This window comes from Pongo abelii, chromosome 15 (assembly GCF_028885655.2).
Source record: "Pongo abelii isolate AG06213 chromosome 15, NHGRI_mPonAbe1-v2.0_pri, whole genome shotgun sequence".
NCBI classification, from domain to species: Eukaryota; Metazoa; Chordata; class Mammalia; order Primates; family Hominidae; genus Pongo; species Pongo abelii.
In genome coordinates this window covers 95,817,507-95,889,595 of record NC_072000.2, presented here as the reverse complement: position 1 = coordinate 95,889,595, position 72,089 = coordinate 95,817,507, and the positions used below count along the sequence as shown (strand labels likewise).

The window sequence follows — 72,089 nt, the reverse complement described above, 5'->3', positions numbered from 1 at the left end:
CAACAGAGCGAGACCACATGTCTACATTTAAAAAAAAAAAACTTAATAAAGAATTGAGATGAACTGATTCTTTTAATCTACACCCTATCTCAACCTCTCTGAAATTTATTTTGTATTATTGACTGTAAATGCAATCTCTTTCCTTATGACTCTATGGGTTAACATCATCTAAGGTGATTTTTAAATTTGTTATCAAGTTCTTTCACATTTCTCCCATCAAAAGTGGAGTCTCTATTCCCTCCTGTTAAATCTGGGCTGGCTTTGGTGACTTGTTTGTACCCATAAAATAAAGCACAAATGATGCTGTGTGACATTGGAGACTAAGTCAGAAAAGACCATGCAACTTCTGCCTGGTTCTCTTGGAATGCTTTCTGTAGGGAAAGCAGCCACCATGTAAGAAGTCTAACTCCCCTCTCAAAAAGGCCGTGCATAGCCGTTCTGGCAGACAGGCCTGGCTGAGCTCCCAGCCAACAGCCAGTATCCCCTGCAAGCCATGTGAGTGCTTCATCTTAGACATTCACAGCCCAGTTGAGCCTTCGGATGACAGCAGCACAGCTGACAACTGACTGCAACTACATGAGAGGCCTCAAATGAGAAATGCCCAGCAAAACCCTTCCCCAATACCTGACTCACAAAATTGGGAGCAAAATAAAATGCCTACTTTAAACCACTAAGTTTAGAGAGAATTTGTTACAGAGTAATAGTAACTAGAATGTATCTTTGCTTGGGTAATTGATTCCAATCTCAAAGTAATGGCAGTAGTGGCACATTTTCCATGGATGGAATGGGTGAGATAGAAATGCTATGTGTTTTTTTAAAAACTTCTGCTGATATGCTCCTTACATATTATAAAACTCTTTTCTTAACAGCTACAATGACTATATGAAATGTATTTATTTTTTATTTTTTGAGACATGGTCTTGCTCTGTCACCCAGGCCAGAGTGCACTGACATGATCATAGCTCACTGCAGCCTCAAACTCCTGGACTCAAGCAATCCATCTAACTCAGTCTCCTGAGTAGCTGGGACTACAGGCTTGTGCTATTATGCTCAACTAATTTTTTATTTTTAGTTTTAGTTTTTGTAGAGACGGGGTCTTCTTCTGTTGTCCAGGCTTATCTCAAACTCATGACCTCAAGTGATTCTCCCACCTCACCCTCACAAAGTGCTGGGATTAGAGGAATGAGCCACCACACCTGGTCTGAAATGGATTTTTGAGCACAGTCTAGATCTTAAATGTCTGACTCTGGTTCCAAGATTTGATTTGTCAAGTATAGATCAGATCTTATTACACAGTCTTACAGGGACTGCACATGTATTTTGTTGTACGAAAAATCAGTGGTATCATTTTTTTTTTCCTAACATGGGTGGCCTTGAAATTTTTGTTTAGTTTAGTTTAACTCGTGCTTATGATATTATTTCTTTTTTTTTCCAATCAACTTTCTCAGGTTGAAAATTTCTATTTGAAGTTGGATCAAAGAAAAATATGAAGGGAGAGATGATGATAAAGAATGAAAACAGGACCCTCCTTCAACCACTGAAATGGGAACACTGTGCTTTCTCTGAGCAGCAGTTAAAGGTCAGCATTATTTTCCCAGGCCCTATGCTACGACTGACCGATTAAAGCTGAGAGCAGAGGCTTACACGGTTAGCATGGGAAAGGAGAGAATTCAAGGTCCAAGAAGCAGATTCTCAGCCAAGACTGATCCTGGGAGGCCATGAAGAAACACCAGAGCTGAGCAAGAGAGTGCAAAAAGTCATAGTGAAGAGCAGAAGCCGAGGAGAGGAGGCCCAGGGAAGGAGCCCAGGCAACCCAGAGAAAGGAAAACTAAATAGGCTTTCGGCATGATCATTTCTCACCTAGAGCCCACTGCAACATATTAAGTGTCCCAGCTCTTACTCCAACATGTCTTAAAGAAGGTAGCCCCTTAGGTTGGTGCAGTGTGGGAAGTTAAAAAATCATGATGAGAGCTAATCATCTAATCATGATGAGATGATCCCAGGTGTGATATAGGATCCCAGATCCATGTTGTAAACCCTCTTGTTCCCAATCTATCAGTTTTATAGTCTCTCCTGGTATTGATGGGAATTTGGTACAGACTAAATGGCATTTTAGTTTTCCCAGCTATTAGTACACATAGGACAACATGGCTAAAAAAAGAAAAAAAGCATAGGCTTCTTTTTGGCCCCCAGAAATCCAAGCAGACATGGGAGAGCTATGCAATATAGTTTGGATGTTCCATCCAAATCTCTTGTTGAAATATAATCCCCAGTGTTAGAGATGGCGTCTGGTGGGAGGTGTTTGGATCATGGGGATGAATCCCTCATGAATGGCTCAGCACCATTCCCTTGGTGATGAGTGAGTGCTCACTCAGTTCACATGAGATCTGATTGTTTAAAACTGTGTGGCAGCCAGGCGCGGTGGCTCACACCTGTAATCTCAGCACTTTGGGAGGCCAAGGCAGGCAGATCGCTTTGAGCTCAGGAGTTCGAGACCAACCTGGGCAACATGGTGAAACCCCATCTCTACAAAAAATACAAAAATTAGCTGGGCATGGTAGTGCACACCTATAATCCCAGCTACTCAGGAGGCGGAGGCTGGAGGATTGCTTGAGCCCAGGAGGTGGAGGTTGCAGTGAGCTGAGATTTCACCACTGCACTCCAGCCTGGAAGACAGAGTGAGAACCTGCCTGGAAAAAAAAAAAAAAAAAAGTGTGTGGCACCTCCCCCACCCTCTCTCTTGCTCTGGTTCTTGCCATGTGATGTGTCTTTTCCCACTTCACCTTTTGCCACGAGTAAAATCTACCATGAGTAAAAGCTCCCTGAGGCCTCCCCAGAAGTCAAGCAGAAACGCCAGCACCGTGCTTGTGCAGCCTGCAGAGCTGTGAGCCAATTAAACCTCTTTTCTTTATAAATTACCCATTCTCAGGTATTCCTTTACAGCAATGCAAGAACGGCCTAACACAGTAGCCCTTTTTGGTCTACCATGAGGAAAATAATGGCACAAGTAGAGTATTGACCTGGGCAGAAATATTCAGACTCTCAAGATAAACTAGGGGAGGAACAATGACTAATGCGTTTGGTCATTATTAGCATTTGGTCATTTCTAGCATTTTTCCTAGCAAGTGGATTCACTCATTCATTCAGCTGATATCTGAATGAATCAGGAGGCATTATGCATCCAACAGTGAACAAGAGACAGTCCGTGTCTTCCAGAACCTCTATTGAGCATTAAGATTTGAGTGAGGTTCTGGCAGACAGGCCTGTTCCTAGTGTAAGGCTCAGCCTCAGATGTGATCCTGAAGGCCTCTTTCACCTGGATGCAGTCCATTTGGATGAGTTTGCTTGAGAAGCACACACATGGAAGCCATAGGCTGGAGGACATCAAGTATGGCTGATGTTAGGGTGTCTTACCTGAGGGATCCCAGAAAGCAGAGGCTGAGACAAAGTCTTGAGAATGAGTTTTCTGTTGGGGAGTGTGATCCTATGGAGAAAAGCAAGGAAGAGCTGGGTGCCGTGGCTCACGCCTGTAATCCCAACACTTTGGGAGGCTGAGGTGGGGGGATCACCTGAGGTCAGAAGTTCGAGATTAGCCTGGCCAACATGGTGAAACCCCATCTCCACTAAAAATACAAAAATTACCCGGGTGTGGTGGTGCATGCCTGTAATCCCAGCTACTCGGGAGGCTGAGACACGAGAATTGCTTGAACCCAAGAGATGGAGGTTGCAGTCAACTAAGATCACACCATTGCACTCCAACCCTGGGTGACAGAGTGAGGCTCCGTCCCCAAAAAAAAAAAAAAAAGACGAATACAATGCAGACCAGGAGGAGGAGCCAGTTGAGGGAGGTGTTAGCAAAGACGGTCACTGCCACGGGTAGATGATTGCTTGAGCCCTCAGAAGCACTGGTCTGGTGGAGAGAAAGGGATAGCATCTGTCCATTAGTTCAAGTGTTCCTAAATCCAAAGTTGACCTGATGGAGTGTTAATTCTCCTGCACTTATGGGTTATGCTTTCATGGACAAAGAGCAGGTTCTCACAGCATCGCCCCCTACAGCATTAGAGGAGCCCTGGGGAGGGAAGTGAGAAGCATGCGACACAGGACTGTGATGAGGCTGTCAAGGTGCATCTGTGTGAATCTGAAGAGTGCCCATACAGCACTGGTCACCGCAGTGGTGCCTAGAATAAGAGTAAGGTGAGCCTGAGAGTATGAAGAAGGACTAATTTTTTAAAAGGTAATTAAGTGAAAGTTTTCCCATTAAATCTTGGGGCTGATGAGAAGCCTTTTGCCTCTCCTATGCAAGCAGTTGGCATACTCTTCTCTGCAGAATTTGATCATAGAGGAAAATGTTTTAAAGATGTTAAATCATTGTGTTTCTCAGCAAAATGGTCCAGCCAGATCAATGCGTCCACAGTTGATAAATCTAACTTATTCATGTAGCTTCCAAATAGCTTCTAAGTGCCCTGTTCTTAAACATGAGTAGGCAGCCAAGGATCATCAGATATTTGAGAAAAGTCCATAACATGAAAGACAGATACCAAACAACAAAAAAGTAGAAAAGTAACTTGGAGGAAACAGAGACTATTCTTAGGAAAAATTTCTGGCTGAGTGTAGTGGCTCCCACCTGTAATCCCAGCACTTTTGGAGGCCAAGATGGGAGAAGCGCTGGAGACCAGGAGTTCAAGACCAGCCTGGACAACAAAGCAAGACCCTGTCTCTATAAAAAAAAAATTTTATAATTGGCTGGGTGCGGTGGCTCATGCCTGTAATCCCAGCATTTTGGGAGGCCGAGGCAGGCGGATCACCTGAGGTCAGGAGTTCGAGACCAGCCTGACCAACACGGAGAAACCCCGTCTCTACTAAAAATACAAAATTAGCCAAGCGTGGTGGCAGGTGCCTGTAATCCCAGCTACCTGGGAGGCTGAGGCAGGAGAATCACTTGAACCCCAGAGGCAGAGGTTGCAGCGACCCAAGATCACACCATTGCACTCCAGACTAGACAACAAGAGTGAGACTCTGTCTCAAAAAAAAAAAAAAAATTAAAAATGAGCAGGGTGTGGTGGTACACACCTGTAGTCCTAGCTACTCAGAAGGCTGAGGTGAGAGGATCACTTGAGCCCATAGGTCAAGGCTGCAGTGAGCTATGATTGTGCCACTACACTCCAGCCTGGGCAACAGAGCAGGACCCTGTCTCAAAAAAAAAAAAAAAAAAGAAAAAAGAAAATTTCTAAACAAAAAATCAGTATCCTCAGGGACAGACGATGTGGTACTCATAAAACAAAAATGGAATGCTTTAAGAAAGAAATGTTCACAGAACAGAAGAGAGATCTTAGAAATTAAAAGGCATAATTTAAAAAACGAAAAACTTGGTTGGGTATAGTGGCTCACACCTGCAATTCAAGCACTTTGGGAGGACAAGGCAGGAGAATTGCTTGAGACCAGGAGTTTGAGACCATCCTAGGCAAAAAGTGAGACCCTGTCTCTACAAAAAAATAAAATAAAAATTAGCAAGGTGTGGTGGTGCATGCCTGTAGTCCTAGCTACTCAGAAGGTTGACGTAGGAGGATCACTTAAGCCCAGGAGTTTGAGACTGCAGTGAACTATGATCAAACCACTACATTCCAGCCTGGGCAACAGAGCAAGATCCTGTCTCAAAAAAAAAAAAAAGAAAATTTATAAAAACCTGCCAGTATCCTCAGAGACAGAAGATGTGGTATCCATAAAACAAAAATGAAATACTTTAAGAAAGAAACAGGCTGGACGCGGTGGCTTATGCCTGTAATCCCAGCACTTTGGGAGCCTGAGGCAGGTGGACCACAGGTCAGGAGTTCAAAACCAGCCTTGCCAAGATGGGGAAACCCTGTCTTTACTAAAAATACAAAAATTAGTCGGATGCAATGGCAGGCACCTGTAATCCCAGCTACTCAGGAGGCTGAGGCAGGAGAAGTGCTTGAACTCGGGTGGCAGAGGTTGCAGTGAGCCAAGATTGTGCCACTGCACTCCAGCCTGGCCAACAGAGTGAGACTCTGTCTCAAAAAAAAGAAAGAGAAAGAAAGACAGAAAGACAAGAAAGACAGAAGGAAGGAAGGAAGGAAGGAAAAAGGGAAAGAAAGAAAGAAAGAAACGAAAGAAAGAGAAAGAAAGAAAGATTGATTCAGAGAACAAAAGAGGGATCTTGGAAAATAAAAGTACAATTTAAAAAATGAAAAATTCAGTTTGGTGTAGTGGTTCAATACAAGGTGGGAGGCCAAGGTGGGAGGATCACTTGAGACCAGGTGTTTGAGTCCAGCCTGGGCAACATAGCAAGACCTCATTTCTACAAAAATTTAAAATAAAATAAAATTAGCCAGGTGTGGTGGTACAGGCCTGTGATCCTAGCTACTCTGGAGGCTGAGGCAGGAGGATCACTGGAGCCCAGGAGTTCAAGGTTACAGTGAGTTATGATCATGCTACTGAACCCTAGCCTAGGCAACAGAGTGAGACTCTTTCTAAAAAAAAGAAAAAGACATTAATAGTTGAGTCGGAAAGAAGAGTTGAGAACATCTCCTGAAAGTAGAAAATAGGAAGTGGTCACTCCCCTGACCTCTCCCCTCCCCATGCTCAGCCCTGCAGATGGTCCAGAAGGGGAACCTGCAGATGGTCCAGAAGGGGAACCTGCAGATGGTCCAGAAGGGGAACCTGCAGATGGTCCAGGAGGGGAACCTGCAGATGCTCCAGGAGGGGAACCTGCAGATGCTCCAGGAGGGGAACCTGCAGATGCTCCAGGAGGGGAACCTGCAGATGCTCCAGGAGGGGAACCTGCAGATGCTCCAGGAGGGGAACCTGCAGATGCTCCAGGAGGGGAACCTGCAGATGCTCCAGGAGGGGAACCTGCAGATGCTCCAGGAGGGGAACCTGCAGATGCTCCAGGAGGGGAACCTGCAGATGCTCCAGGAGGGGAACCTGCAGATGCTCCAGGAGGGGAACCTGCAGATGCTCCAGGAGGGGAACCTGCAGATGCTCCAGGAGGGGAACCTGCAGATGCTCCAGGAGGGGAACCTGCAGATGCTCCAGGAGGGGAACCTGCAGATGCTCCAGGAGGGGAACCTGCAGATGCTCCAGGAGGGGAACCTGCAGATGCTCCAGGAGGGGAACCTGCAGATGCTCCAGGAGGGGAACCTGCAGATGCTCCAGGAGGGGAACCTGCAGATGCTCCAGGAGGGGAACCTGCAGATGCTCCAGGAGGGGAACCTGCAGATGCTCCAGGAGGGGAACCTGCAGATGCTCCAGGAGGGGAACCTGCAGATGCTCCAGGAGGGGAACCTGCAGATGCTCCAGGAGGGGAACCTGCAGATGCTCCAGGAGGGGAACCTGCAGATGCTCCAGGAGGGGAACCTGCAGATGCTTCACGAGGGGAACCTACACATGTTCCAGAAGGGGAACCTACACATGTTCCAGAAGGGGAAGTCTTTGTTTCCCAGGACTCACAGCTTTGCCCACTGAATTCTCCAGAAGAGGCATTTATGAACTCTGAGGAAAGCTGAATCCAGGCAGTTACCCAGACTATGACTGTCTTAGTGTGCTCAAGCTGCTGTCACAAAACTCCATATACTGAGTGGCTCACAGTTCTGGAGGCTGGAAAGTCCAAGATCAAGCAGCAGATCTGGTGTCTGGTGAGGGCTTCTTCCTGGTTTGTGCATGGTCTTCTCATTGTATCCTCAAATGATGGAGAATAGAGAGAGGAAAACCCCTCGCATTTCTTATAAGGTCACTCATCCCATCACAAGGGCCCCACCCTTATGACCTAATGATCTCCCAAGGCCCCATCTCCAAATACCAGCAGCTTTGGAGTCAGGGTTGCAACATATGAAATTTGGGGGACAAAAACATTCAGTCTATAGCAAGGACTGAGTCTTTTTCTAACAGTGGCAGTAGTCTTTTTTTTTTACACAGCTAATTTTGTGCTTGTTTTTCAGTTCTTTACACGTTAATAGCATATCGTTTAGAAATTCATATATATATTTAAATACCTTGATATGCCACCCTTTGAGTTACAACTGGGACAGTTGGGAGAGGGGTAAGTGTTCAAGTGGGATGAAGAGCTAGGAGAGGCTCCACGGCTAGAGGCCTGGTCCACTTCATTTTTGTACTGGAAGGGTTCATCGCCAGTTTAATTGAGAAGATATGTGCAGATGAGGACTTCTGTCACCAGAAATTAGTATGTTGGAGTTAACACTAAAAAGAAAAACAAAGGAACAAGTGATTCTCCTGGTGGAGGATGGAAAGGAGGGGTGTCACGGGGTACTTCTAAGATACTGGTAAAGATCTATCTGAGGCTGGGCATGGGGTTTCACACCTGTAATCTTGGCACTTGGGAAGCCAAGGGGGGCAGGCCAGGAGTTTAAGACCAGACTGGCCAATATGGTAAAGCCCCCTCTCTACAAAAAATAAAAAATTAGCCTGGCACAGTGGTGCACACCTGTAATCCCAGCTACTCAGAAGGCTGAGGCATGAGAATTGCTTGAACCCGGGAGGCAGAGGTTGCAGTGAGCCAAGATTGCACCACTGTACTCCAGCCTGGGCAACAGAATGAGACTCTGTCTCAAGCAAACAAAAAACAAAACAAGAAAGATGTACTTTAGATGGCAATTCACAGTTCATCTTATTCAATAAATTGTACAATATGTTTATATATTTTTGTGTGTGTATAATACATTTCATAACTTAAAACAGACTTTAAACTCATCTGATAGGCTTATCTCTTATACCTTGATGTCAAGAAAATTTAGGGATAGAAAGACTATGGCCAGGCATGGTGGCTCAGGCCTATACTCCCAGCAGTTTGGGAGGCCGAGGCGGGTGGATCACCTGAGGTCAGGAGTTCGAGGCCAGCCTGGGCAACATGGTGAAACCCCGTCTCTACTCAAAATGCAAAAATTAGACAGGCACGGTGGCAGGTACCTATAATCCCAGCTACTCGGGAGGCTGAGGCACAAGAATTGCTTGAACCAGGGAGGCGGAGGTTGCAATGAGCTGAGATTGCACCACTGCACTCCAGCCTGGGAGAAAGAGCGAGACCCTGTCTCCAAAAAAAAAGAATAAAGCATGGCAAAGTACAATCTGAATCTGGAACTTTGCTCTTAGCCCCACTAATGAACTTCGGTCCTGCAAATAATACAGAACAGAGTTGACTACACTGCACCTAGATAAAGAGGCAATGATTGCTTCACAATCCTTTAATTAAAACCGCTTTTGTATTTTTCATTTTGTAAATTATACTTATTTCCATCAAATTTTCTTTTGTGTTCCCTTTCCCATTTTCTTTCTGTCATGTTACTTGGAAATATTAGAAATCCATGACTCCTTCCCACCTCAATGGTCAGTGAGTGTCTTATTCTTCTTGACTGTATATCTAAAATAGCTCTGTCATCATCCTTCTGTTTCCAAAACTCTGCCCTGGTGCTGGGGCAGGCCCTCCTGAGAATCTCTTGCTGGCTAGGACATCATGTCCAAGCAGGCCTCCCGGACTCCGGTCTTAACCTTCTTCAATCTGTCTTCAATATCACCACCAGAATTCAGCTTCTAAAGTGTAGACTTCTTTTATCATGGTAAAATATACTTATCATAAAATTTGCCATTTTAGGCTAGGCACAGTGGTTCATGCCTGTAATCCTAACACTTTGGGAAGATAAGTCAAGAGGATTGCTTAAGTCCAGGAGTTCAAGACCAGCCTGGGCGACAAAGTGAGACCCCCATCTCTTAAAAAAAAAAAAATTGGTTTTTGAGATGGAGTCTTGCTCTGTCACCCAGGCTGGAGCGTGGGAGTACAATGGCGCGATCCCAGCTCACTGCAACCTCTGCCTCCTGGGTTCAAGCGATTCTCCTGCCTCAGTTTCCCAAGTAGCTGGGGTTACAGGCACATGCCACCATGCCCAGCTAATTTTTGTATTTTTACTAGAGATGGGGTTTCACTGTGTTGGCTAGGCTGGTCTCAAACTCCTAACCTCAAGCGATCCACCCACCTTGGCCTCCCAAAGTGCTGGGATTATAGGCGTGAGCCACCACGCCCAGCCCCCCAGGAGCATTTTATATATTTATTATTATTATTACTTTAATAGAGACAGAGTCTTACTTCGTTGCCCAGACTGCTCTCAAACTCCTGGGCTAAAGCAGTGATCCTCCTGCCTTGGCCTCCCAAAGTGCTGGGATTATAGGCATGAACCATTGTACCAAGCCTAACAGTATTTTGAATAATTCCCAAGCATGCTAGCTGAATGACAGATTTAAGGAATTTCTTTGATTCGCTTTGTTCTTTACAAATATATTTCCCATTTGTTTTGATTATTGTTAACTAGGAAGACTTGCTTGTCAGCACGTTGTGAGGTTGTTTTTACATATAAAGGAATGAATTGTGAATGGTAGTGAGTTCTAAGCTGTTAGTTTGTGGCTGCTCCAGCTTTTATCTAAAATTATGTTTCTTTTCTGATTTGTTCCCAATGTCATTATGTTAAGGGTAGGATAAGGGAAACTTCAACATTTGACAAAGACTCTCCTTTGACCAAAACCTCAGTCAGGCTCCTCTGAGTCCTCCCTGCACTAGGCTCGACCTTGGGCTTCTCTCTCTGTCCTTATTAAATCCAGTTTGAGCAAGAATCCTGACAAATTGGTTTAGTGAAAAGTCTTCCACGCTTATATCTGTCCAGCCTCCACATCTTATCACGCTGATCTGCCTTTAGCAATAATCCTAACAAGTTGGTTTAGCCAGAAACCTCTTATCCTTCATGTTTCTTCTTAGCAATTTTCCACCCACTCCCAGCTTGCTCCTTGGTGATAAATCCTCACTCATCCTTGTTGGAGACGGAGTTGAGTCCAATCTCTCTCCCCGACTGTGAGACCCCATTGCAATGGTCCCTATGCCTGTCACCGTGGCTCCCTTTGAATAAAGTCTGCCTTATCATCTTCAACAGCATCATGAATAATTTTTCTTTAATAATTTTATCACAAATATTACATTGCAAATTAAGTATGTACATAACTTATGAAAACAGGACAAAAGGCCGGGCACAGTGGCTCACGCCTGTAATCCCAGCACTTTGGGAGGCTGAGGCGGGTGGATTACCTGAGGTCAGGAATTCGAGACCAGCCTGGCCAACATGGTGAAATCCCATCTCTACTAAAAATACAAAAAATTAGCTGGACGTGGTGGCGGGCACCTGTAATCCCAGCAACTTGGGAGGCTGAGGCAGGAGAATCGCTTGTACCCAGGAGGCAGAGGTTGCAGTGAGCCAAGATCAGGCCACTGCACTCCAGCCTGGGCAACAAGAGTAAAACTCCATCTCAAAGAAAAAAAAGAAAATAGGATAAAAATGGATGAGATGACTGTTGGAATACCTATTTTGTTGAGTATTTTCTCTGGTGATTATTTTCATATATATATATATATACTATATAAAACATGGTGCTTTGTAGTAAGATTCTAATGAATGTCATAAAAATGCTCATGTGTGGTCATATCGACATCCACCTTTATGGGGAGAATTTAGTGATTTTTATTGTTCTTACAACCATCATTGCACACTTAACAGAATCTGAAAGCTAGAAGTTTCCTTAAAAATCATCATCGTTTCAGAAAAATAACAGATGCTGGTAAGGATTCAGAGAAAAGGGAACTCTCATACACTGCGGTTGGAATGTAAATTAGTACAGACACTATGGAGAACAGTATGGAGATTTCTCAAAAAACTAAAAATAGAACTACCAAACGATACAGCAATCCCACTACTGGGCATATAACCAAAGGAAAGGAGATCACAACTTCAAAGGGATACATGCATCCCCCTGTTTATTGCAGCATTATTCACAACAGTGTCCATCATCAGAAGAATGGATAAAGAAAATGTGGCATATTTACACAATGGAATATTTTTCAGCCATAAAAAAGAATGAAATCATGTCATTTGCAGCCTCATGGACCGAACTGGAGGTCATTATATTAAGTGAAATAAGCCAGACACAAAAAGACAAGTATCACATGCACTCACTGGTGTGGAAGCTAAAAAAGCTGATCTCATAGAGGTACAGAGTAGAATGATAGTTACCAGAGTCTGGGAAGGATGTTGAGGGTTAGGACAAACAGTAGCTAATTAATGGGTACAAACAGCCAGGCACAGTGACTCACGCCTGTAATCCCAGCATTTTGGGAGGCCAGGGTGGGCAGATCGCTTGAGTTCAAGAGTTTGAGATCAGTCTGGGCAACATGGTGAAACCCTGTGTCTAAAAAAAATTACAAGTATTAGCTGGGCATGGTGGTGAGCACCTGTGCTCCCAGCTACTCAGGAGGTTGAGGCAGTGATTGAAATCGCACCACTGCACTCCATCCTGGGTGACAGAGTGAGACTCTGCCTAAAAAAAAGGGGGGGGTACAAACATGCAAACATGCAGTTATAATAAATAGAAATGTAATTGCCCAAGGGATTCTTCCTGCCTGCTGCACAGACAAAATCAATCCACTGAGACCACGGCACTGCAGTAAGAAAGAGTGTAACTGACTAGAGGCCATCCACTTGTGAGAACTGGAGTTATCACGCAAATCAGTTTCCCTGAAGGCTCAGAAGCTAGGGTTTTTATGGACAATTTGGTGGGCAGGAGACTAGGGAATGGGTACTGCTGACTGCTTGAAGATTAAATCATAAAGGTGTGTGCTGAGTCCACCTCTGGGTGGGGTCACAGGACCAGTTGAGTCATGAGTCTGGGTGGGGTCAGTCTGAAAAACATCTCAGAAAAAACAATCTTAGGTTCAACAATATTGTTGTTATCTATAGGAGCAATTGGGAAGGTCACAAGTCTTGTGACCTCCGGCCACAGGACTCCTGCGCAGTAATGGGTGATAGAAATTATGCCTATATTTTAGCAGAGTTCATGCTCCTCCCATAATGCTATTCTTGTGGCCTTTCATTAGTCTTAAAAATGCAGTTTTCTGTCCCTGAGCAAGGAAGGGGTTAGTTTTAGGGAGGAATTGTTATTATCCTTGTTTTCAAGTTAAACTATAAACTGAATTCCTCCCAAAGCTAGCTTGGCCTATGCCCAGGAATGACAAAGGACAGCTTGGGGGTCAGACACAAGATGGAGTCAACTATGTCAGATTTCTTTTACTCTCATAATTTTGCAAAGGTCGTTTCAGAAGGAATAAGTTACAATGTTCTGTAGCACAGTAGGGTGACTATAGCTAACAACAATGTATTGTACATTTCAAAATAGCTACAAGTGAGGACTTGAAATGTTCTCCACACACAGAATTGATAAATGCTCATGGTGATAGATATTCTAAATACTCTGACTTGCTCATTACACATTCTATGCATGTAACAAAATATCATCTGTACCTCATATTTACAAATATTATGTGTCAATAAAAAATATATTTATAAAATAAAAATAAATTTTAAAAAATTTTAAGTCATCTTATCAGGATTAGAAAACTAAGGCCAAAAAAGGCTAAGGTCTTATCCTAGACCACCGACTTAGTTGCTGAACGAAAATGAGGACTCAACTCCTCTAACTTCTGTGGTATGCCCTTTTCACCATACAGGTAACATTATCTTCACTGGCAAACACAGAGGTCATCTACGTTGGTGGCACCTTCTGGATATGGGCAGCGTACAAGCCAGCAGCCTTGTCCCTGTCCTTTCCAGGATTTTAAACCTAAGGCAGGCAATATTATAAAATGATGAATGCAACATGGATCAAGGTAAGTAACATAAACAGGTACAGATACTACGTAATGAACAGGCTCCTTCCAGTACATACTTTACAAATCTACATTATGCATGCAGGTGAAGGTACAAAGGTTCGGTGAGAAAGCTTTATGTTTAGAGCACAGGAAGAATGAAGAATCAGTTTCTTATTTCTTACAACCCTAGAAGTTAACATTATTCCTATCTTACAAATGAGGAAACTGAGGTACAGAGAGCTGAAGAAGCTTGGAAATGTCACACAACTGCTAAGAGGCAGGACCTGGACTGGTGATCCATCCTCCACATGCTTGACCACTAAGACAACGTATCTCAGCCTTTTGTGATTTGCAACCTCCCTTTTTGAATTCCATTAGGAATTTTCTTAACCATATCACCATTTGTGCATGGAATATGATTAAGTTATTATAAGTTAGTTTTGTGGCCATTTTTTTTTTGCATGTGTTTGTTTTTCTTACTGACAGGGTTTAACTGTTGTCAAAGCTGGAGTGCAGTGGTGTGATCTTGGCTCACTGCAGCCTCTACCCCCTGGACTCAAGGGATCCTCCTGCCTCAGCCTCCTGACTAGCTGGAACTACAGGCACACACCACCATACCTAGCTAATTTTTGTATTTTCTGTAGAAAGAGGGTTTCCCAGGCTGGTCTCGAACTCCTGGCCTCAAGCAATCCTCCCACTTAGCCTCCCAAAATGCAAGGATTATGGGTATGAACAACCACACCCAGCTCTTCTGGCAATTTGGCTAGGCTATACTACCCAGTTATTCAAACAAACACTAATCTAAGCATTGCTGTGGGAGTACTTGTAGATGTGATTAAACATCCACAACCGGTTGACTTTAAAGGAAAATTATCCCAAGTTATCTGGATGGGTCTCATCCAATCAGCTAAAGGTCTTAAAAGCAAATCAGGACTGGGTGTGGTTGCTCAAGCCTGTAATCCCAGCACTTTGGGAATCTGAGGCAGGCAGATCACTTGAGGTCATGAGTTCGAGACCAGCTTGGCCAACTTGGTGAAACCCCATCTCTACTAAAAATACAAAAATTAGCGGGGCATGGTGGCACAGACCTATAGTTCCAGCTGCTTGGGAGGCTGAGGCACGAGAATTGCTTGAACCTGGGGGAGGCGGAGGCTGCAGTGAGCTGCAATTGTGCTACTGCACTTCAGCCTAGACGACAGAGTGAGACTCTGTCTCAAAAAAAAAAAAAAAAAAAAAAGGAGCAAATATGTTTTTCTCCGATGAAGAATTTGTTGAGTGCAGTGTCAGCTCCTGCCTCAGAGTTTCCCCTCTGCTGCTGACCTGTCCTACATATTTTAGACTTGCCTAGCCGGACTGCACTATCATGTAAACAAATTTCTTGAGATAACTCTCTCCATCTTTGTGTATATGTATTCTACTGGTTGTTTCTCTGGTAGAATCTAGACGGATAGAACTGTTAAGATTGTATTGTATTAAATTTCATTTAAATCTAATATTTTATGGTATGTTCCATAAACTATAATTTTTAACCTTATTCCATATACTAAATAATTTCTTTTTAATTTACTTTATTATTTTCTACAAAGTATTTCATGTTTGGTTTGGGGATCAAATAAGTATTAGCATATGAATAAATTTACTGATGTCTTCATTGCATCAAAAATTGACAAAATTGCTCTCCTGCCCTAATACTTGAAATTGTTGGCCAGGCGTGGTGGCTTACACCTGTAATCCCAGCACTTTGGGAGGCTGAGGCAGATGGATCACTGGAGGTCAGGAGTTCGAGACCAGCCTGGCCAACATGTCTCCACTAAAAATACCAAAAATTAGCTGGACATGGTGGCAGGCGCCTGTAATCCCAGCTACTTGGGAGGCTGAGGCAGGAGAATCACTTGAACCCAGGAGGCAGAGGTTGCAGTGAGCCGAGATCACGCCACTGCACTCCAGCCTGGGTGACAGAGGGAGACTCCACCTCAAAATACATAAATAAATTGCCTTTTTTTTTTTTTTAAGAAAAAGCGATTGCTTTGTTTTCATAATTTTCGTTTTGTTTGTGAATAATGAGTTTCTGACTGGTCTTTGCAAGCACTCGTTTCTATCGTTTTTTTGTTTGTTTGTTTTTTTAAGACACAGTTTCACTCTTGTTGCCCAGGCTGGAGTGCAATGGTGCAATTTCGGCTCACTGCAACCTCTGCCTCCCGGGTTCAAGCAATTCTCCTGCCTCAGCGTCCCGAGTAGCTGACATTACAGCCACGGGCCACCGCGCCCTGCTAATTTTTGTATTTTTAGTACAGACGGGGGTTTCACCATGTTGGCCAGGCTGGTCTCGAACTCCTGACCTCGTGATCCCCCAGCCTCGGCTTCCCAAAGTGCTGGGATTACAGCCGTGAGCCACTGCGCCCTGTTTATATCTTTATATTTTAAATTGTTGGGGAGGAAGGTCCCGTCTAAAGGATTTTAAAACTGAAAGTCCTGTATCCCAGAAACCCCTCAGCCCTGTTGATGCTATTAGCTTCCTTCCTAATAGATGGGTATAACATCAGTTACTTTACAGGTTTCTTCTCTTTTCTTTATTTTTAAGACAGAGTCTTGCTGTGACACCCAGGTTGGAGTGCAGTGGTACAATCTCGGCTCACTGCACTCTCCGCCTCCACAGGTTCAAGCGGATTCTCGTGCCTCAGACAGTCAAGTAGCTGGGACTACAAGCGCACACTACCATACCTGGCTAATTTCTGTATTTTTAGTAGAGTTAGGGTTTTGCCATGTTGGCCAGGCTGGTCTCCAACTCCTGGCCTCAAGCAATCCGCCTGCCTCAGCCTCCCAAGGTGCTGGGATCACAGGTGTGAGCCACTGCGCCCAGCCACATTGCAGGTTTAAAAGATTCCTGGCAATGTCAAGCACTCGAATCTTCCAAAACTAGCCACTAGACACGTGGCTACCAGGCCTTCAAATTTTGGCTAGTGCAACTCACAAGCTGAATTTTTTATTTTACTTAATTTTTAAATTTAAATTATTATTTTATTTTATATTTTGAGACAAGAGTCTCGCTTTGTTGCCCAGGCTGGAGGGCAGTGGCACAATCTCAGCTTACTGCAACCTCCGCCCCCCGGGTTCAAGGATTCTCCTGCCTCAGCTTCCCGAGTAGCTGGGACTACAGGCGCGCACCACCATGACCGGCTAATTTTTTTGTATTTTTGGTGAAGACAGGGTTTCACTATGTTGGCCAGGCTGGTCTTGAACTCCTTGACCACGTGAGTCACTGCGCCCAGCTAAATTTAAAAATTGATACTTGATTCAGCTTTTGGAAAACTTTTAAGTATGACTGGAATAACAGAATATGTGACTCTACATTTTCAACTGTAAATTTAATAAACTCTACCAGCCCGGGCAACAGTGAAACCCGTCTCTACCAAGAAAATAATAATAATAAATTTAATTAACTGGCAGTGGTGCTACGCACCTGTGGTCCCAGCTACTTGGGAGGCTGAGATGGGAGAATCGCTTCAGCCCAGGAGGTTGAAGCTGCAGTGAGCCGAGACTGAGCCACTGCAATTCAGGATGGGTGAGAGAGAGAGACCCTGTCTCCAAAAAATTTTTTTTTCAATAAAATCTAAACATAGATATTTCTGATGAAAATTTAGTATCCCAACAGAGACTTGCTGGAAGGACAAAATATATCACATTTTTAAGACATTGTACGGTAAATAAGGAACGTATATCTCAGTAATTTGATTATTGAAACAACATTTTGAAAATACCGCACTAAAACGTTGAAACTAATTTCACCAGTTTCTTCGTACTTTTTGTGGCTACTGCAAAATTTAAAGTTATGTGTGTGGCTGCATTATATTCCGAGCGGACAAGCCCGACCTGGCAAGGCCTGGCAAATGGTAAAAGCCACCAAAATGGTGGCATATGAGCTGCATGACAGGAACGAGAATGATCTTCCTTTGTGAAGATTAGCAATACTTGACATCAAGTAGGTCTTCAAAACACAGGACTACCTAAAGCTGAGAATTACTCCTCCCGATTACACAGTGTCGCATTTGTTTTTGTGAGCGCCTTAAGTTCCTTTTCCGACAAGAAAGGCTGGCAGACAATTCTGATAGGGATGAAGGAATGGAGCATTGGGGCTTGCCTAGGCTGTAAGGTGAAGTTTTAGAATTGTCACTTGGGACTCGGTCCCACGCCCAGAAAACGCAAACAGTCCGAAGTTTCCACACTGGCCACGCCAGTCCGCGACCCATGGCGGCTCCCAAGGCTGAGCCGACCTAGCCGCCCACACCCGCGACCTTCCCCGGAAGCGTTTCCATTTCATTCCCTCAAGTCCGCAAGGCGCCGGGTGGGTCCCGAGCGCCCAACTCAGCCATAAAGGCGGCCCCGGGAAAACGCTCTCGGAAGCGGGTAGGGGCCCAGGCCCACGCTGCCCGACGTCCGCAGGCCAGGGGCAGGGGCAGAGGCAGGGACGGAGCAGGAACAAGCGAAGGTGGCGGCGGCGGGCGGACGCGAGGCCGAGGCGCCAGGGCCCGCGCGCAGAGGCCGCAGACGGATCCACGCCCCTCGTGCATCCTGGAGTGGGGCTGATGACGAACACAGGGCGCGACGGACGCACACACCGCCCCACGCTCGCACGACGGTGCGTGCGAGGAGGCGGGAGGGAGCCTCGGGCTGTCACCGGCGCAATCAGCGTCCCGCCTCCTCCGCTCCCTGCGCTCCCGCCACCTCGGCAACTCCGCGCCCGCCTCCCGCCTCCGTCGGAAGCCTCCGCCGCAGTAAGGCTCCCGGTCTCGCTGCTGTCTCTTTAAATGGTGGGGCTACGAGCCGCCCCTGCAGCAGCTCCCTGGGTGGCCCCGCGCGCCGCTTTTGAGGGGCGAACCAAGATGGCGGCGGTTTTGGCTGTGTGAGGAAGACGGAAGAGACGGCGGCAGAGGGAAACCGATTTCCACTAGTCCGGGTCGCTTGGGCGGCCGGGTGCCCTCAGAGTCTCCCGGGCAGTGGTAGCAGTTGCAGCAGGATCAGGCGCCTGTCGGCTTCTGACGTTTAAAGCAGGGGGAGCGGAAGGGAGCCACTGGCCGCGGTGGCAGGGCCAGGTATAAGGAAGGAAAATATGGCGGCGGCGGCGGCGGCGGCCTGAGGAGGCGGCGGCGGCGCGGGAAGCTGCTTCGCGGAGATCATGGCGGAGGCGGGAGCAGGGCAGTGACGGGAGCCCCGAGTTCCTAGCGCTGCGGGGCGGGAGGCTACGAAGCGCTGTGCGGCCCCCTCGGGGCTACCGGGCGCCGGGCTCGCCAGGCCTGGACAATAGCGCCGGGGAGCCGGAGGCGAGGAAAGGCGGCGGCCCAGAGCTCGGTCCCTGGAGCGGGCCATGCAGGTGGCGGCGCGGCCCCGCGGCGCCCAGCGGCGGCAGTGAGGCCGGGGAGCCCTCCGCTCGCGGGCGCCCTCACGCCTCGCCCCTCGCCTCTCCAGGGCCCCTTTCCTGGGCGTCTACTGGTGGGGCCCCCGCCCCGGTTCCCGGGCGGCACGATGACCGACACCCGGCGGCGGGTGAAGGTGTACACGCTCAACGAGGACCGGCAGTGGGACGACCGGGGCACCGGGCATGTGTCGTCTGGCTACGTGGAGCGGCTGAAGGGCATGTCTCTGCTTGTCAGGGCTGAGAGCGACGGTAAGTGAAGCCCCTCGCGGCGTGACCCTCGCAGCCCCCACGGCCCTGGGCCGCCTCCCGGGTTCTTGCGGGGCATGGCGCTCGCTCCACGAGAACGGAGGGACGGCTGGGGAGGGCGGCCACCTCGGGGGAGGGCGGGCCCCAGGTACCCCAGTCACCCCAGTCCTGCGGGAGCTCCCCGAAGAGCGCTTGAAATGTTTCCTTTCTCTGAGTGCCTGGTGGCATTTTGGGTACGAGGAGAGCTAAGCGTGTTTGCGCTGTGCCGCCCTGGAGTGTGGAGAGGTCGAGGACCTGAGATAGGGAGTCCGGAGTGTGCTGTTCTTTTGCACTAGAGTGACCTTGAGAAAGACACTGATTGATCCGATCTTTTGCCTTAGTTCACCCATCTGTAAAGCAGGCATGAAACTTTGCTTGGAGCTAAGAAAGTTCTTGGACTTTTCACACTTTGAAGAACATTTTGCTGTGTTTGTTTTTCTTTTTAAACATCTTTTTGCTACATGTTTCTGATCGTGTTGAAGGTTGGCAACACTGTATCTGGCAACTCTACACTAAGAGAAAACGCTTTCCCTTGCGAAGATTTTTGTTCACCAGTGTTGGTTGTCTTTTTTATAGTAATGCAGAATTTTGTGTGTAGCTCACTATATAAACATCTTGCAAATTTGGAATCATTTATATGAGATTTTTTTTTGATTGCTTAAATGGGTGTTCATAATTTGGTTAACAGGTGCAGAGAAGTTGGCAGATAATTTTTAAAACCTTTCGGATCTTCCTTAGTGTTTATGCTTCACAAATTTTGAAACAGCCCTCAAGGTTCAAAGACTAAGTTATTTGAAAATAAGTGTTTCGCGTTTTTTCTTTTTTCCACATGTGCTGAGTGTTTCATATTTTAAAAGACTTGTTCTCTGTAGGGATTGCCACTGTTTTTGGCGATATACAGTGAATTTCACTTAAAATACTCAAGTGGGGTAAAACTGTTCTCAAATTGTTACTTCCAAATGTGAAAGTAAGTTATCTTCCAGTTCTCTTGGTACATTAGTTTATATTTTACATTTACTAACGATGCCAGTTTATTATGATTGTAGTGATTCTGTATCTGAATTATTGCGAACTAATTTCAAGGAATTTTCTTCAATTGGACTCTACCCAGAACTCCAATTCCATGAAAAACCAACAAGACTAGGCCTTCTGTAATTGAAGACTCTGGGAACATTGATGTTCTATTTAAATTGAAAGTGGTAATTTGGAGTATATTGCCCACAGGTTATAAGGTTACCCAAAGTAACTTAAATCTGGAGAGAAATTATTTTCTTTTGGTGGCATTTAAAATTTTTTGAATGTTGGGTATATTTTTCTGGGCCTGAGTTATTGGCTTCTTAAAATACAATTTGAATGTCAAGTGTTAGTGTAATTTTGTATGTGACTCACATAATAACCTACTCTAGATCTTTCACACATTTGGAAAACTTTACATAGTATGTTGGAAGGTATGGGCTTTTAGTATCAGCTTCTTATGAGATGAAAGTATCTGTAGATTTCTTTTTAATTTTTTACTTTCAAAAAAATAAAAACAGGATTTTGCCCTGTTGCCAAGGCTGGTCTCGAACTCCTGACCTCACGCAGTCCACCGGCCTCGGCCTCCTGGAGTATTAGGATTACAGGCATGACCCCCATCCTAGCTGAAAGCATATGTAGATTTGAGATCAATTTATTGATATCCATATTAAAAATAATATAACCTTCACATTATGTGTTTAATTTGATTCATTATACAAAAAATCCTTTAAGATATTTTTAAGTATAAAAGCTTAATGTGCTATCAGAAGTATGCTTTTCTACATAATTAATATAAGAAATTTTTTTCCATGTATATATTATTATAGTATATATAATATATAGTATATATAATATGTATAGATTTTTTTTTTTTTTTTTTTTGAGATTGGGTTTTGCTCTTGTCTCCCGGGCTGGAGTGCAATGGCACAATCGTGGCTCACTGCAACCTCCATCTCCTGAGTTCAAGCAATTCTCCTACCTTAGCCTCGTTAGTAGCTGGGACTATAGGCATGTGCCACTATGCCTGGCTAATTTTTTGTATTTTTAGTAGAGACGGGGTTTCAACATTTTGGCCAGTCCGGTCTCGAACTCTGTACCTCAGGTGATCCACTCGCCTCGGCCTCCCAAAGTGCTAGGATTACAGGCGTGAGCCACTGCGCCCAACCTCCATTTATATTTTTACCATTTTGGAAATAGCTACAAATCTCTCTTCCTCCATTTTGCAGGTTGGAGGTTAAATGACTAAAACAAAATGACTTTAATTTTTATCTAGCAGGGAGAGCTTAACTGAATTACTGATGTGCCCTTGTAAATTTAGGCTGTAAGGAAAACTGAATGCAAAGAATGGACTTAGGCTGGGTGTGGTGGCTCACGCCTATAATCCCAGCACTTTGGGAGGCCCAGGCCGAAGGATTGCGTGGGCTCGGGAGTTCGAGACCAGCCTGGGCAACATGGCAAAACCCCATCTCTACAAAACATGCAAACATTAGCTGGTGCGGTGGCACGGGCCTGTAGTCCTATCTGCTCTGGAGACTGAGGTGGGAGGATCACTTGAGCCTAGGAGGTGGAGGCTGCAGTGAGCTGTGATCATGCCACTGCACTGGGTGACAGAGGGAGACCCTGTCACACACAAACACACATACACACACACCATGGACTTAGAAAAAATTCCAGGATACTTGTGAAATACTGTCAGTGATCTTTAGTCGATGATTAACATTTCTTCTAACATCTAAATAGGGATAATAAGTCAAAATTTACTGAGTACCTACTATGTGCCAAACTCTTTAAGCAATTTACTTATATTGACTTACATAATTCTCACAACAGTGCTCTGATTTAGTGCTATTAGCCATATTAAACTCCCATGTTACTGTCTACTTGCATTTGCTGCTTTATTAGCCTGAAGGTTTATTTCAAAGAAAATGAAAATTACTTTTAGCCTAAAGATATTTGCGGCCGGGCACGGTGGCTCACGCCTGTAATCCCAACATTTAGGGAGGCCGAGGCGGGCAGATCACAGGGTCAGGAGATCCGAGACCATCCTGGCTAATATGGTGAAACCCCGTCTCTACTAAAAACATACAAAAAAGTAGCCAGGTGTGGTGGCGGGCGCCTGTAGTCCCAGCTGCTCAGGAGGCTGAGGCAGGAGAATGGTGTGAACACAGGAGGCGGAGCTTGCAGTGAGCGGAGATCAGCGCCACTGCACTCCAGCTTGGGCGACAAAGCGAGACTCCGTCTCAAAAAAAATAATAATAATAATTTCAATTGTAGTTTATCTACAAGCTTTACCTGAATGTTTTTGTGTTGACTGCTAGTTGGGGTCAGCCATTATTGTGTGCTTGCTCCATTCTCCATCATAGGATAATTGATATTTTCTTTTTGTTGTCATGAGCAAAATGGAAAGTATTTCTGATTTTCCATAAACTGAGTCATTTGTCCAATAGAAACTTAAAATTATTGCACTTTTCCATACTTGAGCTAGACCTAGTCATTATTGTGTTGAAGTTTTTCTTTTCTAAATTACTTGTAGCTTTTCCCCAAAAAAATCTTTTGATTTTCAGATTATTTCTTTAAAACAAAATAAATATTTGATAACACTTTTGAAGTATTTTATTGTCTATAAAATTAAGTTTTTGTGATGTGTTAATCATCCACCTTAGAAATAGGCTATCAGCTAATTTGGTGAGAAACCGGTCAGTGCTAGAGATAGTGTGATAGGGGCTTTTGCATACCTGTGAAATAAATGGTGTGTGTGGTTTTTTTTTTTAGACAGAATCTGTGTTATCCTGGCTGGAGTGCAGTAGCATGATCTCGGCTCACTGCAACCTCCACCTTCCAGGTTCAAGGGATTCTCCTGCTTCAAGCCTCAAGCCTGGGATTACAGGTGTCCGCCATCATGCATGGCTAATTTTTGTGTTTTTAGTAGGGACAGGGTTTCACCATGTTGGCCAGGCTGGTCTTGAACTGCTGACCTCAGGTGATCTGCCCTCCTCAGCCTCCCAAAGTGCTGGGATTACAGGCGTGAGCCACCACACCCGGCCGCATTTCTTTTTTTTTAATAAGTTCTCTCAGAAAGGATGACAACATGTCCAAAATCATTCATCTATTAAGATGGTATGAGTTGGGATTCAAATTCAGGCAATTCATTTTAAACTGTACACACTACTTAGTACAGTCTAATGACAGTCATTAGACAAAGCGTTTGGGAATTTTATAATATATAGTTTTAGCATAGGTATAGAAAGGCCTGGGTAGTTTTAAAATTTTCTCATTATTGGGTCTATATTTGTGGAAGGGGAAGCTATAATAATGCTATCTCAACTGTAGGCTCAGTTCTTGTTAGGGGAGCTTATATGCTCGTCTAAGAATCACAGAAGGGAATTTCTAAATGGAAGTACTTGTGGCCTTCATGTTACAGAGCAGATCAGTCTTGGTAAGTACTGTATGCCTTCCCTTCCAAAACTGAGTAACTTGGCACTCAACCTACCTTACTTTAGAGGAAAAGGGATGTCCCACTAAGCTTCTGGGCCCATTTCTTGGATTGCATCTTTATCCAGTAGGTTTCTGCTGGCAAAATAGGTTGTAAGAACACGTCCCTTTTGTTTTTTTTCTTTTCTTTTTTTTTTTTTGAGTCAGTGTTTCGCTCTTGTCACTCAGGCCGGAGTACAATGGCACAATCTCGGCTCACTGCAACCTCTGCTTCCCGGGTTCAAGCAATTCTCCTGCCTCAGCCTTACGAGTAGCTGGGATTACAGGTGCCTGCCACCACACCTGGTGAATTTCTGTGTTTTTAGTAGAGACAGGGTTTCACCATGTTGGCCAGGCTGATCTTGAACTCTTGACCTCAGGTGAGCCACCGTGCCCTGCTCTTTTTCTTTTCTTTTTTTTTTTTTTTTTTTTTTAATTTTTAAGAGCTCTGTTGCCCATGCTGTAGTGCAGTGGCAGGATCATAGCTCATTGTAACCTCAAACTCCTGGGCTCAGTTGATCTTCCTGCCTAGCTGGGATTATAGGTGCACACCACTGCGCCTGGGTAATTTAAAAAAAAATTTTTTTTTTTTTTTTAAGAGATGGAAAGGGGTGGGTCTTACTTTGTCTCCCAGGCTGGTCTAGAACTCCTGGGCTCAGGCATGAGCCACCATGCCTGGCCCAATTTTTGAATTTTTTGAAAGGTTCTCACTGTGTTGCCCAGAATGGTCTCAATCTCCAGATCTGAAGTGATCTTTCCCACTTGGCCGCCTAAAGTGCTGGGATTACACCGCACCTGGCCCATGCTTTTCTTTAATGAAGATAGATTACCTTATTTCTCTCAGTTTTTATGATAGCCATATACCTGCAAAGTTCAATCTTCCATTTAAGATTATTTTGTTTTTATTTTTAATTATTTCAGTGTATGCTGTGTCTGTTAACTTGAAGTAAGGATAATAATTTCGTACCTTACTTGTGCTCTCCCTTTGTGGTCAAATCATTATACTACTTTTCTTTCTTTTGTTTTTTCTTCAACTTTTATTTTAAATTCCCGGGTACACTTGCAGGTTTGTTACATAGGTAAATGTGTGCCATGGTGGTTTGCTGCACAGATCAACCCATCACCTAGGTATTAAGCCCAGCATTCATTAGCTATTCTTCCTGATACTCTCTCTCCCTCTGCCCCTTTGTACTACTTTTCACCATTATGATTTTTACCCATCCACCTGCCAGTTTTACAGTTGATAAATGTAAGGCTGGGGAACAAAGTGAGACCCCCATCTCTACAAAATAAAAATTTCTGAATTAGCCATGTGTGGTGTTAAACACCTTGTAGTCCCGGCTGCTTGGGGCTGAGGCAGGAGGATTGCTTGAGCCCAGAGGTCGAGGCTACAGGGAGCTGTGACTGAACCACTACTCCAGCCTGGCTGATGAAGCAAGACCCTGTCTCAGAAAAAAAAAATGTAGCTCGGGCACAGTGGCCCACATCTGTAATCCCAGCACTTTGGGAAGCCAAGGTGGGGGAGGATTGCTCAAGGCCAGAAGTTCGATACCTGCCTGGGCAACATAGCAAGACCCTATCTCCATAAAAAGTTAGAAAATTAGCTGGGCATGTGGCACATACTTGTAGTCTTAGCTACTCAGGAGGCTGAAGTCAGAGAATTGCTTGAGCCCAGGAGTTTGAGGCTGCCATGAACTTTGTGGCTGCCATGAACTATGGTCATGCTACTGCACTCCAGCCTGGGTGACAAAGTGAGACCCTATTTCTAAAAACAAAAAATTTAAAAAAAGAAATGTAAGGGAGTTGGAATTCCTCCACACACTGAAGAGTATCTTTGGCCATAATCATATTTGTGCTCCTTATTATAAAGTACTTGCCACGGCATCCAGAATAGTGTGCTTACATTGAGTTTTTACCTTGAATTTTATAAAGTATTTTTTACATTTCAAAATAGTTTTATCTGTTCTGTGACTCATATCTTACAGAGTTAAACAGGTTAAATTCTCACTGTTACTTGAGGCATGAAGAAAATGATACATGGAGAAATGTTTTTGTTCAAGGCAGCACTGCTAGCGAATGGTAAAACTGGGATTCTGTGCTGTTTCTGCCTCTTGATAGAACTCCATGTTCGTTGTAGGTGGGTCTGCCTCTACCCCTACTATAATTAGAAAAGGAGGTCAGAACACTTAGGGTGGAAAAGCTTTTGGGGGTAAGGGCTGTGAGAGAAATGAACAGATCAGTCAGTAGTATAGAATCTTGTATATGCCAAGCATTCTGTATATTTACCAAGAAGAGCTCAGTGTTGGAACAAGGGGAAGTATTTCACTTTGAAAAGTTTGTTTGTTTATTTAGAGACAAGGTCTTGCTGTCACCCAGGCTGGAGTGCAGTGCCACGATCATCGCTCACTGCAGCCTCAAACTCTTAGGCTCAAGTGATCTTCCTACCTTAGCCTCCCAGGTAGCTGGGACTATAGGCACATGCCACCATGTGCAGCTGATTTATTTTTAAATTTTTTTAGGGGACGTGGGATCTTACTGTGTTGCCCAGACTAGTCTTGAATTTCCGGCCTCAAGCAATGCTCCTACCTCGCCCTCCTGAGTAGCCAGGATTATAGCTGTGAGCTACCACACCTGGCCCATTTTAGTTTTTAAATGCCACTATGTAATGAGGCATTTACATTTTTTTCCAAAAAATCAGGAAAGAAGGACTTGGAGCACATACCTGTTATGGGTTTAAAGCATACTTTAGTCTCGGCCGGACGCGTGGCTCACGCCTGTAGTCCCAGCACTTTGGGAGGCCGAGACGGGCAGATCACGAGGTCAGGAGATGGAGACCATCCTTGCTAACACGGTGAAACCCCATCTCTACTAAAAATACAAAAAAAATTAGCCGGGCGTGGTGGCGGGAGCCTGTAGTCCCAGCTACTCAGGAGGCTGAGGCAGGAGAATGGCGTGAACCTGGGAGGCAGAGCTTGTAGTGAGCTGAGATCGCGCCACCACTGCACTCCAGCCTGGGCGATAGAGTGAGATTCCGTCTCAAAAAAGAAAAAAAAAGCACACTTCAGTCTCCCACCTATATAAGATTTTGGGCCCCATTGACTTTTCTTTTTTTGAGGCGGGATCTCACCCTGTTGCCCGGGCTGGAGTGCAGTGATCAGGGCTTACTGCAGCCTTGACCACCAGACTCAGGTAATCCTCTCACCTCAGTGTCCCAAGTAGCTGGGACCACAGGTGTACACCACCATACCTGGCTAATTTTTTCTATTATTTTTGTAGAGATGGGGTCACCTTATGTTCCCCAGGCTGGCATTAACTCATTTTTGATGGTGCGTTCTCTCTACTAATGAAGCATAGTACATAAGTCCCAGCCTTAAGCCTTGAAGATTGATAAGGACAATATACTGTAGAAGCTGATGGGTTGAGCTGCTTGCTTAGGAGTGACAAGGGTATAGCTGTTCAGTCTGAAATCCTTCAGTATTCCAAATCAGGGCTGTGGTGAAGACCAAAGTTACTTAAACCCAAACCCAACCACTCCCATATTACTTCCCTGCTACCTGAGTCTGATTGGTTGATAGTGAAGATAAAACCATAAAAATTACAGGAATTCTCTATACTATCTCGTTTCTTCAGTGAGAGGAAGTTAAATCTTCTAAACAAGTGAATTTTCCAGATGAATAAAAGCTGTGTACCAGAAGGTGTTTTTTGGGGTTTTTTGCTTTTAAATTTTAGAGACAGGGTCTTGGTCTTTCACCCAGGCTGGAGCGCAGTGGCGTGATCATAGCTCATTGCAGCATCAACATTCTGGGTTCAAGCAGTCGTCCAGCCTCAGCTTCCCAAGTAGTTGGTACTACAGGCACATACTACCATGTCCAGCTAATTTTTGCATTTTTTGTAGAGACAGGGTTTGCCATGTTGCCCAGGCTGGTCTTGAGCTGGTCTCCAATTCTTGGCCTCCAGTGATCCACCCGCCTCAGCTTTCCAAAGTGCTGGGATTACAGTAATGAGCCACCATGCCTGGCCTACCATAAGTTTTAAAAGTCAGTAATTTTTTTATGGAATGTTGACTAAATGTGTACTGGAATGTTTTTCCTAAACAGTAAATGAATATATTGGTTAACCTCTTATTTGTAATGTGTTTATGGGTCATTATTAATGCTTGGTGTTTATGGGTCATTATTAGTACTCGTTTTCCTGCTATACAACAGTACAGTGTTACCAGTGAAATGATTGTATGATGATGCCTTAAAAAAACAAGTATTGAGGCCGGGCACGGTGGCTCAGCCTGTAATCCCAAGCACTTTGGGAAGCCAAGGCGGGCAGATCATAAGGTCAGGAGATCTAGAACATCTTGTCCAATATGGTGAAACCCCGTCTCTATTAAAAATACAAAAATCAGCCGGGTGTGGTGGTGCACACCTGTAGTCCCAGCTACTTCTGGAGGCTGAGTCAGGAGAATCGCTTGAACCCGGGAGGCGGAGGTTGCAGTGAGCCGAGGTCGTGCCACCACACTCCAGCCTGACAAGAGCGAAACTCTCAAAAAAAAATTATTGAGTGCTGGTTATGTACTACATATTGGGACAGGCACTTGAATAAAAAATTTCAGTTAATGCTTATGGCAACCCTGTGAGGTAGGTATTAGTTTTTTCTTAACTATAAATCTTGTTGTATTAACTTGCACTCAGCAAGAAATCTATAATTTTTATGCAAAACCATTCCTTTTAAAAATATTTGCTGAGTTCTCTGTAATGTAGACTTTGTTAGAAGGATACCTCACTCTGTACTACCAGCCTTCTTTATCTCCAATCCCCCCAAAGGTGTAGTGTTGTGTTTTGGTGGGGGTTGGCAGCACCCTACAAGAAAGGGCCTCACATTTCATTTTATAGGAAGAACCAAGATACGAAGCAGGGAGGGAACTTGTTTTTTTTTTTTTTTTGAGACGGAGTCTCGTTCTGTCACCCAGGTTGGAGTGCAGTGGTACGATCTCGGTTCACTACAACCTCTGCCTCCCAGGTTCAAGCGATTCTCTTGCCTCAGCTTCCCGAGTAGCTGGGTTTACAGGCATGCGCTACCATGCCTAGCTAATTTTTGTATTTTTAGTAGAGATGAGGTTTCACCATGTTGGCCAGGCTGGTCTTGAACTCCTGACCTTGTGATCCGCCTGCCTCGGCCTTTGTTATATTTTTTCTTGCTATTGGAATGTGACAGTTTCTACCTGCAGTTGTCTTGGTGATGTTCTGAGCCGCATTTCTCCTTTTGACATTGTTTTCCCATTTCCTAATTGTAAACACCTCTTTTATCAGTATATTTGGGACATCAATTAATGTCAGGATACACAGATCTCATTTAAAAGTAGTGTAGTATTCCACAGTACTTATTCACACAGTAGCTTGTTGGTGGCACAGTGTGGCATTCCTCAAACTTTTTTTCTCAGCATACCTTTAGACTCTTTTTTTTGTTTCTTTTGTTTTCATTTTTATATTTTATTTTGTTTTTTTCAGACAGGGTCTTGCTCTGTTGCCCAGGCTGGAGTGCAGTGGTGTGATCAGAGCTCACTGCAGCCTCAACCTCCTGGCCTCAAGCAATCCTCCTACCCCAGCCTCCCAAGCAGCTGGAACTATGGGCCTGTACCACCATGCCTGGCAAATTTTTATTTTTATTTTGTAGAGATAGAGGTCTCAGCTGGGCGTGGTGGCTCACACCTGTAATCCCAGCACTTTGGGAGGCCAAGGCGGGCAGATCATGAGGTCAAGAGATCAAGACCATCCTGGCCAACATGGTGAAACCCCGTCTCTACTAAAAAAAAATACAAAAATTAGCCAGGCTTCTTTTTTTTTTTTTTGAGTCGGAGTATCACTCTGTCGCCCAGGCTGGATGGAGTGCAGTGGCGCAATCTCGGCTCACTGCAAGCTCTGCCTCCCAGGTTCATGCAATTCTCCTGCCTCAGCCTCCCGAGTGGCTGGGACTACAGGCGCCCACCACCACGCCCGGCTAATTTTTTGTTTTTTCAGTAGAGACGGGGTTTCACCATGTTAGCCAGGATGGTCTCCATCTCCTGACCTCGTGATCCACCCGCCTCAGCCTCCCAAAGTGCTGGGAGTACAGGCGTGAGCCACCACACCCGGCCAAAAAAATTAGCCAGGCTTAAGTGACCCTCCCATAGCAGACTCCCAAGTACCTGGGGACATTGGCGCGTGCCACCATGCCCAGCTGGATACCTTTATACTCTTAAATTGAGGATTCCCCAGAAGTTCATTTGGATTGTATTTATCAGTATTTACCATAATAGAAATTAAAACAGACTTTAGGAAAAAAATCACTTAAAAATAATGTTTTAACATAGCATGTTAACAAAATATCATTAAGAAAAAATAACTTTTCTAAAATAAGAGTTTAATGAGAAGAGTGTCTTTTTTTTTTTTTTTTTGAGACAGAGTCTCACTGTCGCTTAGGCTGGAGTGCGGTGGCACAATCTCGGCTTACTGCAACCTCTGCCTCCCAGGTTCAAGCAATTCTCCTGCTTCAGCCTCCCTAGTAGCTGGAATTACAGGCATGCACCACCACACCCAGCTAATTTTTATATTTTTAGTAGAGACGGGGTTTCACCATGTTGGCCAGGCTAGTCTCGAATTCCTGATGTCAAGTGATTTGCCTGCCTCGGCCTCCTGAAGTGCTGTGATTACAGGTGTGAGCCACCATGCCTGGCCTATTTTTACAAATTGCAGCATCTGGCCTAATTTTTAAAAAACCAGAAAGATTCTCATCTGCTTCTGCATTCAGTCTTTGGCAGTATCAGTGTAGACTGAGAGAATTAATGGTGGAAAAGGCATGTAACCTTGTAGTATCATTTTGAAAATAATTTTGACTTTGCAGGCCCCATGGTGTCCCCAGATCACATTTTGAGAACGGCTGGTATAGATTGTTTTTAGTTTGTTGCCATTACAGACTCAGCTGATGAAATCTTTATCCATATACCTTGGCACTTATCTGAGGGTATAGGGTAATTTCCTAGAAGAATGGTTGGCCCAAAGAATAGTATGTGTTTAAAAGTTGGGTAGGTGAAGATGATTCAATTTTCAGTCTTGGTACTGGTAAATGAGTATTAAGGACGCCTTATGTTTTTGAGAAAGTCCAAGTGCACATATCAATTAGTAGACATTAGAACTTGTTAGGAATGATAGATTCCACAGTGGCAGATCTAATTAGAAGTACTGATGGATTCCGCTTAGCTTTAGCACTCTCTTGATTTTCATTTTTCTCTGTGTTTCCTTTCTCATTCTTTCTCAAGTCTCAATATTGGAGTTTTCTTGAATTTTGGAGTGTAGGATTTCCTATCCCTGGTCTTTGTGACAATGTCTTTCTCAGATGTGTGGGAGAAGGTATCTCGTGTGTGTGTGTGTGTGTGTGTGTGTGTGTGTGTAAATGATTCCTCTTGGGAGATGAGGGCATCTGTTTCATTGGAGAGGATAGATGTGTTTCTCAGATGAGTTGGGGTGAATGGGGTCTGTCTTGAGTGTGTGCTTCAGTTATTGAGTTCCACTAGACATAACTGTTTTCAGAAACATGTTTTGCTCTTAGTTAGAACCTTCTCTGCCTCCCTCTTAATGTTGCTGAGGTCTCCTGCTAAGGATCATCATTTCTCGCCTGTCATCTCTGCTACCATGTTATTTAATAAATACCTCTCCTAAAGTTGAGCTCTATATCCCCATCCATACCCATACCTTAGTAGGATAGAATTACTGTGCCTAATACTGTAGCTGTAGCAACAAAATACAAACTTGTTGGGGCGAAGGATTGTGTTAATTGATACTAACACTGAACTGGATCTTTTATAGTTGATTGGTTTAGTGTTTATAACTTGGCTCAATAAAACCTATTAGGTGATGGAGGGAAACCTAATAGACTAGGAATAAACCTAGTATTGTGTCTTTTATTTATTGTCTTACTGAGCCCTCAAGTTGAAAGACTTTGAACTTTCTAGCCTCTACAGCCTACTTATCTCTTTGGGAATATGGTATTGGGGATCAGAGCTGGACTTCCTAGACCAAAACTGTGTGATATGGCTGAAAAGAGAGTTTCAGGGGATACTTCCCTCTAATATCCTGAATGGTCCAGAAAAACATTTCCCAATACTAGAAGCTTCTAGTATGTCCTGTTTTAGCCAGAACTTTGGAAGGGAGTACGTCAAACCTTTCCCCCCCCTTTCTAATTATCCTGATCCTGTAAACACTACTAAGAGAGTTTTGAAGAAAATGTAAAAGAGACTGGTACTTGAGAAATAATTGCTATTAGGGATTAGGTGGCTGACAATGTCATACCACTGCACTGCCGTGTTTTTTGTTTTAGTGACTGTAAAAATCAGGCATGTGTTTCTTGAAAGCACAACTTGAATAACAACCTCAATCCCCTGTGCTATGTGTTTCTGACTTCTTAAACTTAAACTTTTGAATTGCAGTATAATACATCAAAAAGGTACACAAATCATAAGTATTCAATTTGATGAATTTTCAAAAAATAACGAGCACACCCTTGAAAAAACATCATAACCACTACTCTGGAAGCCTACTTCATGTTCCTCCCCAGTCACTATCCTACCCAGAGAAAACTGCTAGCCTAATGATAGGTTAATTTTGCCACTTTGTGAGCTTTGTGTAAATGGAATTGTATGGTTTATACCTTTGTCTCAGCTGTCTTTTGTTCAGGTTTGTAAAATATCTGTTGTGTTTACTCTTTGATTCATATATTAACATTGTTCGTGGTATCCATTGTATGAATATTTATACTTTAGAGTTTACCTTTTTGTGTGTGTTTGTTTTGTTTTGTTTTTTTGAGACTGGGTTTTGCTCTGTTGCCTAGGCTGGAGTGCAGTGGCATGGTCTTGGCTCACTACAACCTGCATTTCCAAGGCTTAGGCAATCCTCCCACCTCTGCCTCCTGAGCAGCTGGGATTACAGGCGCGCGCTGCCACACTTGGCTAATTTTTTCAATTTTTTTGTAGAGACAAGGTCTCACTATATTGCCCAGGCTGCACTTCACCTGTTTTTTGTTGTTTTTTTTTTAAACAGTATTTACATACTATATAATTCACCAATTCAAAATGTACAATTCATTGTTTTTTAGTATAATCACAGGTTTGCAACCATCACCACAATCTAATTTTAGAACATTTTGTCTCCTCTGAAAAAAATCATGTGCCCGTTAGCAATCACTACCCACTTTCACTTCCTCCCAGCCCTAAACAAGCACTAATCTGTTTGCTGTCTCTAAATTTACCTGTCTGGACTGGGAACGGTGGCTCACACCTGTAATCCCAGCACTTTGGAAGGCCGAGTCAGGCATATCACTTGAGGTCAGGAGTTTGAGACCAGCCTGGTCAACATGGTAAAACCCAGTCTCTACTAAAAATACAAAAATTAGTTGGGCATGGTGGTACATGCCTGTAGTCCCAGCTACTCAGGTGGCTGAGGCAGGAGAATTGTTTGAACCCAGGAGGCAGAGGCTGCGGTGAGCTCAGATCACGCCACTGCACTCCAGCCTGGGCAACAGAGAGACTGTCTTAAAAAAAAAAAAAAAACATATACACACACACACACACACACACACATATAACTTTATCTATCTGGACGTGTGGTATTTTGTGATGGGCTTCTTTAATTTCATATGTTTTCAAGGTTTATACGTATTGTAATGTGTTAGGTTTTCATTACTCTGTGTAGCTGAGTATATGCCACATTGAATTTATCTGTTCATTTTTTGCTGTTGTAAATAACCTTGCTGTGAATATAAATGTACAAGTTTTTGTCTGGGCATGTATTCATTTCTCTTGGATATATACCGAGAAGGGAAATTGCAAGGTAACTGCTTAGGTTTTTGAAGAACTGCGAAACTTTTCCAAAATTGATGCCTCGTTTTATATTCCCAGAAGCAATGTATGAAGCTTCCCGTTTCTCTACAGCCTTGTCACCACTTGTTATTGTCTTGTCTTTGATTGTAGACATTCTAGTGGGTACTAAATGGTATCTCGTTTGTGGTTTTGGTTTTTGTTTTCATTTGAGACAGAGTCTCTGTCGTCCAGGCTGGAGTGCAGTGGTGCAATCCTGGCTCACTGCAACCTCCACATCCCAGGTTAAAGTGATTCTCCTGCCTCAGCCTCCTGAGTAGCTGGGTTTAAAGACATGCACAACCATGCCCAGTTAATTTTTTGTGTGTCTTTTATAGAGATGGGGTTTCACCATTTTGGCCAGGCTGGTCTCGAACTCCTGACCTCAAGTGATCCACCTGCCTCAGCCTCCCAAAGTGCTGGTATTATAGGCATGAGCCACCGTGCCTGGCCTTTATTTGTGGGTTTGATTTGCATTTCCCTAATGACTAATGCTGAGCATCTTTTCATATGCTTACTAGTTTTTTGTATATCCTTTTTGGATAAATTTCTATTCAAATTCATTGCCCACATTTTAATATTGAGTTGTAAGAATCCTTTATATATTCCGGATACAAGTCCTTTACCAGATATATGCTTTCCAAATCTTTTCTCTCATTCTGTGGGCTTTCTTTTTACTTGATGGTATTGTTTGCAGCACAAACAAGTTTTTAATTGTGATGCCCAATTTTTTCTTTTATATAGGTTGTACTTTTGTGCGTTTCCTAGTTGGGTCCTATGCCATTAGAGATCTTGCATCTTCTGAAATATAATTTGATAAAGTAATCCAATTCTTTCACTCTATTTTACTTTTGTAATTTTCTGGAGATAGATTGTGTCTGAGAATATGAGTTGTATTTCAAAGTAGGTTTTTGTGTGTCTTTAGTAGAGACGGAGTTTCACCATGTTGGCCAGGCTGGTCTTGAACCTCTGACCTCAAGTGACCCACCTGCCTGCTGAGGCGGGCAGATTATCTGAGGTTGGGAATTCAAGACGAGCCTGACCAACATAGAGAAACCCTGTCTCTACTAAAAATACAAAATTAGCCAGGCATGGTGGCACATGCCCAGCTACTCAGGAGGCTGAGGCAGGACAGTCACTTGAACCCAGGAGGTGGAGGTTGTGGTGAGCCAGGATCGCACGATTGCATTCCAGCCTGGGCAACAAGAGCGAAACTCCGTCTCAAAAAAAAAAAAAAAAGTAATATTGATCCATAATGTACTTTATATACTTTATTATTTCTGTGGAGAATAATAGAATGCAATTTTTATTCTGGTAATTAAAATAATGAAAGACTACAAAGATAGTTGGAGATTTTTATACTTTTTTTTAAATTTTATATTACAAATATATAGTATGGGGTCTCACCATCCTATATATGAGAGCAGGCTAGCCTCAAGCAATCCTCCCATCTCGGCCTCCCAAAGTGCTGGGATTACAGGCATGAGCCACTGCACCTTCCTTTGTTTTTTGAGACAGGATCTCTTATCACCCAGTCTAGAACCCAGTCTAGAGTGTAGTGGCACAGTCATGGCTCACTGTAGTCTTGAGATCCTGGGCTCAGGAGATCCTCCTGCTTGTCTCTTGAGTGGCTAGAATTATAGGCATGCCCTACCTCATCCAGCTTATTTATTTATTTATTTATTTATTTATTTATTTATTTATTTACTTTTTGAGGCAGAGTCTCTGTTGACGAGGCTGGATTGCAGTGATGCGATCTCAGCTCACTGCAACCATGCCCGGCTAATTTTTGTATTTTTAGTACAGATGGGGTTTAATCATGTTGGCCAGGCTGGTCTCAAACTCCTGACCTCAAGCGATCTGCCCACCTCAACCTTCCAAAATGCTGGGATTACAGGCGTGAGTCACCACGCCCAGCCTACTTTTTCTTATTTTTATTTTATTTTATTGTTATTTTATTTTTGCAGAGGCAAGGTCCTACTTTATTGGCAAAATCGTTCTCAAACTCCTGGCCTCAGGTGATCCTCCCACCTCAGCTTCCCAAAGTGCTGGGTTATAGGTGTGAGCCACCACACCTGGCCACCTGCTGCTTTTTCATGTTGTGAATTTATCACTAGCACAGCTCTTAATAACCAAAATAAAATCCTGAAAATTGAGCATAAAGAGAATTGAAGGGGCACTGGAAAATGTGTTTTGATTAATCTGGCAAAAGTTGGATAAAGAGGAAGAAGACTAAAACAGCATTTTCTCCAAAATGTGAGAATGCTTATCTGAGCCTCCTAAGCCAAAACCAGTTTTTGTAAAGAAAAAAAGCCCAAAGACATGGGGTTTGTGGGGAATACAGGTAGAAAAAAATAATATGGTGAATGTTTAGTTACCTTAAGTACTCAAAGGATAAGAAAGAGATTTTGGATTAATTAGGTCACCTGTACTAGACATAGTTGGGAGGGTTGGTGTGAAGTGGAAAGCTGTTCATGTGCATAAGACATACACAAATTGAGTTCTCAGAACTTGGTTAATTTACTGCGTTCGGTATTACTTGGTACTGTTCTGAGCACACAGTAGTGAATGGTCATTAAATCATTAATATTGGACAGCATTCATAAAACAAATGAATTTTGATATAAAAGCAAACTAAATTTGGAAATGTTAAGAGCACTCTTAGCCATCTAACCACTATTTGGAATGGGTAAAGCAATTGTTAAGTGTAATAGAAGAAATGAAAGCTCCGTATGAGAGACAGTTGCAGAGAAAACTGCTTTTTCTCAAATATTTTGGGCCAGAGTTTGTCTTCAGGTAGTACTTGCAGGTATAAACTAGAACCGGTTGATAAGAGGAGAGGGGTATGGGAAGTCATACAATATATAAGAGATTTTAACCCAGATCATCTGACTTCACATTGTGTTGTTTAATTACCTTCTGCTGTCCATAAATTAGTAGATTTTCTATTGTTATCCAGTCCTTACTCGTCAGATTATCATGTCTTTCCTGTTAAAAGTAAGCACGTATATAAAACATTTATTGGCTGGGTGCAGTGGCTTGTGCCTGTAGTCCCAGCACTTTGGGAGGCCAAGACGGGTAGATTGTTTGAGCCCAGAGACCAGCCTGGGCAATAAAGGGAGACCCCCTCTGTACAAAAAATAAAAAAATTCACCAAGCATGGTAGCTGGCACCTATCCCAACTACCCAGAAGGTGGAGGTTGCAGTGAGCTGAGATCGCACAACTGCAACAGAGCAGAGACTCTGTCTCAGAAAAACATTTCTTGGGTTACAAGTTACTGTAATTAAACTTACATTGTTTTAAAAATAATTTTTCTAGGCCAGGCACGGTGGCTCACGCCTGTAATCCCAGCACTTTGGGAGGCCGAGGCTGGTGGATCACGAGGTCAAGAGATTGAGACCATCCTGGCCAACATGGTGAAACGCCATCTCTACTAAAAATACAAAATTAGCTGGGCGTGGTGGCGCATGTCTGTAGTCCCAGCTTCTCAGGAGGCTGAGGCAGGAGAATCGCTTGAACTCGGGAGGCGGAGGTTGCAGTGAGCCGAGATCGCGCCACTGCACTCCAGCCTGGCGACAGAGTGAGACTCTGTCCCAAATAATAATAATTTTTCTATAACTGAAGTTGAGTTTGCATCAGATGTTCAGAAAAGGAAATATGGCCGGGCACAGTGGCTTGCACCTGCAATCCCAGCACTTTGGGAGGAGGGGGCAGTGGGAGGATCACTTGAGCCCAGGAGTTGCAGACCAGCCTGGGCAACATAGCGAGACTCTATCTCTACAAAAAGTGAAAAAATATTTAAAAATATTTTTTGAGGCCAGGCACAGTGGCTCACGGGTGTAATGCCAGCACCTTGGGAGGCTGAGGCTGGTGGATCACCTGAGGTCAGGAGTTTGAGACCAGCCTGACCAACATGGTGAAACCCCGTCTCTACTAAAAATACAAAACATTAGCCTGTTGTGGTGGCGCACACCTGTAATCCCAGCTGCTCAGGAGGCTGAGGCAGGAGAATCTCTTGAGCCTGGGAGGCGGAGGTTGCAGTGAGCTGAGGATCGCACCACTGCACTCCAGTCTGGGCGACAGAGAGAGGCCCTGTCTCATAAAAAAAAAATTTTTTTTAAGGAAATATGTATGTACGTAAGGGAATATAATTTTGCTGTTTTACAGTAACATAATGGAATGTCTTTTTCTGTTTCCTAGGTTCTCTACTTTTAGAGTCCAAAATAAATCCTAACACCGCATACCAGAAACAACAGGTAAAATTTTGAAGATGTGTTTTATCATGCGTATTTTCCTTTTGAATAAATGAAAGTTTATTATCTGATTGCTTATAGTGAAAAATTTAGAACAGATTACAACAGTTTGCCAGTGAAATTCTAAAATAGGATTTCTGCCAATTCCTATAGTGTTTAACACAATAATTTTAAATTTAAAAAGCTTGCCAGAAGTTAAAATGGAGTTTGTGTTCCACCTATTATAGCAACTGAGCCTTAAAATTTCCTTGTTTTTACCTAAAAAAAAAGGTGACCATTGATGTGATAAGCTGCTACTAACACAGTTAAATGGTGAAAATTCCTGTTGTGGATGATAGTGCAGAAGGAACATTAATATCTCCCTCTACAGCAGTACTGTGTAGATAGGAATCTGTCATATGAATCCGATTTCTTTTACAGATTCCTGAATAGGGTCTTATTATGATACTACAGTTTTGAAGATAACTGTACTTCACAGTACAGTGTACTCAAAATACACTTTCTTAAACCTTTCTAATATGCAAAGAAATATCAGAAAGTAAATCTTTCACTTAGTATCAGCTAGTGCTGTTATTAAATGGTATTCATTCAGTACACACGCACGTGTGCTTCACGTACACCCACACAGACACACAAGATGAGTGCTCTATATAGCCAGTGAAGTCAAGATCAGTTCCCTCATTGCCCGGAAGATGCAGATACAAAATAGTTAATTGAGAAGAAAGAAGATTACCAGCTTGTTCATAAAGTTCTTTGCTTCATCATTGATCTTTAAAATACTAGAAGGAAGTTAGTATTGTTTTTATTTTTCCCATTAGGTGATGCGTAAAGGTCGTGACTTGTTTGACCACACAAATAGTGGTTAGGAATGCTGGTGTCAACTCCTAAATATATTTAGTCGTGATTTATTTATCCACCAAACATTCATACAGTATATTTTCTTGATAGTTTGATAGTCTGATATAATACTGTATTGCATTTAATGTTCTTAAGAAAACTTAAGTTTAATGGAAAAATCTAGAGCCTGGAGTATTTGGCTTTGGTCTTCCATACTTAAATACATTAAATTCATGTTTTGAAGTTGTATTCAGCTGAAGAGTAAAAGCACATCTTAAGAAAAAGGAAAGATGGAAACTGTTTTGAGAATGAATGAACAGATTCATGTGTCTCAGTCTATAGGTTTTTGGGTGATAAGCAAGATAATTTGGAGAAAAGTTGCTGTAATATTTGGAATCTTCAAGGAACACAGAAGAGCAGTTTCTAAAATTTTATAAACTTGCTAGATTTGTCAAATGGGTAATTAAGAGCATATGTCTGGCTATACCCTGACTTAAGCATCAGCCTCCAAGTGATTCTGAATATACATTATAGCAGAATGTGTTATTGGCTTTACACTTATCCTAGTAGCCTTTATTGGGCTGATAATCGTATTTATCAGAATTTTAGGAGCCATCTAATTTGGGCAGGTTGTTCCCTTCACTCCCAAGATGATTGTTATTTTTTCCCAACTTTGTTTTCATCACTAAGAAGTAGTACCAGCCAGGCGCGGTGGCTCACGCCTGTAATCCCAGCACTTTGGGAGGCCGAGGCGGGCAGATCATGAGGTCAGGAGATCGAGACCATCCTAACACGGTGAAACCCCGTCTCTACTAAATATACAAAAAATAAGCTGGGCATGGTGGCAGGCACCTGTAGTCCCAGCTATTCAGGAGGTTGAGGCAGGAGAATGGCGTGAACCTGGGAGGTGGAGCTTGCGGTGAGCCGAGATTGCGCCACTGCACTCCAGCCTGGGCGACAGAGCGAGACTCCATCTCAAAAAAAAAAAAAAAAAAAAAGTGGTATCTGTATTATGACTAGTTTTCATAACAGTATATATCTTTCCCATCCTAATGATGGGGAAACTGAGGCTCAGAGAGGTTACCTCACTTCCTAAGCATTACCTGCCACATAGATGGTGGTATTAGAATTTATACTGTGGCCTCTTTACCTCCTAAATTTCTTAGTATTTTCATTCCATGCTATCTTGAGGGAAAATAACGTAACTTTAATTTTGTCTTACCTGGAGCCTTATAATAAGTGCTCAGTATTTACTGAGCGGATAACCTTGTAAAGTATTTAGGCTGCCAGAATTATAGATTAACTGCAAATTCTTCTACCATTTGTTCTGTTCTGGTGAATTATAAAGGTAAACTAAAAATGAAACCTTACTAATTTTTGGCATGTTGATCTTAGAATGTTAATAGTTTTGAGCTTGAACTGCTACGCAGTCTGGATCAGATTGCCTGCCTGGTGTCTGTGATATCTGGAAGTCCTTTAACATAGTATAAAAAGTGGAGTTTGAGGTGTTTTCCAAAATTCTGAATAAAAATTATAGACTTAGTAATACTGCACAACCAAATCAGATTCTCATTTATTTACTTCTGGCTGGCAGCACTTTAGTCCAGTGAGACTACTGGTCTCATGATTGACAGTTATATAAATGACTGAACAGAGTTAATATGCAGTTTGGCAGATAAATTTTTCATTTTTACTTTTTTAGAGATGGGGTCTTGATATGTTGCTCAGGCTGGAGTACAGTGGCTGTTATTCACAGGTGTGATCATAGTGCACTGCAGCTTCCAACTCCTGGCCTCAAGCAGTCCTCCCTCCTCAGCCCCCTAACTAGCTGGGACTATAGGGATACACCATTGTGCCTTGCTTAGACACATTTTTAAACATGGAATCCATTTGTGTTAGATTAAGAAGGTTCTTGGCTGGGAGTGGTGGCTCACGCCTGTAATTCTAGCACTTTTAGAGCCCAGGAGTTTGAGACCAGCCTGGGCAACGTGGCATAACTCCGCCTCTACAAAAAATACAAACATTGGGCATGGTGGCACATGCCTGTAGTTCCAGCTACTTGGGAGGCTGAGGTGGAAGGACCACCTGAGCCCAGGAAAGTAGAGGCTGCAGTGAGCCATGATGGCACCACTACACCGCAGCCTGAGTGATAGAGACACTATCTCAAAAAACAAACAAACAAAAAAAACAGAAGTGTCCTTGCTAGTGAGAAAGATCAGAAACTGCTGCAATAGAATCATAGGTCCTTAAAGGTACCTTAAGCTAGTCATCTTTCCTTCTCAATACAGGAACCATTATCATCCTGATGGATACCCAGTCGTCGGCCTTTGCATAGCTGTTTTTGGTTACTTACTAGTCAGATTGAATTATTTTTTTCTTTATACCGTACTCAAATCCATCTAACTTTACTCTTCTAAATTCTTTTTGTACCAGCTTGAAAAAACACCGAGTGACATAGCCCTTCAGATTTTGAAGTTAGCCATTAAATGTAACCCTCCTTTGTACCATTCAGTATTTCTTGTATGAGATGATTTGTAGGTTGCTCTCAATGAGAGGGTCCTTTTTTGAAATGGTTGATTGCTATCAAACAGTATGTATATTTATTTATTGCCAGTAAGATTTGAAAGGATTTTTTTTTTTTTTTTTTTTTTTTTTTTGAGACAGACTCTCACTCTGTCACCCAGGCTGGAGTGCAGTGGCACGATCTCGGCTCACTGCAACCTCTGCCTCCTGGGTTCAAGTGACTCCCACGTCAGCCTCCCGTGTAGCTGGGATTGCAGGCATCCGCCATCATGCCTGGCTAAAAGTTTTTTGTATTTTTAGTAGAGACGGGGCTTTACCATGTTGGCCAGGCTGGTCTTGAACTCCTGACCTCAGGTGATCCGCCTGCCTTGGCCTCCCAAAGTGCTGTGATTAGAGGCGTGAGCCACCGCACCCTGCCAAAAGGATATATTAGGCCTTATAAATATTTTGACTCTATTTTTTTTTTTTTTTTTGGAGACAGAGTTTTGTTTCTGTTGCCCAGGCTGGAGTGCAGTGGCACAGTCTCAGCTCACTGCAACCTCCGCCTCCTGGGTTCAAGCAATTCTCCTGCCTCAGTCTCCCGAGTGGCTGGGATTACAGGCACATGCCCGGCTAATTTTTGTATTTTTAGTAGAGATGGGGTTTCACCGTGTTAGCCAGGCTGGCCTCAAACTTCTGACCTCCACCCACCTCAGCCTCCCAAAGTACTGGGATTACAGGCATGAGCCACCACACCCAGCCAAATATTTTTATTATACCATGCATATTGTAGAATATATGCTCTTGGTACTATGAGGAATATAAAATGGTCTCAGTATTGTATGTGCAGTGTCTTGCTGAGATTACATCTTAATAAAAACTGTTGAACTGTTCATTAAATGTTCATTAAAGTTCTGTCTAGATGGCCAGGCACTGTGGCTCATACTTGTAATCCCAGTGCTTTGGGAGGCCAAGGCGGGAGGGCCCGAGGCCAGGAGTTCAAGACCAGCCTAGGCAACATGACAAGACCCCCATCTCTACAAAAAATAAAGCTAAGAAGTTCTGAATAGGAATGAAAGGGTGGTAGGTGCTAGGAGTTTGCTGCTTCTTGAACCATAGCACTTTGCTAAGTTTTTTAAAAAAAAAACAACAACAAACCTATGTATAGGTAAATGCTCACGTACTACAAATTTAGCCAATGATTTCAAGGGCTTCATGGACCTCAGAAGCCCCTGGTGAAAAATACCTGCTGACAATAGAGGGAAGAGAGAAGGAGTTTTATTAACCCTATCGTCCTAACATGCCCTAGCTATTTTATGCTTAGATTTCCTCTTTGGACATTTTAATGACAGCATAAAATGTAAGTCAGTTTTTTCGGATAGCATTGGTATAATTGGTATAATGTTTTGTTTTTATCTTTTGCAATGCATGAAAAGAATATATTTCATATATTGGTTTAAGTTGTCCTTAAGGAAACATTATTTTTATTTTATAGATTGGGGAAAGTGAAGTGTAAAAAGTCATTGTTTTGAAAAAGAAAGACATTGATAATTGCCAGTATTAGTGTTGCAAAAAGTAAAAATGAGCACAGTTTTATTTCCTTTTGTTTGTTCATTTTTGTTTGTGATAGTGTATGTTAATCACTCAGACTCCTTTTATGTCTCCAAAGGACACTCTGATTGTGTGGTCTGAAGCAGAAAATTATGACTTGGCCCTTAGCTTTCAAGAAAAAGCTGGATGTGATGAAATTTGGGAGAAAATATGTCAGGTAATTTTTTAAATAAAAAAATCAACATGCTTTCTTTAAGTGTTTAGTTTTTTGCCATGCTTTCAACTAATGCCCAAGAGTTTAAATAAATTTCAAATTGATCTTTTAAATTCACTGCTGTCTTTGAACTTGATTTAAAGGAAGGTATAATTTATTGACACTAAACTCCCTAGCTCATGCCTTTGTGTTTTATATCCACCTGCCTTTTGAAACTTTCTCCTTTCGTGTTCACTAGCATCTCAAATTTAGTACTCCAAAACCAAACATAATCTTCTCACATACATCTGTCCCATCTCCTTCTAAGTGCCATCCAGTTGCTGAAATCAGAAACTTGTGGATCATGTTTATCCTTCCATCATTGCTTTTATCCATTCAGTCCCTCGATAATAAATCTAGATCCATTGGCTTATCTTCATTTTTACTTTTGTATTTTTCCAAGCCACCATCATTTCTTGCCTGGTTTATTGGTTTTGTCTTGACTGATCTTCCTAAATCAACATTTTAGCTAGAGTGATTAGGTGATCTTTTTAAAAATGCAAGTCTGATTACATCACTCTTTGTTCATAACTTCTTGTGGCTCTTGAAAGAAAACCCACCCGTGTACTTGTCGTGAGCAGTATGGCTGTTGACTGACTATTCAGCCTTATGGTGCCTCTAGGCTCGAATGTTCTTAATTTATTCTGGACTTTCCCTAGTGACATAATCACAATCTTTTGTGAATTTGCATTTGTATGTGCTCTAGTAGCTAATGCTGTTGGCTCTTGTTATACACTTCTTAGGCCATTTCTTTCTAGAGAAGGTTTTTCCATCTCCATGTTTACTTTATCTAGAGAATAATCTTCACCAGATTCCTTAATTCCTTTGAATGTGGCCCTCAAACCAGCAGCACAAGCATGACCTGGGAACTGATAGAAATGCAAATTCTGAGACTAGCACCCCTCCCACCGACCCCGGACCTACTGGATCAAAAACTACAAGTAGGGTCCAATAATTGTTTTTTAAAATCCTTTCTTAGGAATTCTGTTTTCACAAGCCCTATAGGCCAGACTTTTCTCTGTAAAAAACAAGATGGTAAATATTTAAGGCTTTGCAGGCCATGTAGTCTCTGTCACAGCTAGGTCAACTCTGCTATTCTGTTCGGAAGTAGTCATAGACAGCACATAAATGAATGGAGGGGCTGTCTTCTAGTAAAACTTTTATTTACAAAAACAGGTGGCAGACCAAATCTGGCTGCAGTTTGTCGCTGCCTGCTTTTGGTGATTCTGATGCACCCTAAAGTTTGACAGCCATAGCATTTATAGAAGATATAGTGTCCTTAGCACCGTTTTTCCTTAACTTAATGGAATTTATTTGAAGTATATATTCTACTTAGCTGTGCTTTTCATAAATTAACCTGTCTGTTAAGCTGTCCCTTTCCTTCTCTGAAACATGAAAGGACTAACATTTATATCTGAATACCATCCATCTTTTTAGTTTTTCTTTGCTTTCTGTCCAACAATTATATTTATAGCATATTTCTCTAGATTTTGTCTTGTAGAGTTATCCCAAAGAGAGAGAGGTGACATCAATGAGTTCAGGCTATGTTAATACCATCTGTTATTCAGACAAATCTTGTTCTCCTCTCTTTCATCTTTCTGAATCAAACAGTTCCACTCTGGATACAGTCTTCCTTTATGCCACTGTGTAACTCAAACCTGAACTCACTCTGTCATTGTCATGCCTGGCTCTCCTTTAATATTGTCGGATCTTTACCTTTGTTTGGTCTTTAATGTCATAAAGTTTTCCATCATCTTAATAATTTTATCACTAGCTGCTTTAATATTCTTTTCTAATATTCCCTTTCAACTTTCACATAGTTTATGTTCAAGGTGTCATTTCTCAGTCACTCTTTTTATGGGTTCTGTCTGAACTTCTCAATCATTTTCTAGATCCAAGAAAGTCGTTACATTTTGCTCTCTGAGATATTAAATGTTTTTCTGTTTCTTGAACCATGTTCACCAATTTGCTCAACTCAAAAAGATGGCATTCTTAATATAATAAGGGCACTCCTCTCTTTTCATTTGGTTTGCTAATCAAAATATAACATTTTTCTGTGGGTAAAGTCATAGTTTGGGTGTTAGGAACTTAAAACTATAATGAGAGCTTACATAATTAACAAATTCAGAGCCAGTGTGAGACCATGCAGGTACAAGCCATGAATGTGACTTGCCTCCTTTCAGTGCTGCTGTCCACTTGGTTGAGGTCAAGACCATATCACCTTGCAACACTTTTCAAGAAGAGTATTCCAGGTCATCATCTTTTCTAGTATCTATCAGTGCATCTGTTCATTACGCTAAGCAATTTAAGCTTCTTGGCTTTTTCATATAAGGTCTAATTTTTTTCATCCCTTTACCATTCTACTTGGCCTTCTACTTGCTTTAGTGGTCACTGTCCCAAATTCTAGGGCCAAGATAACAAAATTTGTTTCATTTCAAAGTTTATCATTGACCTTTTGTTACCAAAAAAAATGCCTTACTTTAAAATGTAGTCAATGTAAGTTACCTTTTTATAATGAGAGCCCCTCCAGTGGCATAAAATTGGGTTTTATGACAGATTTTCAGGCTCCTAGAGGGATCATGAAGGCTACAGGTTAGGGTGTGTAGAAAGGAAAATATTTTCGTGGTTGGTTACTTAACCTTCAGCAGACCTTTTCTGGGGATAACTCTACTACATACAGGTTGTATTTACTTTATATGTGGCTTCATTTTTATGTAGGTACACTTGTATTCTGCCTAGTGTTTTTTAAATCCTGTTTTTGGGCTGTCAGTTATAGCAAATCAGTGACTCACTTTGGTCCAAAGCCAGTTTGTTCACGCTCTTTGGTCCTTGGTTTCTACAATCAATTGATGTTAAATATTTTCCTTTTTGCTTATAATTATATATATTTTCTGTGATCATAACATTATGATATTTGGTGTTTATTTGATCTTCACCTCAGAGTTAAATATTGAAGAGTTTGGTGGTGGCAGCTATCCTTTAGCACAGTCTTAGGACTGTTTCTGAGACTTGCCTTGGTCTGCTGGAAAAGAGGGCCAGGGATATGAGATGTTAGTGGCTGTTTTAGCATCAGGCTTCTATGTTGTGGGTCTGCAGAGGGCTGTTTCATAACAGTCTCACTTAGTTTAGCCTGTCCTAGAAAGTTGTTCTTGCCAGCAGACCTCATACTTTATAGGGAAGCTCATTCTGTTTTTGAACTTTGACTAACTTCCTTAAAATTGAAAGTATACGTTATTTGGAGAAATGTAATGTAGAAAAGTAGGCAGTTTTGTCTTGAAAATTATCATATAGGTTTCTTACAACATTTCTAGTATGCATCTTAGAGTAGCATTTAGGTTTGCTGGTCAGCTGTTATATATTTTGTCAGCAATTAAATTTTTTTTCATAGGTTCAAGGAAAGGACCCTTCCGTGGACATCACTCAGGACCTTGTGGATGAATCTGAAGAGGAGCGTTTTGATGATATGTCATCACCAGGCTTAGAATTGCCATCTTGTGAATTAAGTCGCCTTGAAGAAGTTGCAGAACTTGTGGCATCATCTTTACCTTCACCTCTTCGTCGTGAAAAACTTGCACTGGCACTAGAAAATGAGGGTTATATTAAAAAGCTCCTGGAGCTTTTTCATGTGTGTGAAGATTTGGAAAATATTGAAGGACTGCACCACTTGTATGAAATTATCAAAGGCATCTTTCTCTTGAACCGAACTGCTCTTTTTGAAGTTATGTTCTCTGAAGAATGTATAATGGACGTCATTGGATGTTTAGAATATGATCCTGCTTTATCACAACCACGAAAACACAGGGAATTTCTAACAAAAACAGCCAAGTTTAAAGAAGTGATTCCCATATCAGATCCTGAGCTGAAACAAAAAATTCATCAGACATACAGAGTTCAGTATATACAAGATATGGTTCTACCAACTCCTTCGGTCTTTGAAGAAAACATGTTATCAACACTTCACTCTTTTATCTTTTTCAATAAGGTAGAGATTGTTGGCATGTTGCAGGTGAGTTAGATCATTCCTTTTTTCATACTTCAAGAGATGCAGCAAAAACAATTTGCTCCTTTTAAATACGTACATTGAGTTTTAATTTTGTTAATGTATAAAGTTAAGTATTGTGAGATATTTTAAGAGATTATAATATACAATCATAATACGAGACCAGAAAGTTACTCTATCTGGGGTAGGAGACGTAAGTGTGACAAATGTAGTTTGAAGAAATGGTATGAGGGGATGATTTTTTGGATACAGGGTCTTACTCTGTCACCCAGGCTTTTGGGCAATAATGCAGTCTCAGCAACTGCAACCTCCACCTCCGCTTCCCTGGCTGAAACAATCCTCCCACCTCAGCCTCCTGAGTAGCTGGGACCACAGGTGTGTACCACCCCCCCCCCCCCCAGGCAATTTTTGTATTTTTTGTAGAGATGGAGTTTGTCGTACTGCCCAGGCTGGCCTCAAACTTCTGAGCTCAAGCAATCTGCCTGCCCTGGCCTCCCAAAATGCTGGGATTACATACAGGTGTAAGCCACTGGGCCCAGCCTGATTTTTTTTTTAAGTTGGGGTCTTGCTCTGTTGCCCAGGCTGGAGTGCAGTGGCACAGGCATAGCTTATTGCAACCTTGAACTCCTGGGCTTGAGCCATCCTCCCACCTCAGCCTTCCAATTAGCTAAGACTACAGATGCATGCCACCATATGCACCTTTTAAAAATTTTTTTGTAAAGAATGGATCTCACTTTGTTGCCCAGGCTGGTCTCAAACCCCTGGCTTCAAGCAATTCTCCCACCTTAGCCTCGCAAAGTTTTGGGATTACAGTTGTGAGCCACCATACTTAACTGTAGGAGGATAATATTAATGAAATGGTTGAATGCTGAACATTGGGGTTATTACTGTATGAATTATGCATAGAAAAGAACAGATTGGAAGAGGAAAGAGTGAAGCACAAAGCCAAGAGAAATGTCACTAAATACAGAATATAAATTCTAATGAGAATTGTGGGCCAGGCGCTGTGGCCTGTCTCTACCTAAAAAAATAAAATTTAAAACGAATTTGTAAAATTCCCAGATAATGATACAGTAAAAGTCCAGTTTCAGGGTCTAGGGAATGTAGCAGAGGAGGCAAATTATAACTGCATGTATCCCTACCAAAAGCCACGTTTTGCTAAGGGGTGTGCCTGTGGATGAGTTAAACCCATGTGAATTTGAGTTTCAGCTCCGTCTGTCACTTAATAACTCTCAGTAGCTATGTGAGTTGGGCAGCCTTAACTTCTTAAAGCTTCAGTTTCCCCATCTGAAGGATGGTGACATTAATGCCTACCCTGTAAAGTTGTCTGAAAATTAACCGAGGTCAGGCATGTAAAGAATGTTTAATATGATGTAATATTCATGGGAATTTTTTAAGTATCTACTGATAATTGCTTATTAAAATGTAGATTTTTTTTCTTATAGTATGCCCAATCTCTCTGATCTGGTGTTTTAGGGTGTTTGCGTCACAATCCCCTAGGGTGTAGTATCATGAATTCTGCACAAAACAGAGTCAAAGTCTCTGAGAGCTAGACAATAATTTGCGTTTGTAACACCCTCAAAGTTAGAAAAGCTCTTACTGTGTCATCCCAGTGTGTGAATTGGTCTATTCTAACTGAAATAGAAGTTTACATAGGCTGGGCCTAGTGGCTTATACCTGTAATCCCACCACTTTGGGAAGCCAAGGCAGGAGGATTGATTGAACCCAGAAGTTGAAGACTAGCCTGGGGCTGGATGCGGTAGCTCACGCCTTAATCCCAGCACTTTGGGAGGCCAAGGTGGGTGGATCACCTGAGGTCAAGAATTCAAGACCAGCCTGGCCAACATAGCAAAACCCCATCTCTACTAAAAATACAACAATTAGCTAGACGTGATGGTGGGCACCTGTAATCCCAGACTCGGGAGGCTGAGGCAGGAGAATCATTTGAATCTGGGAGGCGGAGGTTGCAGTGAGCTGAGATCGTGCCATTGCACTCTAGCCTGGGCAACAGGAGTGAAATTCCATCTCAAAAAAGATTTTTTTTTTTTTTTTTTAATTAGCCAGATATGGTGATGCATACCTATAATTCCAGCCATGTGGGAGGCTGAGTTGGGAGAATCGCTTGAGCCCAGGAGTTCGAGTCTGCAGTGAGCAATGATCATGCCACCGCACTCAAGCCTGGGCAACAGAGTGAGACCCTATCTCAACAACAAAAAAAAAAGTTTGTGTAGTACAAAGAAAGAATTGTTACTTGCACCCGTACACACACACACACACGTTGTTTTTTATTCTTTGATGCCTATGATATTGTAAGAATAATAGATCTTTGGAAGACTGAGGTGGGTGGATCACTTGAGGTTGGGAGTTCAAGACCAGCCTCGTCTCGAGGCAAAACCTCGTCTCTACTAAAAATACAAAAATTAGCCAGGCGTGGTGGCAGACACCTTTAATCCCAGCTGCTCAGGAGAATGAGGCAGGAGAATCGCTTGAATCCAGGATGCAGAGGCACATGCCTGTAATCCCAGTTACTCCAGAGGCTGAGACAGGAGAATCATTTGCACCTGGGAGGCAGAGTTTGCATTGAGCCAAGGTCGCACCACTGCAGATAAGTGTAATATGACTTGGAAGATCTTTTAAGACTACCTCAGATGTATAAGTAAAATTTATTTGAAACCTGAATTTGTTAAGTATAGAAAGGAAGACAATAAATGTAGTAAGAGCTGCTTGGTAGCACACATTACACATAAAGCAGTATGTTTAATCATGTCTGTTACTGTTTAGAAAATTTTGTATTTCTAAAGTATTAGCCAGTGATAGGCAAAAAAGGAAAAGTATGAACTAAAATACTGAGTTCTCCTGATCCTTTTCTTTAGCTCCGTATGGTTCTGTTTTTGTTATGTGGGGATTTGTCAGTTCTGTGTTTTCTTGGTCTTCATACCTGTAAAATGCCAGTTTTATTCATTAAGTATGAATAATTTCAAGTTGTTAAATCTTTGCTTCCCTGCAATATGCTGTGTAAAATACTGGCTGCCAATACGTCTGTTTCTCTTAATGCTGGACACTTCAAAGTGCTGCTGTGAAGGCTGTAGCATTTTACAAATGTTTTGGCAAGAAATGATTGAGGTACAGTTTAATGCAGGTTCCTGCCCACTTTGTATAGCCCCATGCACACAAAATAAATATCACACCCTCTTAACATTGACTGCTTCCTTTGTAGTACCATAAACATTCTTATTTTCTCTATTTCTGTACCCCAACTGCAGCAGTTCAGAGAATGTCTTTTTTAACCATTTGGTACCCATTTGGTAGAATATAGTGTTTTGGGGATGTGTCTTGAAATTGGATGCCATTTGGGTAACAAATATGGTCAAGATCATATTAATGAGGTATAACCTATTTGTTCATTTTAGAAAAAGTAAAGGTGGGAATAACCAAACTAACTTAGTGCCACAGAAGATTTTTCTGGAGCACTCACAACAGTGAATGTGGAGCTAGTAATCTAGTTGGGAGCTTGTATACACATCCATGTGTATATGTATTTAGAGTGAAGCATGTCTAGGGCTGGAGTGGTATTGAATCTACTTCCACTAGCTGAGGTAGTATGTAATTAAAATCTTGGTCGAGCATGGTGGTTCATGTCTGTAATCCCAGCACTTCAGGAGGCCCAGGCCAGTGGATTGCTTGAGGCCAGGAGTTCAAGACCAGACTGGCCAACATGACAAAACCCCATCTCTGCTACAAATACAAAAATTAGCTGGGCGTAGTGGTGTGTGCCTGTAGTCCCAGCTGCTAAGGAGACTGAGACAGGAGAATTGCTTAAACCTGGGAGGCAGAGGTTGCAGTGAGCCGAGATGGCACCACTGTGCTCTACCTGGGTGACGGAGCAAGACTCTGTCTCAAAAAGCAAAACAAAACAAAAGCCAAGATCTTGATGAAAAAATAGCGATGAGAAACATTGACCGGGCAATCATGAAGCCTCTGCCACCTTAATTGGGCTTGGGTAAATTTTAAAATCCAAGTCTGAATTATAAAATGAGGAAGTAAAACAAAAAGTTCTAAATTTTGCTTTTTAAATAATTGAGTCATTCTCTGTATCTTTAAAACACTAAAGTAGCTTTGTCTTCATTTTCATTCTCATTTGAGAGGTTGTAGAACCTACCTTTTAAAAGTTAAGGTTATAAAACCTATGGAAGTGAGGGGTCAGCAAGTGTTGATCCTGCTATTTTTGTAAGTAATATTTTATTGAAATACAGCCATATCCATTCATTTCCAGTTGTCTGTGACTACTTTCATACTACTGGAGCAGGGTTGAGTACTCGTAGTAGAGATCACATGGGCTGCAAAGCTCAAAATATTTACTACCTGGCCTTTATTATATAGGCTTAGAAAATAGAGCCTTGACAAAATTTTATACTTTAATAGTGTGGTTTGTCCTTCTGTTAAAAAAAAAAAAAAAAGACAGCATTGCCAATACCACCTTTCCTTTTTTTAGTTATTGCTGTTTATATTAAAGCATCCTGAAATTATATTTTAGGACAATCTTAGCATTAACATAATTGCATTTGTCCTTTGTTTCACAGGAAGATGAAAAATTTCTGACAGATTTGTTTGCACAACTAACAGATGAAGCAACAGATGAGGAAAAAAGACAGGAATTGGTAAGAAATTAGATACTATGAAAAGCATAAAAATAAAACAACTGGCCGGGCTTGGTGGCTCATGCCTGTAATCCCAGCACTTTGGGAAGCTGAGGTGGGTGGATCACAAGGTCAGGAGTTTGAGACCAGCCTGGCGAGCGTGGTGAAACCCCGTCTCTACTAAAAAGTACAAAAATTAGCCAAGCATGGTGGCGGGCACCTGTAATCCTAGCTACTCAGAAGGCTGAGGCAGGAGAATCGCTTGAACTCGGGAGGTGGAGGTTGCAGTGAGCCAAGATCGTGCCATTGCACTCCAGCGTCGGTGACAAGAGCAAGATTCCGTCTCAATAAATAAATAAATAAGTAAAACTTTTTATATCGCTTATCCTTTTTTCTAATTTCAGGTTAACTTTTTAAAAGAATTTTGTGCGTTTTCCCAAACGCTACAGCCTCAAAACAGAGATGCTTTTTTCAAGACTTTGTCAAACATGGGCATATTACCAGCTTTAGAAGTCATCCTTGTAAGTTTTGTGTCTCCTCATTTTTAATTACCATTTTTAATGCCAAAATTAATATTTTTAATGCTACATGCTAATATTCTATTATAGCCAATATTTAATATTAGCTGTGTAGTTCATTAAGTTAAAGAAGCTGTAAAATTCCAATACTAGACAGTTTTCACACAGTAGTGAAAGAATGCAGTTAAAGGAATTTTCTATAATTTAATGATAATTTGTCAGCTTTGCAGCTTATTAGCTGAAATGTTAAAATAGGCAAACAAATAAATGATTTAGAAAGTATAATTTTATCCATACAATAAGAGTTTTATATGCAGAAGAATTTCTTTGACCTTTCTTTTACATTGCAGTTTTTTCATGTTTTGTTAGGTTTGGATATTTACGTAGCTATAGGTTCCATATTTTTATAAGTACAAGAAAATAAATGTTTTGTGTCTGCAGGGCATGGATGACACACAGGTGCAAAGTGCTGCCACTGATATATTCTCATACTTGGTTGAATATAATCCGTCCATGGTGCGAGAGTTTGTCATGCAGGAGGCACAGCAGAATGATGATGTAAGTAAGAAGTTAACAGAGCAAAAAATAACCAGCAAGGTAAATATTATTTGTACTAATAGTAAGTATTTATACGTAGGAAGCTATAACTGTGTTTATTATTCACTTTTAAGATTTAATTGTTGCTGTTTGGGAAAAGTGTAGCCAAAATATCAGATGGCTTATTGTTCCCCTAAATTGGTTCCTGTCTCAGTTTATCACTTTGTCCTACAGCAATTATTTATGTTCATTTAAATTGCCTTTTAAAATGTTCATGTCAGGTTTTTTTGTTTGTTTTTGTTTTGTTTTGTTTTTAATTCTGAAGTCAACTTGCTATGTTGTCTTTTTTAAATCATTTAGTCAATCAATTCTTGTATCTGGGGAATTATGAGTAAGTTACCTAGGAAAACATTGACTTTAGGGTAGATTCTCAAAATCGTCAAGAATGAAGAAATGCAGCACAGTCCCTTAAAATATGAAGGGTGCTGTTTCTTTACTGCCTAGCCATAGAGAACAAGCTGTTATGTTGTTCACAAACACTCACACGTTAGCATCTGAGATATACCAGATTTTAAAGCAATAGAGAATATATCCTGGCAATGTGAAGGGTGCGCCTGGATCACATAGTGCATGACATGTGAGAGCACTAAATATGTGTGCTCTCCTTTATTTTAAAATAATCGAACCAATGATTCTGATTTTTTCCTTCTTCCCCTATAACAATTTGGAAGCAACTTTTTACGTAAGAATGAGTAAGAAAGACCTGCTCTCAGGTCCTTCTTAAGGGAGGAGGGGAATAAAGATCCCCTAAGGAAAAAAAAAATCTGTTTAGAATTCCAGCCTGTGGTATTTTTACGAAATAAGAAAATAGACTGTCTTACTTTTTGAAAAGATCCTATTTAATGTATTGTGATGTCAAAAGGAAATGGAATGCCATGTAACTGCTATGTTGAAGTTTTTATTTTTAAGGTATAGTGCAGGATAGGTGCAAAAAAGCACCAGTTTGAACTGTTGTGTCATGTTTTTCTTTCATAAAATATTAACATCAGCCTCAGCAACATAGCAAGACCCTCCTTTAGTACAAAAATAATTTTTAAAACTTAGGTATGGTGGCATGCACCTATAGTCCCAGATACTCAGGAGGATGAGAAGGAAGGGTCTCTTAAGACCAGGAGTTGACTCTGCAGTGAGCTATGATTGCTCCACTGCACTCCAGTCTGGGTGACGAAGCCAGACCCCATCTCAAAAAAAAAAAATTCTTTGAGAACCAAAGTATCTGTATTATTGAAAATAAAGGCTATTGTTGGTCCCATTAACCCATGAGCTGAACATATGAACATGTATTGATATACCTCAAAATACACACAGTAGGACTCTTTTTTTTTTTTTTTTTTTTCCTGTTTTGCAACAGAATAACATTTCAATCACTAGGACTCTTGATTCCCACTCTTCTTGATCATCATTTCCATCTACTGTCTGCATTTTCTCTATCCCTTGTCCATCCTGCCTTTGCATACACATAGGCAAGAGCAGGGATTTTCTCACTGAATCCCTCTCAATCTTATTTACTACTTAGGTGAGGAATACCAGTCATAATAGGACCTCAGGAAAACCTGCCATCTATTTTCTTTGATATTTAGAACGTGTATAATCCATTTGTTCTCTGCACTCTCTAAATACCATAGTCTCATTTTCTCCAATTTCAGACATTCAGATAATTTTTTCCTAAATTTATTTTAAAAGGAAATTTTATATCACTTTTTCAAATGGAGAACATACATCATTGGCCATAAATAGAAGGACTCTATAATAATAAAAGCAATAGACGGGGCACGGTGGCTCACGCCTGTAATCCCAGCACTTTGGGAGGCTGAGGCAGGCGGATCACCTGAGGTAGGGAGTTCAAGACTAGCCTGATGATCATTGAGAAACCCTGTCTCTACTAAAAATACAAAATTAGCCGGGCATGGTGGTACATGCCTGTAATCCCAGCTACTAGGGAGGCTGAGGCAGGAGAATCGCTTGAACCCGGGAGGTGGAGGTTGTAGTGAGCCGAGATCGTGCCATTGCACTCCAGCCTGGGCAACAAGAGGCAAACTCCATCTCAAAAAAATAAAATTAAATTAAAATAAAAGCAATGAAAGTAAAATGATGTTCTAAATCCTACCTAAATATTCTTACACTTAAAGCTATGGTCATAAAACCCACTGGCTTTCTTCAAAAGGTAGATTACATTATTAGAAAGTTGTAAAGATATATTATCACCAAACTAAAACTTTGCTTTTGCTTTATTCAGAGGAATTTAAAAATAATAGACAAGAAATTTCTATTTAGGGCTATGTCCCTGTACCACACTTTGGGGAATGAAACACTGTCATATGTCCTGTCAGATAACTGAGTTAAACATTTCACTTTGCAGTTAACAAAACAGCTAGAGCCTAGGTATAATGCTGTGGTATGTGTCTTAGTTTTTGCTTTTTCCGTTCTCTCATAATAAGTGATCCTGAGTATGTCTATTTTTCTCTCCAGGATATTTTGCTCATCAACCTCATTATAGAACATATGATTTGTGATACAGATCCTGAACTTGGAGGAGCAGTCCAACTTATGGGCCTGCTTCGAACTTTAGTTGACCCAGAGAACATGCTAGCCACTGCCAATGTAAGCCATGAGCATTTTCCCTCTTTTTCATAGCTAGTATATTGTGTATTGCTGGTAGGAACCAGTGCGGTTAAAGTTCATGGAATTGTTCTTGATTCCTTAGAAAACAGAAAAGACTGAATTTCTGGGTTTCTTCTACAAGCACTGTATGCATGTTCTCACTGCTCCTTTACTAGCAAATACAACAGAAGACAAACCTAGTAAAGGTAAGATAATTCAGGTTGGTAGTTAAGTTCTCTGTTCTTGGATGCTGAATTCAAAGTTGGTGTTAAGTAAATCTTTTTAGGAGGCAGTTAGTGGGAGGTAGAGGCTGGGAGGACACACCTTTTAAAAAGTAGTAGTCTTTAAAAGTTCAAACCATCAGGGAGAGGTCTTAATAATTGGTTGGTTGGTTGGTTGTTTTTATCAAAAGCAACCTGGAGTATTAATAATGTATTTTGAAAAGAAAGGTTCATGATAAAAATTTCCCTAAAAGGCCTGTAATCCAGCACTTTGGGAGGCCGAGGCGGGCGGATCACGAGGTCAGGAGATCGAGACCATCCTGGCTAACACAGTGAAACCCCGTCTCTACTAAAAAAATACAAAAAAAATTAGCTGGGCATGGTGGCAGGCGCCTGTAGTCCCAGCTACTGGGGAGGCTGAGGCAGGAGAATGGCGTAAACCCAGGAGGCGGAGCTTGCAGTGAGCCGAGATCGCGCCACTGCACTCCATCCAGCCTGGGCGACAGAGTGAGACTCCGACTCGAAAAAAAAAAAAAATTCCCCAAAAGTACTGTAATCAGATAACAGAAACATGTAAAAGAAATAAGATAATTTTTTGTTGAATAATATTTGTATTCAGTTTGCATCTACACTGGTGAAATATAGAGGGCAGTAGCTATGAAAAATTCATTTTAAATTATTTGTACTCCAGATGTATAGACAGAGCTAGGATTTTTGCACGATATTAAGCTACTTTTATTTATATTGAAGATATGTTAAGGTTTGTTATTTTTGCATTGTATTCATTAGAGCTTTAGCGTGCGTGTGTGTGTGTTTAATTTAGGAGGTAGTTTTAGGTCTACATTCAGAAATTGCTTATTTAAGCTTTAGGAGTAAATATATTATTTTGTTATTGGAATTTTTTTTTTTTTTTTTTTTTTTTTGGAGACAGAATCTTGCTCTGTTGCCCAGGCCGGAGTGTGGTGGCGGGATCTCAGCTCACTGCAACCTCTGCCTCCCAGGTTCAAGCAATTCTCCTGCCCCAGCCTTCTGAGTAGCTGGGATTACAGGCGCCTGCCACCACGCCTGGCTAATTTTTATATTTTTAGTAGAGGTGGGGTTTTCAACACGTTGGCCAGGCTGGTCTCAAACTCCTGGCCTCAAGTGATCTGCCCACCTTGGCCTCCCAAAGTGCTGGGATTATAGGTGTGAGCCACCACGCCCAGCCTTGAATTCTTAATATAGCATAATTATAGCACTCACATAAAATACAAGTTAAATTTACTTTTTGTGTAACTCCAGAATCAAGTCCATGAAATGTGAATGTCCATTTTTCTTACCTGCTTTATTCATATTAGGTAAAGCTTGAGGCTTCTTTCCAAACCACATGTTCTATTCCTCCAACCTTTATTAAGATGAGAACTCATTGTGATTTTGTGAAGGACTGTGTTATAATCTAAATGTGGGGGAATGAAAAAAAGCCTTTCAGAGGCTTGCTGCCTAGTGAGGAGTAAAGATAAGTCAATGATTATAATTCAGTATAGACTCGTTACAAGTAGTAAAGGAGGCACAAAACACACTGGAATCAAGGGAACAGGGAGAGAGAGTAATTGCACCAAAGATGACACGGTGTCTGGCAGAACCTCATATGCTGTATCTGTTGGAGAACATGCTAAGATACCTGGTAGAGGGTCCTTGAATTTTGGAATAAGGCAGATACTCTAGATTTGTATCCTAACTCTGCCTTACTAACTTTTCCAACTTGGGTCTAGTTAGTTAATAGGCTCATAATGTGAAACAGTTTCCTATAGGGTTGTTAAAATTAAATTAAAAAAAGTAAAGCACCATTCCTGGCACATGTTAGGCATTCAGTAAATGCTAATTTCCTCCTCCCTAAAGTTAACATATTTAGGTTAATAGAAGAGATTTTACTTGATTAGAATTTGAGTTCTTACATTTTAGAAGGGAAAACGTTAGTCATTAAATATAATTAGTTGTGTTTTGTTTCTTTTAGATGATTTTCAGACTGCCCAACTATTGGCACTTGTATTGGAATTGTTAACATTTTGTGTGGAGCACCATACCTACCACATAAAGAACTACATTATTAATAAGGATATCCTCCGGAGAGTGCTAGTTCTTATGGCCTCCAAGCATGCTTTCTTGGCATTATGTAAGTGTTAGAATTATTTCTCATCTTTGTCTATTGGCATGTTGGCATTTTTTACATCTTATTGCCCAAATGAAAAGACCACTGATTACAGATCAGGAGATCTAGGTCATAATACTAGCTCTGTCACTGATTATGCAGGTTTGCCATGTTGAGCAGGTGTTTTTCTTGACTCTCTTCTTAATATACAGTAAGGGAGTAGAATGTATCTACAGTGTTATATTCCATTACTAAAACAGCACTTTGCTCATTTTACCTTGGATATTTTATAGCAGGGGTGACAGACTACAGCTGAGGCCAGATCCGGCCCACGGCCTGTGATTGTACAGCCTACAAGCTGAAATTTTTAAAAGGTGGCCTGAGAAGAGAGAAATGAATATGGTACAGAGACCATATGTGGCCCACAAAGCGTAAAATATGTACTAGGTGGACCTTTATGAAAATGTTTGTAGACTCTTTTAGAGCAATATAGTCTAATAACAAGATTGTTCTTAGACGTAAGTTTTTCAAAATGACTTTCACAGTGTTCTTAAGACCCTAGTTTGTTAGAGAAAACCATGTTTCTGAATTGAAAATAGGTTAATCCAGAATGTTCTTTATCAAGCAGCAGCCAGACATCTCAGGTAATGAGTTGCCATATGTAAGTGGTCCTTACTGGTAAGTTGTTAGACCAAATTTAGGGGCACCCTAGAGGTTCTGTAAGAGATTTCTGGTGGTAATTTAATTTTTGCCCTTTGGTTTTTAAAGGTAAGTTTGAGTGTTTTTTGTTGTTGTTGTTGTTGTTGTTGTTGTTTGAAGCAGTCATAGTCATGCACTAATTAGAGACCTGAATATATATATCCGTTTTTGCTAATCTTCTTTACTTCATTTCTAATTGTTTTGCTTGATGTTTAAAAAATCCTTAAATCATGTAATTACATATTATTAAAATAATTATAAATTAAAATTTTATTTAAAATTTATAAATAAATAAATAAATGGCCAGGCGCAGTGGCTCATGTCTATAATCCCAGCACTTTGGGAGGATGAGGCTGGCAGATCACCTGAGGTCAGGAGTTCTAGGCCAGCCTGGGTAACATGGTGAAACCCTGTCTCTACTAAAAATAGAAAGCTGGGTGTGGTGGTGCACGCCTGTAGTCCCAACTACTCGGGAGGCTGAGGCAGGAGGATCGCTTGAACCTGGGAGGCAGATATCGCGGTGAGCTGAAATTGCACCATTGCACTCTAGTCTGGGCAACAGAGAGACACTGTCTCCCCACCCAAGAAAAATAATAAATTTTATATTTTATAAAAGCAACATTGCTTTCTTTTAAAATTCATTAAACTTCCTATCAGGGCAACATTATATTCATTTTTCTCATATACTATCACAGAAAAAGTGAGAACACTGAGGCCAAGTTTAGAGGGGGAGTTTATAGCTCTTTGACTTGTTCTTTTATGTTGACAATAGAGTTTTGTTCAAGTGTGGAAAGGGGATTTGAGAGCAGAATGGAAAAACTGAATAAATGAATAAATTTAGTTTTATTTTACCAAACATATTAAACACAACTATATTTCATTGATTCAAAAAAGTACACTTTTACACATTATCTCTGAAATCAAGATGAGTCTTACAATTAACCCATTTATGCCTAGTGTTCCATTATTTGAACGCTAAGCTTGTGGGAGTTATTTATATCCTGCTCAAGGTCATCACCAAGGTCTGATTTTTTTTTTTTACAGAAAAAAATTTGCAACCTCTAGCATGAATGGGTTAATGGCATGTCACTATAATTGGTAGCTTAGTCAGTGGCATCTTAGATCTGATTACTATCTTATATCTGGTGTACGAGGAAAATGAAGATGGTTATGACCTGGACTTGGCCATCAACAGAATCAGTTCATTAGGAGGAGGGAGTCATGTGAAAATCAAAATACAACAGTAATAAGCACTATATTGAGGTGTGTTTGGATGCATAGTGGAAATAATTCATTATAATTTAATGAGGCAGATGAAAAATTTCACACAATTGGTAACTTGAGTTGCGTCTTGGTCATGGGAGAGTATTGCATTCTTGGTTGAATACACAGTTAACATGTTAATTGGGTAAAAAAAAAAAGTGGCATGTGGACAAAGTATACTTCGTCTTTTTTTTCTTTTTTCCCTTTTTTTTTTTTTTTTTTGAGATGGAGTCTCACTCTGTCGCCTTGCCTGGAGTGCAGTGACACGATCTCGGCTCACTGCACCTCCATCTCCTGGGTTCAAGCGATTCTCGTGCCTCAGCCTCCTGAGTAGCTGGGATTACAGGAGCGCACCACCACACCCAGCTAATTTTTGTATTTTAGTAGAGATGGGGTTTCACCATGTTGGTCAGGCTGGTCTCAAACTCCTGACCTCGTGATCCACCTGCCTCAGCCTCCCAAAGTGCTGGGATTCAGGCGTGAGCCACGGCGCCCAGCCTACTTGGTCATTTTTAAAGAGAGTCAGGACAATGCAGCTGAAAGGAAAGGACTTTTCTTTAGTTCAGTTCGTCATTTCATTATTTTGCTTGCAGTATTGCAAAGAAAATTTCTCATAATCTAATGAGAACTTTGGAGAGAATCTTTTAAGTAAAGGAAGTTTATTGTTGGAAACTAAGTGTGTTAGCAAAATCTTAGTTATGTTTCATTGTTGATATTTTCCAAACTGAGTCAGGTTATCATTAAACCTAACTCTTTGAAAGGACTTCTTGGTGTACCTCTCTTCCCAGGGTTGAGGATATATAAGTATCTTCCTAACAAAGATGCCTGTCATTAGGAACAAGCTTTTTAGAACTGGCTTTGTAGTATGCAATAGGAGTTTTTATCAAAGATATCTAAGAACTAAAATAAATTTGAGGAAATTTAAGATACTTGTGGTTCTTCTGAAAAAAGTATGTTGAAGTATTAGGTATAGTATTTTTTAAAGGAGGGTTTATTGATATTTAAGTTTAGGTGCACATATATAAATGCAGACAGTAATGAGCAGTTAAATGTAACAGTTTGGGGATTTAGGGAGCTTTTAATTTTTTTATATTTGCTGCTGCTTAATTATTATACTTTGTCATCTTTAAAGACAACTAGTTAAGTATGTAGGTGTGTCTAGCAATCGTTTCTAAACTCGGTCTTTAGAGGCTAGATATCACGTCTATCAATTTCCTTGGCCTTATTAAGTTCCTTGGATCTTACATTGTAGCCCTTTAGCTCATACTTTTATGTTGTTTGAGGGTGTTTTGTTGTTCTTGTTAAAAACGTGGAAATCTTAAAAAGGAATGAAATAAAGCTTTATTATAGAGGCATATATTCAATTATCATTAGTTACAAGGTAAAAAGTCACAAATTTATTACATGAAATTCACGTTTTATAAAGTACAGATAAATAATGTTTTTTAGAGATGATTGAAACTAAGCACAAGAGGTTCCTGGAAATGTTAATGAAGGTTAGAGATGTGAGTGGAAGCAGAATGTGCTTTACATTGAAAATCCAGTGGCAATGCCAACTTGGCCTATCCTAAAAGCTTTCTCCACTCTACTTTGAGTGACTTGACTTCCTAGATCTTACTGGTAAAATTTTGAAAGCAGCTTTTTACTCAACAGCAAAGAATAGTGGTTGGATATTTTTGATGCAGGTTTCTTTTAAGGGATGGATTTGAGTGGTAATAATACAAAGTTCTTGATATAAAAATGTAAGAGCAAATGGAAATAAGGACCAAAACAAAAAGACCAGTAGAACCTCCTTCTATCTACCCCAGCAGTTTCTGGATAGAAGTGCTCTGGAAGAAGTGCAGTGGTGCCATCTACATTCCCTTGTCTTAGTGAATTTCAGGAAAGGAGTTTTTCACTCACCTAGGAGCTACAGTCAGACAAGAGGGGTCAGTGTGTGTGTGTGTGTGTGTGTTATGGTAGGACACAAGTCTCCAGAAAGCCTGCAAAGTTGGGAGTATGAATTCTTAAAATAGTAATACTCCTGCCTTAATTATTACAAGTTTAAAATGGTGGTATATTAGCTCTAAAGTACTGATTTTTATTCCTAACAAATGGAAATGCCTCAGTAAGTTCCTTTGTCAAATAACCTTAAAAATACAAACTGAAAATATTGTTTTGGGAAAATAAACCCTTGTTAGGCTTTGACTTATCACACAGAAAGATGCCTCTTAGTGTTTAAAATGTCTTAGTTCACCATGAGTATGTTTTTAAAAATATTCAGTAGTTTAAAAAACAAAATGCAATTATTATTCTATAAACTATTTAGAAACTCCCTGCCCAGAGTGTTTCTTAAGAAAGATACACTCTTAAATAAGTTGCATTGTTAAGGCAGTTAATAATCAACTGTACCTAATTGGGCATTCACTTGTGGACCTCTTTTCTGCCAACTAAAGAAAAATTGAGCTGCTTTACTCCTCTGCCTTCCCACCCAGAAACCGTGTCAGCATGGTTGCCTGGCTACCTGCTCATGAAGGACTTGATTAATAGCAAATTGGCAATTTAACGAGCCACTTCCATGATCTCCAAAGAAACCAAAATACAAACACAATATTTAATCTTGCCAACCGAAGACGATGTGACTGCATGAAGTGAGTATGCTTTTTTGCACTGTTTACAATAACTGGGGCATTAACTTACTGATAATTCCATTTAGGTAAAGAGGGCTTTGTTGAAGTCTAGCTGTCTGAGTATATTTGTGTCTTGATGAATGGTGACTTAAGTAACTCCCCATACCTCAAGATGTAAATATACCTTTTAATCTGTAAGTTAAAGCCTAATTAATTATGAAAATGAAAACTAGAAAAAAATTAAAAAGCATACTCGCTACAATAAGCATAGAGGACCACATTTTAAATAACATCCTCTAAATTTATTTTTAAACTATGGCAAGGCAAATTTTGGGTCATGCAGATTTTTGTGGGTTTATGGCCTTTCTACAGCCACATCCACAAATAAATAAAATTCCATGAACTACAATGCAAAATAATAAGAGTGTCCAAAAATATTGAAGATCAAATTATACAGTGGATTGCCCTAATAAAACACTTGTTTTTTTCTATTAAGGTGGATATAAAAGGTCCTGTTGAATTTTTTCATCTTAAGTAGTGTGATAGGTTCATTTGTTTGTCTTAGCTCTTATTTTAGATGTAAATTACATTTTGGTCATTAGTAACTGGTTTATTTTCAGGATTTTTCTGGCTTTCTAAGACTTGTGTTCTATGATGACATATACTACTTTTAGAAGACATTTTTCTGATAACACTTTCATAATCCTTATCTTTAGGTTCACAGTTCCGGAAGTGCAAACATCATAAATAATTATTGATATGTGTTAAACAGTTTTTTTTTGGTTTGATGGTTATTTTTGTTTGGTAAGTCTAAAGTATGGAAGAGTGGTATGTGATTTAAACAACAATGCCTCTGTGTTTCAGGTGCCCTTCGTTTTAAGAGAAAGATTATTGGATTAAAAGATGAGTTTTACAACCGCTACATAATGAAAAGTTTTTTGTTTGAACCAGTAGTCAAAGCATTTCTAAACAATGGATCCCGCTACAATCTGATGAACTCTGCCATAATAGAGATGTTTGAATTTATTAGAGTGGTAGGTTCTGTATTTTTAATTAGAATTTTCGTTTTAATTGTTTGAGAAAAATTGAATATGCATTACCTAGTATTTTGGCTTGAGATTATAATATTTGGAGAGATTTAAAAAAAAAAAAAAAAAACGAAAGTACCAAAAGCCTGTGAGAGATTTGATTCAAGCTACATCTTACCTCTCAGCAGCTACAAATCTTTTATTATAGCAGGGGTCCTCAACCCCTTGGCCGTGGACCAGTCCATAGCCTGTTAGGAACCAGGCTGCACAGCAGGAGGTAAGCTGCTGGCAAGCAGGCATTACTGCCTGAGCTCTACCTCCTATCAGATCAGCAGCAGCATTATATTCTCCTAGGAGCATGAACCCTTTGGTTAACTGTGAGGTGGAACAATTTCATCCTGAAACCGTGCCCCCCTACTCCCACCCCAGTTGGTGGAAAAATTGTCTTTCATGAAACCAAAAAGGTTAGGGACTGCTGCTTTGTAGGATGGTCGCAGTAATCATTTTAAGAAAGCAAAACTACACTTGACAGATAAGCATTTGAATGTGTTTTTCTTAACTTACACATTTCTAAAGACCAATTTCGTAATACTCTTTATTCTCTAGTAATGTAATAAGCTAGTGGTTCTCATTGATGCTGTGCAAATTTATCTGGCATGGCTTTTTGTTTTGTTTGCTTCTTAGAGACAGGGTTTTGCTATGTTGCCCAGCTGGGCTCAAACGATCCTCCCACCTCAGCCTCATAAGTAATTGAGACTGTAGGTGCATACCTCAGTACCTGGATGTCATGCTTTTTTAAAAGCTGGGATAAAATAGTATAAAACATTAAACTTGCTATTTTAACCATTTTAAAGTATACATTCACATTGTTGGCAGCCATCACCATTATTCATCTCCAGAACTTTTCTGTAACATGCTTTTTTTGGGGGGTGGGAGAGGGGTGTGGGGACAGAGTCTCACTCTGTCACCCAGGCTGAAGTGCAGTGGCATGATCTCGACTCACTGCACCTTCCACCTCCCAGGTTCATGCGATTCTTCTGCCTCAGCCTCCCTAGTAGCTGGGATTACAGACATGCGCCACCATACCCAGCTAATTTTTGTATTTTTAGTAGAGATAGGGTCTCACTATGTTGGCCAGGCTGGTCTCAACCTCCTGACCTCAGGTGATCTGCCCACCTCGGCCTCCCAAACTGTTGGGATTACAGGCATGAGCCTCTTCACCTAGCCTGTGACATGCTTTTAAAATACGCATGGCTGTTGTGTGTTCTCTCTTGTAAGTGGGAACTAAACTTTGAGTACACATGGAAATAAAGAAGGGAACAACAACAGATACCAGAGCCACTTGAGGGTAGAGAGTAGGAGAAGGTGGGGATTGAAAAACTACCTATTGGGTACTGTGCTTACTACCTGGGTGATGAAATAAGCTATACGCCAAACCCCTGTGACACGCAGTTTACCCATATAACAAATACGCACATGGACCCCCTGAACCTAAAATAAAAATTAATGAATAAAACATATATGTCCATGGCCAGGGATAGTGGCTTATGCCTATAATCCCAGCACTTTGGCAGGCCAAAGTGGGAGATTGCTTTAGGCCAGGAGTTAGAGACTAGCTTGGGCAACATATCAAGACCCCATCTCTACAAAAATTTTTTGTTAAAACTTCGCCCCGTATGGTGGTGCATGCCGATAGTCCTAGCTGCTCGGGAGGCTGAGGTGGGAGGATTGCTTGAGCCCAGGAGTTCAAGGCTGCGGTAAGCTATGATCATATCACTCTATCTCAACCTGGGTGCCAGAGCGAGACCCCATCTCTAAAAAATACACATACCCAGCCCGCACATCAGAATCAGAATCACCTAGGACAAGACCTGGGCATTTACTTTGTAAAGACCCATAGATAGCTGGGTACAGTGGCTCGCTCCTGTAATCCCAGCACTTTGGGAGGCCGAGGCGGGCGGATCACCTGAGGTTGGGAGTTCGAGACCAGCCTGACCAACGTGGAGAAACCCCATCTCTACTAAAAATACAAAATTAGCCAGGCGTGGTGGCGCATGCATGTAATCCCAGCTACTCGGAAGGCTGAGGCAGGAGAATCGCTTAAATCCAAGAGGCAGAGGTTGCAGTGAGCCAAGATCATGCCATTGCACTCCAGCCTGGGCAATAAGAGCAAAACTCCATCTCAAAAAAAAAAGACCCATAGATAAATTGGGGACTACTATAGTAGCCAATGTACTTTATTCCCATTTTTTATTGTTTGGTTATCTCTAAGATTATGTAATTTTACGAAATTAAGCTATTTTTGGTGGGTATGAATTGATTAAATTAAGCCTCATCTTGCTAAAATGACATTTTCCTATCATTTTTTCATTACTATTCTTTTCTGTAGGAAGATATAAAATCATTAACTGCTCATGTAATTGAAAATTACTGGAAAGCACTGGAAGATGTAGATTATGTACAGACATTTAAAGGATTAAAACTGAGATTTGAACAACAAAGAGAAAGGCAAGATAATCCCAAACTTGACAGGTAAATTACCATATATTTAAACCTATTTGTTCAGCATCAAGTTGTATGGTAGTGGCTTTATTGTTTATTTGATATTATTTGGCTTGACAAGGAACGGGGAAATCAGCAGATAACAAATAGAAATTGTAGCTTCCTGTAAGGGTCGTCAACATAAACGTTTCCCTGAGGATTAGGCTGGTTATTAGTATAATACCTCAGGCATTTATCAGGCTAGATAATGGGGAAAAAAAAAAAAGACCAAACAGTGGAAGTGAGGCTTCATGTGTTCAAAATAAAATCAGAGCATTATATTACTTGCTTTGAATTTACAAGTTACTAAGGTTACAAATTATTCTTTAAAATTTTGTACATTAATCTAAATACCTGGATTTACATTGATATTTTAATATTTGTAAATTTCATGTTAATTCCCTATGTTGACAAGTTTAATAAGTCATCTGTAACAGTACAATTAAGTCCATATATGATTGTATTTACTCTTTCTTCTCTACTCGTAGTATGCGTTCCATCTTGAGGAATCACAGATATCGAAGAGATGCCAGAACACTAGAAGATGAAGAAGAGATGTGGTTTAACACAGATGAAGATGACATGGAAGATGGAGAAGCTGTAGTGTCTCCATCTGACAAAACTAAAAATGATGATGATATTATGGATCCAATAAGTAAATTCATGGAAAGGAAGAAATGTATGTTGAAAAAAAATGGGCAAGAGAAAATTAAGGCTTTCTTACTCTAGATTTAATCTTATTTCTTGACAAAATGATTATTTGCTTGGAATATGTGATGGCATAGGGTTTAAAGACTCCATTGCTTTATGGGATGTGACTGAATAGCAGTGTTGTGCAGGCATAGACTAAGTTTTCTTAATTTGAGTTGAATAAGGAATTTACTATTTCAGGAAGGGTAGGGATACTAAATATGAGTCTGAAGGTTTCACTTCTTCTCTGGAGTAAGATCAAATGAATGGAATTGTGGTTAGTATTTTGGTAAGCTTCGTTTATAAATTGAACTTCAATGTTTCTACCCAGCGTAGTAAGCTAGTTAAATGTGTTTTAGTGTTACCTCATTTGGGGAAATTTAAAAAAGAATGAGTATGGGGGACAACTATTGACAGTATTCTCATTTTTAGTAAAAGAAAGTGAGGAAAAGGAAGTGCTTCTGAAAACAAATCTTTCTGGACGGCAGAGCCCAAGTTTCAAGCTTTCCCTGTCCAGTGGAACGAAGACTAACCTCACCAGCCAGTCATCTACAACAAATCTGCCTGGTTCTCCGGGATCACCTGGATCCCCAGGATCTCCAGGCTCTCCTGGATCCGTACCTAAAAATACATCTCAGACGGCAGCTATTACTACAAAGGTACATTTTTGACTCCCATTTTGCCCCCTTTTTTCGCAATTGAAGCTTTCTCAACAATAATTTTGACTAAGATTCCCTTTGGTTACTGCCACCTAGAACTGATTTAACATTCATGAACTAGAGGATGAGTCCCCTCCACCACTTGAACTTATATAAAGGTTGAGAAATTTCTGAAAGTTTTTTTATGACCAATGCAAGTCTGAATATAGTGTGAATTCTTACTTGGGTATTTTGCATTTTAGAACTGAAACTTCAAATTTGTATGTCAACATTTACAGAAATGTTTAAGGTTTTCAGTTATTCTTGAATAAATTTTCCTAACTAATACCCAGATAAAGCCTTTGTGGGGAATGATAATCTAAATATCTGGATACTTCTAACTTTACTTTGCCAGTTAAGGTTTGTTTTTTTAAGAAAACATCTACTGTCACTAACATTTCATATAAGAAAGGAACAAGGGCTGGGTATGGTGGCTCACGCCTGTAATCCCAGCACTTTCGGAGGCTGAGGCGGGCGGGTCACGAGGTCAGGAGATCGAGACCATCCTGACTAACATGGTAAAGCCCCGTTTCTACTAAAAATAGAAAAATTAGCTGGGCGTGGTGGCGGGCGCCTGTAGTCCCAGCTACTCAGGAGGCTGAGGCAGGCGAATGGTGTGATCCCAGGAGGTGGAGCTTGCAGTGAGCTGAGATGGCACCACTACACTCCAGCCTGGGCGACAGAGTGAGACTCCGTCTCAAAAAATAAATAAATAAAGCAAGCAGCAGTCGTTTCTGGTGACGGAGCAGGGCTAAAAGGAAACCCAGATGAAATGATGAGGAAGAGTCAGGGTAGAACTGCTTTCCTAATCTCTAATAGAAAGCCTATCTACCCTCATTTCTGGTGGTCTCTTTATCTGCTGCAGTTTTCTTCTTGGTATTTTTTTTTTCTTTTTAACAGAGTCTCAGTCTGTCACCCAGGCTGGAGTGCAGTGGCATGATCTTAGCTCACTGCAATCTCCACCTTCCAGATTAAAGCGATTCTTGTGCCTCAGCCTCCCAAGTAGCTAGGATTACAGATGTGCACCACCATGCCTGGCTAATTTTTGTAATTTTATTAGAGACGGGTTTCACCATGTTAATTAACAGGCCAGGCTGGTCTCGAACTCCTGTCCTCATGTGATCCCTCTGCCTCCCAAAGTGCTGGAATTATAGGCATGGGCCACCATGCTCAGCCTCATTTTTATACTATTTTCGACTTTATGTTTTAAAAAATTTTAATGTGCTATTAAGTCTTGAAACATTTTTCATTCATTTTCTAACTCCTGGGTAATTTGCTAGGATTATAAACTACTTAAATTTTTTTGCTTTAGTTTGGGTGCAGTGGCTCATGCCTGTAATCCCAGCACTTTGGGAGTCCAAGGTAGGTGGATCGCCTGAGGTCAGGAGTTCAAGACCAAGCTGGCCAACATGACAAAACCCTGTCTCTAGTAAAAATACAAAAATTAGCCAGGCATGGTGGCGGGCGCCTGTAATCCCAGCTACTCGGGAGGCTGAGGCAGGGAGAATTGCTTGAACCCAGGAGGTGGAGGTTGCAGTGAGCCCTGATCGCACCACTGCACTCCAGCCTGGGTGACATAGCGAGACTCCGACTTGGGGAAAAAAAAATTTTTTGCTTTAATTCTAATTAACTCAAAGTTTTCCCTTATTGTAAAAAAGTATGCATGTTTATTACTGGAAATTTAGAAAATATGTAAACATAATGAATTGAAATTTAACACAGTCCCACCACCCAGAAATAATCACCGTTACTATGTTGGTAGATCTATTTTCTTTCTCCAGCCAGAAAACACCAGTGTTTTTATATGTTTTGTTTTCTGTTCTTTAAATAATCCTTATTTCTTAACAGGGAGGCCTCGTGGGTCTGGTAGATTATCCTGATGATGATGAAGATGATGATGAGGATGAAGATAAGGAAGATACGTTACCATTGTCAAAGAAAGCAAAATTTGATTCATAATAATGGCAACGGCCTAGGATCAGTACCTGTTGAAAAAAACTGGTTCTCCACCCCTCCCCCATACAAAATCCACAACAAAGCGCAGTGGTCTCTTGTGAATGACTGACACAGATCAGCCTCTTACACTTGACTTCTGCTCATCAAGTGCCAATTCAATGGAGCAGGAGGAGGGGATATCATACATTTAGGGGAAAGACTTAAGCCTTTGAGCTCTCCAGCTTGGACCACACATTGCCCTTTTCTCAGGGAAGGAAATGGAAACAAAAAGCCAACAGGGCAGGGGTTTTGTAAGTGGAACTCTGGATTGACTGGTCAGTTGCTACAATCAGAATATGCTTTCTTGGACCATGTTTGAGACTCAGAAGAATGGGCCTTTCTGCCATAATTCTTCACTAGTCAAGAATGCCAGCAGTTTCTTTGTATAAAGAGACCTGCCTTTAAAATCATACATTCTGAACATTTTAGTCAAGCTACAACAGGTTTGGAAAACCTCTGTGGGGGAGGGGCGAGTATAAAGTTTTCCTCTTTTTTATCTGTTCCCTTGGCCCTTCAAACTGCAGATTTTTTTTTTTTTTAAGTGGGGACTTCTCCCTACTTGATTAAAGATTGAGTGGAATTCTAGATGTGGTCATTTGTGTCATAATTTTTTTCTTTGTTTTTGATTTTTTTTTTTCCTCCCCTGAGTGTATGCTTAGTTGTTGAGTATATATATTTGGGACCATTAAAACTTTTTTTGATGTAATATAACCTAACGTTGTGCTGGTACCTGTTTTACCATGTGTAATTTTTGTTCTACATCACAGTTCTTAATTTGTTTAGAGTTTTATGAAAGATGGTATAGTTTTTATTGACAAAAGCAAAGTAATCTTACAACTATGTGCATACAAAAGCAATACTATTTTGTGACTAAATATTTTATATTAAAATTTACATCAGCAACTGTCTTGAGAATTCAGGGAAATAGAGTGGAATTTAAAACTTCAACAGTTTTGTTAAATCTAGAAACATGAAATTAGTATTCCAAAGAGATTCTGAAATTTCTTTTCTTGGGGAAACGACGGTACATTAAATCAAAATTGAGGATGGATGATTTAAAAACATTTGACTTTTGAATAATAAAAAGAAAAGTGAAGAGTAAGAGAAATTGTATTAGTTGTATGTTTCTTGTTTTTGTTTTTAACTACTCCCTTTGGAATACCAGTTTGACTTGTAAGTGGTGGTTTCTAAATAAATACCTGGCCAGAGGACCATCACCTGTCACCTTATTAAAACAGTATTTTTAAATAGGTTCTTTTTGTTGTCTTAGATGTGATCAAATTATTTCAAGGAAAATGAAAATAATTCTACTTACCCTCACTTTTTAAAGTGAAGAGTTTAGAACTTAATATATTTTCAAATGTGAATAAAACTTCATATCCAGGAAAGGATGCTATTTTAAGTATCATATACTTTAACTGAGTATCTAGCAAGCGCTGTGTGCTTCTCTGTCTTGTCTTGTTTATTCCTCAGTAAATTACGATGGTGGTACCAAAAACAAGACTATACTGCATAGTTGGATAGAAAACCAGAAAGTGTCAACTTGCTACAGTCATTAAAAGTTTTATTATTGGCTGATAATTTTTTTTAACAACAAAAACTTTGGGTGCTTAATTATGAGATTATATCTCACTAGAGTATAGATCTAATATGGAGGCACAGGGTTTGGTTATTAATAATTGAAGTTAATCAACTTATCTTGCAAATAAAGAGAAGAAAAACTCTTAGGATCTAAGCCAATTATATTATGTCTTCCTTTTTTACCTAGAAAGCCCCATGTCAAGTAATGTTTCTGCCTTAAGCATACAATTTAAAACTGACCTTTCTGGGTGATTCTTGAAACACTTGTCTTGGTATTCTGCAGGTTCTTAGATTGAGGGAAGAACTTGCATCACTTGCTTTCATTTTGTGGTCCACTATATTAACTGCTGGCCTTCCACAGTTAAGAGATGACTTTTCATTGATGGACTTTTGTGTTCCCTTACTTACTAGTGATTATGGTTACTGAAATAGAAACCTGACACAAGTGTTCCTAAAACAGTAGGAGAAATGAGGTTAGAAATAGCTTGTCATCTTATGAAGGAATACTGTTAGAAAGAAATTGCTAGAAATACAACACTACACACAGTTCCATATGACTCAAAAGTCCATACTTTTGTTTCACTCTGCCACCCAGTCTGGAGTGCAGTGGTATGACCATGGCTCACTGCAGTCTTGACCTCCCAGACTCAACTGATCCTCCTGCCTCAGCCTCCCAAGTAGCTGGGACCAAAGGGACACCACCATGCCTAGCTAGTTGGTTATTTTTTTGTAGAGACGGGATCTCCCTATGTTGTCCTGGTCTCAAGTGGTCCTCCTGCCTTGGCCTCCCAAAGTGCTGTGATTACAGGTGTGAGCCATCATGCCTGACCAAAAGTCCAAACCCTTAATCATAGGTACTATCTTGGTAACTGACATGAATGTAGTTAAAAATTATTTCGCACCTTAACGATACCAATTGGTTCTTTTGGTCATTTTGCAGTGTTTAAAATGAAAACATTTTCACCTCCCAGAGTGAACTCAACAGTTTCTGAAAAAGATTTATAAAATTATTGCAGGAAACACCTTGACATCTTTGTAATAGAATGATGTGTCTTTTTTTCTGCCCAAGTATACTCAGATCTTACATCTAATTTTTCCCAGAACTCCAATTTGCA

The 72,089-nt window shown here is 41.2% G+C and overlaps 1 protein-coding gene across 2 annotated transcripts; it reads left to right on the top strand.

Annotated features, from left to right (window-relative positions):
• Positions 1–18,506: 18,506 nt before the first annotated feature.
• Positions 18,507–70,495, top strand: PPP4R3A (protein phosphatase 4 regulatory subunit 3A). Of its 2 annotated transcripts, none has more exons than XM_024231871.3 (15): positions 18,507–19,370; positions 37,973–38,028; positions 43,034–43,132; positions 46,557–47,174; positions 51,749–51,826; positions 52,210–52,326; positions 52,765–52,881; positions 55,390–55,521; positions 55,625–55,727; positions 57,736–57,894; positions 63,306–63,475; positions 65,859–66,001; positions 66,499–66,689; positions 67,133–67,359; positions 69,247–70,495. In XM_024231871.3, exons 1-15 carry the CDS (start codon positions 19,229–19,231, stop codon positions 69,355–69,357), a joined length of 2,463 nt encoding a protein of 820 aa, XP_024087639.3. In that variant the 5' UTR covers positions 18,507–19,228; the 3' UTR covers positions 69,358–70,495. The 2 variants fall into 2 exon arrangements, with proteins under 2 accessions (XP_024087639.3, XP_024087638.3); XM_024231870.3 differs by having other exon boundaries at positions 52,765–52,920.
• Positions 70,496–72,089: the final 1,594 nt, after the last annotated feature.

What these genes read in the sequence shown, in the direction of transcription:
- PPP4R3A (XM_024231870.3), top strand. Translation starts at nt 19,229, where the DNA reads ATGACCGACACCCGGCGGCGGGTGAAGGTGTACACGCTCAACGAGGAC. An exon ending in TTTGGGAGAAAATATGTCAG is followed by an intron (nt 43,133 to 46,556) that starts GTAATTTTTTAA and finishes TTTTTTTCATAG; the next exon opens with GTTCAAGGAAAGGACCCTTC. An exon ending in CAGCTTTAGAAGTCATCCTT is followed by an intron (nt 52,327 to 52,764) that starts GTAAGTTTTGTG and finishes TTGTGTCTGCAG; the next exon opens with GGCATGGATGACACACAGGT.